The 70662-nt window shown below is 48.4% G+C and overlaps 3 protein-coding genes across 6 annotated transcripts; 1 reads left to right on the forward strand and 2 right to left on the reverse strand.

Moving 5' to 3' along the window:
• The first annotated feature begins 20846 nt into the window (after nt 1–20846).
• LOC112896206 (protein IQ-DOMAIN 1-like) lies at nt 20847–30023 on the forward strand. Its single transcript, XM_025964131.1, has 5 exons — nt 20847–21756; nt 21879–22105; nt 22172–22256; nt 28711–29217; nt 29315–30023. The coding sequence occupies exons 1-5, from the start codon at nt 21628–21630 to the stop codon at nt 29828–29830; spliced, it is 1464 nt and encodes a 487-aa protein (XP_025819916.1). The 5' UTR covers nt 20847–21627; the 3' UTR covers nt 29831–30023.
• LOC112882687 lies at nt 23920–26189 on the reverse strand. Of its 3 annotated transcripts, XM_025947806.1 has the most exons (5): nt 25947–26189; nt 25649–25836; nt 25464–25495; nt 25293–25358; nt 23920–24201 (listed from the first exon to the last, which is right to left on the reverse strand). In XM_025947806.1, exons 1-5 carry the CDS (start codon nt 26008–26010, stop codon nt 24060–24062), a joined length of 492 nt encoding a protein of 163 aa, XP_025803591.1. In that variant the 5' UTR covers nt 26011–26189; the 3' UTR covers nt 23920–24059. The 3 variants fall into 3 exon arrangements, 1 of the variants encoding a protein (XP_025803591.1); XR_003226698.1 differs by having other exon boundaries at nt 24490–25358; nt 25453–25495; nt 25649–26189; XR_003226697.1 differs by having other exon boundaries at nt 23920–25358; nt 25453–25495; nt 25649–26189.
• Nucleotides 30024–30163: 140 nt separating the features above from the next.
• Nucleotides 30164–33944, reverse strand: LOC112882674 (putative aminoacrylate hydrolase RutD). 2 transcript variants are annotated; one of them, XM_025947786.1, is made up of 11 exons: nt 33474–33944; nt 33154–33337; nt 32977–33059; nt 32787–32887; nt 32557–32634; nt 31783–31878; nt 31640–31693; nt 31244–31392; nt 31046–31163; nt 30829–30916; nt 30164–30709 (listed from the first exon to the last, which is right to left on the reverse strand). In XM_025947786.1, exons 1-11 carry the CDS (start codon nt 33598–33600, stop codon nt 30528–30530), a joined length of 1260 nt encoding a protein of 419 aa, XP_025803571.1. In that variant the 5' UTR covers nt 33601–33944; the 3' UTR covers nt 30164–30527. The 2 variants fall into 2 exon arrangements, with proteins under 2 accessions (XP_025803571.1, XP_025803580.1); XM_025947795.1 differs by lacking the exon at nt 32557–32634 and having other exon boundaries at nt 33474–33940.
• Between the last annotated feature and the right edge of the window lie 36718 nt (nt 33945–70662).

The raw sequence follows: 70662 nt of genomic DNA on the forward strand, positions 1-70662 counted from the left end.
AACATGGCGGAGTATGAGGCCTTAATCTTCGGACTTACGGCGGCTCTGTCCCTGGGGGTCCGAGAGCTCCTGGTCAAAGGGGACTCCCAACTCATCATCAGGCAAGTCCGGGGGGAGTGTTGCTGCAACAACCCCCAGCTCGCGGCCTACCTCATTCATGTGAAGAGGCTCGAGAAGGACTTCGTTGTGCTGGAACTGCAACATGTTCCACGCGAAGGCAACACAGCAGCTGATGCACTCTCCGCGAGCGCATCGACCCAGGCACCCGTGCCTGAGGGCGTCTTCCAGAGACGTCTGCTGAAGCCTTCCGCCCAGCCTGCTGACCTGGGCGAAGGGGGTCGGACTAGCACCTCGAAGCTGGCGGTCCCGGCGGCGCTCCATCCGTGGAGCCCGCCAAGGGTCGTGTGCTCCCTTGAGGGTCCCGGAGACCTCGGGGAGCCACGCCCAGTTTCTCAGGAAGGTCCCGATGCCTGGATCTCTAAGGTCCGGGACTACCTGAAAGATAATTACCTTCCTGAAGATCAAGCATCTGCTGAGCGCATTGTCCGGATGGCTAAGCGATACATAGTGGTAGAAGGGGATCTCTACCGCCGTGGCGCCAACGGCGTCCTCATGCGGTGCATCACCCAGGAAGAGGGCCGCGACTTGCTTGCGGAGATCCATGGAGGCGAGTGCGGAAGCCATTCTTCATCCCGCACGCTGCTTGGTAAAGCTTTCCGGCATGGCTTTTACTGGCCGACAGCACTCCAGGATGCAGCTGAGTTGGTAAGGTCCTGCAAAGCGTGTCAGTTCCACGCAAAGCAAATACACACTCCAGCTCAGGCTCTGCAGATGATTCCTCCCTCTTGGCCCTTTGCGGTATGGGGGTTGGATATCTTGGGACCTTTCCCTAGGGCCGTTGGCGGGTACCGGTACCTCTATGTTGCCATTGACAAATTCACTAAGTGGCCGGAGGCAACCCCAGTGGTCAACATCACCAAGGCGTCAGCAACTGCTTTTCTCAGGTCAATTGTGTGCCGGTTCGGGGTCCCGAACCGCGTCATCACAGACAATGGGACCCAGTTCACGAGCCAGTACTTCCAGGAGTACTGTGAGGATATGGGCATTCAGCTCTGTTTCGCCTCAGTGGCGCACCCCAGGAGTAATGGCCAGGTTGAGCGGGCCAACGCTGAGATCCTCAGAGGGCTCAAGATCCGGACCTACTGTGACCTTGAGAAGCATGGCGCAAGGTGGATTGAAGAACTCCCAAGTGTGTTATGGGGGAACCGGACCACACCTAGCCGGGCAACAGGGGAAACCCCTTTCTTCTTGGTTTACGGGGCCGAGGCGTGCCTTCCCCCGGAGATCACCATGGGCTCTCTGCGAGTCCGGTCTTTTGATGAGGGAATGCAGGAACAGGAGCGTCGCCAAGATGTGGACCTCGTCGATGAGCGCAGATGGCGAGCAGCAGTCCGAAACGCACGGTACAACCAAGCGCTCCGGCGCTACCACCAACGGTTTGTGCGCAGTAGGGAGCTCCGGGTCGGGGACCTAGTCCTAAGGCGGATCCTGAACCGAGAGGGTATGCACAAGCTCTCCCCCAGCTGGGAGGGGCCCTTCAAGGTGACAAAGGTGTGCCGACCCGGATCTGTTCGTTTGGCTGCGGAGGATGGAATGCAACTACCCAATCCGTGGAACATTGAGCACCTCCGTAAGTTCTATCCCTAGGACCCGATCGAGGGAGAATTTTTCCTTTGTAATTGGTAGCATCAACGTGCGGACCAGGGCGGTGGAGGTCCGCCCTCGTAAACCCGATCCCTGGTGTACATCGCACAACTCTTCTGTACCAATTCATTAAGGGAAAGTTTGTTCTCGAATGCGTCCTTGAAGTCTATACAATTCTACATTTATTCGCTTCTTGATTACGCTAACCCCTCACATGTTTTCTGCGTCTGTGTCATGGCCAAGGTTCTTCTTAAGTTGCGTAGCTACGTCCCTGCCCCGGACCTCTGTCTCAAAGGAAAAAAGGAACCGGACTCCTGTTAACTGGCTTCAGGGAAACGTGCTCGCCCTTTGCTGGGGTCCAGGGTTGTGTAGCCGCTTAGCCTGGTTCCGTACCCTAAGCCTACACGCCTTGCCCTCCTAGGGTGAGCGCCGTTGCACCTCGAACCATGTACCAGGGGACCGGGACCCCTTTTTAGCCCTTAAACATGGGTCCTAGAGCTCTGACTCGCTACGCAACTTAGGAGGCCTCTGCTGGCCAGACCGGGAACCTGTGGGGACGTCTACTAAACGTCGATCCTAAGTCATGTGCAGGACCTCGGTTCTATGGCAGCTAGTCCCGACTTATCGCGACTACCTCCCAGGGGGCCAGGGGACCTCGGTGGACTCGAGAACACTTTACGGACCGACAACCAGGAAAACAGCTAGGTTTTTCAAAAAAGTAGACGCACGAAATGTTTAAATGCATCTCTGATAATATACACAACATTATGAAGTTATTTTACAATAACAAAAATTATATTACAAAAGAAATAACAAAAAGATACTAGCACTACTGCTCTGGAGGTCCGGAGGCACTTCCACTCTCTGCAGGTTCGGGACGTCGCCGGAGGCGGGCCGCGACCAGGTCTACTGCCTCCTGGACTCCTTCCCGCGCAACGGCTGCCATTGCCCGGAGGGGTCCGACCAGTACGGGAGTCAGCTGGACGCCAGGATCATGGCTCCGGAAGCTGGTGAGGATGTACTCCGCCATCTCCCGGGCAACTACTCGTCCTTCTGCCTCCAGGAGGTCCTGTAGGCCGGCCTCCGCATCTTGCAGCCGCCTGGCGGTGGAGTCCAGCAGATGGAGTGCGGCGCCGTATGGTGAAGAGGCCTCCGGCATCCAGATGGGGTTGGCCCCGAGCGCCTCTAGCAGAGGGTTCACCGCGCCAACCCATCTTGTTAATCGGTTGGCGCCGGCGTGCTGCTCTGCCAGGAGCCCCTCCACCTTGGCCTCCCTTTCCTGGAGCGCTGCCTCGCGCTCCTGGAGCCTCTGGTACCCGGCTGCCAGCTCCTCCTCCACGGCCTCTTCCCGCTTCTGGAGCTCCTGCAGCCGGGCCACCTCCTCTGCCTCTCGGGCGGCCAGCTCTTCTTCTTTCTTCGCTGCCGCCGCCACCTGTTCTGCGAGGGAGGCCTGTTGCGCCTCGGCCGTTGTAAACGCCTCCCTCGCCGCCTCCGCCAGCTCCCGGGCGGCCCGCTCCCTGGCCGTCGCCGCCTCCTTCAGCCTCTCCGCGACGATCTGCGCCTCGAGGGCCTCCTTTTCCCGCCGGTTGGCCGCCTTCTCCCACTGGAGCGCCGATGCCTCTCGGTCGCGCGCCTCCTCCAGCCCCTCCTGAAGGAGCTCGCGCTCCAACACGAGCTTGGCGCGCTCCTTGGCGTGGCGGGCGGAGGCGGTGTTGATGCGGTCCCCCAGGCGGACCTCCCAGTCGGAGAGCCGCTGGCACTCTGCCTCCAGCTTCTCCCACTCCCGGCGCATGCCAGCCTCTAGCTCTAGTTGAGCTTGTTGGCATTTGGCTATGAGCCGGGGGAGTGGGACCTCCGCTGTGCTCGGGAGGAGATACCTTCCCAGTACCACCTCCGGTTCCTCCTCCTCCGCTGGTGGGGCGGCCTCCGGAGCCGCAGCCTCTGCTGCCTCCGGAGCCGCCACCTCCGCTGCCTCCGGAGCCGCCACCTCCGCTGCCTCCGGTGCCGCCACCTCCGCTGCCTCCGGAGCCGCCACCTCCGCTGCCTCCGGTGCCGCCACCTCCGCTGCCTCCGGAGCCGCCACCTCCGCTGCCTCCGGTGCCGCCGTCGCCGCTGCCTCTGGCCTAGCAGCCTCCGCCGTAGCAGCGACCCCCTCAGCTGCCGGTTCGGCTGGGGAAGGCCCGACCTCGGCGCCCGGCGCTGTTGCCGGGGCCTCTGCCGCCGCAGTGGGCCTGATCGCCTCCTCCTGGGGGGTGGCTTCTGGACGTGGCGGCATGGTAGCCTCCAGCTCCGGACCACTGGGTCCGGAGGCTTCTGGGGCTGCTCCTGGCGGAGGCCCTGCTGGAGCCGATGCCGAGGACTCCGGCGCTGGCTGGGGGCCGGGTCCCCCAGTTGGAGCATTTGAAGGTTGCGGCCTGCCGTACCACTTGTTTGGTTAAGCACCAGAAGCCGTGAAAGGAAATGAAAAACCTTGATAAAACCATTTACGGGAAGTCGTACCACTCCCATCTGCCCCGGGCGGCCGGGGGGACCTTCCTCCCTGCCGAGGACCCCCCGGACCTCTGGGGGCCATCCCCGACCTTTGAGCCTCCTGGCGGCGGCGTTGGGGACGGTGGTCTGGTCTCGGACGGAGGCGGTGGTGTCGCTGGCCGCGGCCCTGGTGGTGGCGGCGGAGGAGTCTGTTGTCCCGGCGGGGGCCGGTACTGTGGTGGAGGTGGTGCAGCTCCGCTCTGTTTCTCCACCCCCGTTGTCTTCTGGCGCTTGGGCGCCGGCTCCCCCACCAAGGAGCCATCGCCTCGCTGGAGCCTCCGGGACTTGCTCCCTTCGGCTTGGCTGCGCCGCTCGGGTGCCGCCCCCTGAGCTTCGCCGCTCCTTTGGGCCGGGGCAGCACCCGCACTGTCTTTCTGCCGGTGCTCTGGCACCGGCGCTTTCTCTTTTCCCTTCCCGCCGGGGGCCGGACCTCTGGGTCCCGGCTCCCCGGCACCTCCGCTGGGGCGTTGCTGGCGGTCCGGTGTGGCGCCAGGGATCTGGAGCCCGCGGTTGGGGTCGCCCCCCAGTTGCCGGACTGCCAGGCCACCCTCGTCCAGGGTCGGCATCGACGCCAGGACCGTTGACCGCAGAGCCTGGTCCTCGCACAGGGCCTTCACCCCGCTCGGGAGGACCAGGGACTCTGGAACGAACGCCTCGCCGGTCATCGCCCGGATCGCCGCCTCCAGCTCCGCCCGGGTGAAGTCGCCGCCGGGCCCCCGCGCGATCTTGCAGCAGTCATTTAGCCCCGTGTACACGTAGGCCATCGGGGACCGATGCTGCAGGGGGCGATTCGCCGCTTCAGGAAGTCGCCCAGCACCATCATGTAAGTCAGGCCGCTCCTTGCCAGCTTCTTGATCCGGTTCAGGACTGGGTCGAGCTCTACCGGTATTGACGGCCTGGCCTTCCAGGTGCTCCGGTCGCTCTGGGGGCCCCCTTCCGGCAGTTCTAGGCGGTCGTGGGGGTCCGTCACCGCAATCACCCAGCCTTCACGCCAGTCCTCCCACTTCGAGCTGGAGAAGGCGGCGATGTAGGCGCTCGACATCCCGTGCCGGAGTTGGAAGTAGTAAGCGCCGATCTCGCCGCGCTTCTTCCCGGTCCCGACCAGGGAGTAGAAGTGTTTGAAGATGGTGGTGCAGGGGCACACCCCCACGAACATCTCCATGAAGTGGGCGAAGACCGCCGCGAGGAGAACGGAGTGTGGGGTGAGATGATGAAGTTGGAGGCCGAACTCCTCCAGGAGCAGGAGGAAGAAGGAGGAGATCGGAGGAACCAACCCGCACATAATGTACGAGTTGAAGAGGACGAACTCCCCCGCGGCAAGGTCGCGGAGGGGAATCTCGCCGGCCCTGACCTTCCCGGCATTCGCCGACGCGGTCCACCCTAGAAGGCGCCGCACCGCGTCCAGCTGATCCTGGGTCTGGAAGCGGCGCGGGAAAGGAAGTGAAGCCATGGAGATTGTTGGGGTGGATCGCGAAGGAGTAAGGAAGAGAGAGGAGCCGGGCGCAAGGAAGCTGATCGCGAGAAGGGATGCGGAGACGAAGGGGCGCTACGGCGTCTGTTGTTGGCAAGAGCGAAAAGGTAGCCGTTCCCTTCGGCGCATACCTTTTATGCAAAAGGCTGCTCCCCCCTTAGCGTCCCGCGGCGACCGAGGGGAAGCCGAGCGGTCTCCAGCGCCGCCTTCCCCTACCCTCACACTCAATGACCGGTGGGCTCGGGTCCACCAGTCATTGGCGTGGGTGCTGGAGGATCGTGGGAAGGGCGGAATCCGAACCGCCCGAGCTGCGCGGCGGGCTCGAATGAGACAAGAATCTGAACCGTCTGACGCGCACGGTGCGCGCGGAAGACGGGTCCCTCGGGGATCCCGCTACGGGCGAAAGGACATCCGTGCCCTCGCCTGGCGGGAACGAGCTGTACACCCGGCGCGATGCTGGGATTTGGCCCCACCTGCGGGTTCATCCCTCTCCCGAGGTGGGCCCGGGGGCCTCTGTCGGTACATACAGATAGGGGTACCTCCTGCTAGGGTGTCCAGGCCCTGGGACTTCTCATAATCCACGCTCCCCCTCGCCTCTGGGCCACGTGGCATACGGCCTCCGGGCCTGACAGCTGGGACCACGGTCTCCGGACCCTCCCCGAGCTCCGTGAGGTCCGGGGCCTCTGCACACCCACGTGGGCGGGAGAGCTCTCGGGTAACCCCTGCGGACCCGGCCTCCCCTGGGAGGTCCGGGGCCGCCACGTGTGATGGCCAGACCATCACAGGCCAGCCCGCTCCGGCCGGCCACGGGGGCCCCGGACCCCTCTTACCCCCGGGAAGGGGTCCGGTGCCGCCATGTGCTGCCCGGCGGGAGGAGCGCGGCTGACCCCGCCTCGTGCCTGCGGCCGGAGGCCCCTACGGGTCGCCTCTCCACCTACCAGCATTTAATGCGGTAGCTGAGTTGGGCGCGCCAAGGTCAAAAGGTGCGGCCTGCCACTGACACACGGGGCAGGTAAGCTGACACCACGGTAAGCCCGCCTGATCTGAAGGCGGCGCGTCGTATCACCGCGCACAGTGCGCGGACTGTGTACAGTCCCGTCACAGTGCTGCGCGCGTGATGATGGTCTGTAATAGGCGTGCTAAGGCTTGCGCTGTAACAGTGCGCATGGCACGAGCCAGCGCTGGCTCGCCCCCTGACTGGAGGTTCCATCCCAACAGTGACAGCACGGCTTCACTGTTGGGCAACGCTGACACCGAACACTGTACAAGACAAGGCTGTACACGGCCGTATCCCGACTGTGGGTACGCACATCAACTTCCCGATCGAGAGGACCACGGAGAGGAGCTCGAGGAGATGACCTCCATATCTCTCGTAGAACAAGCTCCTGTTGGCCGGACCCACATGTCGGGGTCCCGCTCAGTGTAAGCACTCCCCTTGGACTATAAAAGGGAGAATGCACTCGTTAGAACACAGGATCAAAAACACTCACACTAGACGTTCCAAGTTCCAGGTTGCACACACACAAGCTTATGCTGCTTTCCATTCAGGCTCACGCAGCCAATACAACACCAAAGTGGACGTAGGGTATTACGCTACGGCGGCCCGAACCACTCTAAATCTGCGTGTCCTTCCTGCGTTCATCTGTTCACTGATCGAGCGTTCCTAAGTCCCCTCCAAACCCATCCTTAACTAGGATTAGGCGGGTGCTTTCCGCCACCCGGCTGGAGAATTCCTCCGACAGTCACGATCAGGCGGCATACCTGGCAAATCATCCGGAAAGACATCCGGGAATTCAGACACCATGCAAATACCATCCATGGGTCCAGCCTCCATCTGACAAAGAATTCCGGAAGGCTCCGAAGCACTGACTGTGACTTCGTGTCCATCTGGTGCTGATAAGTGGACAGTCCTCTGAGCACAATCAATCTTGACACCCCATCTAACAAGGGTCTCCATTCCCAAGATCACATCGATACCCTTGGTGTCTAGCACCATCAGATTAGCACTGAACTCTACACCCCTTATGACAACACTGACTCTGGGACAGAAGATATGAGACCTCAACTGCCCTCCCGGTGAAGATACTAACATGCCCCTCTTTAATGTGCTAGTATGAATGCCACGATGCTCAATGAAAGACCGAGTAATGAAGGAATGCATAGCACCAGTATCGAAAAGCACTGTAGCAGGGTGAGTATTGACCATGAACGTACCAATAACCACGTTGGGAGCCTCGGTCGCTGACTCGGCCGTCACGTGGTTCACCCTGCCCTGAGCTGGCGCCTTGGGCTGAGCTGGGCGTCCCTGCTGTCCCGACTGCGCCTTCCGGGGACAGACGTTGGCGTAGTGTCCCGGCTCGCCACAGTGGAAGCAAACTCATGGGAGTGCTGGAGCCTGCTGCCCGGCAGGAGGAGTAGGCACTCCCTGCCGCGGAGCTGGTGGAGCAGAGCGTGCCGGAGGAGCTGGAAGCCTTTGACCCTGTCCCGCCTGCTGCTGCAGCTGAGGACGAGGCGGGTACTGCTGCTGGCGCTGCTGGTACTGCTGGATCTGCCTCTGGTGCTGCTGCTGCTGCGGGTACTGGTACCGAGGCCGGGTGTTGCTGCCAGACGCAGCAGGAGCCATCTTCCTCTTCTTGTCCTCAATCTCCCGGCGCTTGCGCTCGGTGTTGAGGGCAGCGTCAACCAGCTCATTGAAGTTGTCGAAGCGGTGGTTCATGAGCGCGTACTCCAGGTGGTCATCGAGTCCCTCCCTGAAGCGCTCCTGCTTATCGCCATCATGGGCGACCTCAGCGGGGGCGTAGCGAGCGAGCTGGAGGAAACGATCACGGTATTCGGTCACCGTCATAGCTCCCTGAAATGATAATCACCGGAAAGGAAGATGGAAATTTACTCAGCATTTCTTATAACAAGGGTGGGTTTGAGCTCAAATAGGAATTGCGAGAAGATTTTATTCTAATGTACCTGCTTAAGCGCAAGGAACTCCTTGTGCTTCATCTTCATCACTCTAGCTGGGATGTGGTGGTTCCTGAAACGCTCCCGGAACTGGACCCAAGTGAGGGCGTCGCGGTCCCGAGCTGGATAGGACTCCCACCAGTCAAGAGCTGAGCCTCGCAGCTGCCCTGCTGCGTATATGACTCGCTCCCTGTCGTCTCACTGAGCGACATCCAACTGGCGTTCCACTGAACGAAGCCAGTCGTCAGCCTGGAGTGGTTCAGCCGCATGGGAGAACGTCGGCGGGTGACCCCTCAGAAAGTCCGCGCGCCTGTCGCGGGGCTGCTGCGGTGGATGAGGTGGTGGCTGAGCGTGGATCTGCTGCAGAGCCTGAACAGTGTTGTTCAGAGTGGCCATCATCTGCATCTGGAGCTGGAAGAACTGCTCCGGAGTCAGAGGTGGAGGCATCGGCAGCGGCTGGTCGGTACTCTGGTGGTTCTGCCCCTGCTGGCCAGGACCGGTGCGGTGCTCCTGGTGTTCACCATCTATTTGCAGAACGGCGAAATTTATGAGAGACAGATATTGTACAGCTTCCAAAAAGAAAACTCTGACAAGATAAAATAGAGAGAAAAGGATGTACGGCTTTACCCCCAACGTTCTAACTAAATTTTTATTATTATTATTATTAAATTCAGGTTTGTATTAAAGTCGATTTGCATGAGCAAGTTTAACTTCTAAACTATGCAATCAACCAAAAATCCAAATCAAACATTTTGCGCAATCACAAACACTCAATATTTAAGCGTTAGTCGAGTTTATCACTCCACTCGACTAAACGAACAGGCGCTCTAGCGTATTTTTGCAAAGGCAACCTAGACTTATGAGGACAGACAGAAAATCGCAGGCCACGTCGACTAAAATTATCAGACTAATTCTCAGAAAATGCAGAGAGGGTTAGCAAAATCGAGGTTTAGAGCTCAAGGAATAGAAGCAGAAACGAATGTTTGAGTTTTGCGGAAGCAAAGCAAGTGAAAGGAAATCCCTAAACTCAACCATTTCTATCTAGGCTTCATCCTACAGTCGACACGGCTCTGATACCAATTCTGTCACACCCGTTTTATAAGAACATAAATCGGGCAATCATATATGCGCCAGGATCAAGTCACGCATATATACAACAGAATCATCAAGATATCACAATACGTATCTCGAAATAAAAGCGTATAAATTATAAATGAATATCTTTGTTACAACTGAATCAAGAATCAGTTCAAGGAATGCGGAAGCGTAAAATGAATACATGAAGCGCCACAGGGACGTCAACTGGGAGACAACGCCTAGAAATCGTCGAGTCCGCTGATGTAGTTCTCCACGTCGCCTGGTACTGAGCAGCAGTCGAAGATATCCCAAAGAGAATAGAAGAGAGGAAGAGGCAAGTGTGAGTACACAACTTGTACTCAACAAGTATAATACGAATTATGAGGCTCTAGGGTTAGCTGACTCAACTGCATTAGCTTTTAATCTTGGCAAATTTTATTAAAGCTAATTACTACAAGTGGATGATTTACCATAACCCAAGTTACATAATAATTAATCAAGGTTAAGAATAAGACTACTGAAAACCAAGCCAAACCACCAAAGTACAGCCCACTAATCAAACGGAGGATCTGGGCCGCTCATGACTGTGAGCACAGCTGATATATCAGTTTTACACTCTCGAGAGGTTGCACAACTTTACCCACAAGTCGTGAGCTACGCTAGTTGTTCATCACACTTTCTTAGGTGAGATGGCTAGCAAGCACACTACGAGACCGTTACAAAGGATCACGTTGGTAAGGTGTAACCGCTAAGGATTCTGGATCAGCGACGATGGGGCCCACCTCCGGGGTACAAGCACACAGCACAGACCAAGCCGGAGGAGCAGGGACCATTGAAGCCTACCACCCCTCTTGCCCACGCAGGTAAGTTACTCCCGAACCAAAATGACCTAATTAATAAGTCAAGACCGTCCCATTCCAGTCTTGTAGTTGCGCGGTTGTCCCAGGTTGTCGCTCTATGAACCGGTCCTTATGGAGAGTGGCCAACCAAGCACTAAGCACCGTGCTGGCCCCCTAAACTAAGTTTCTACAAAAACATCTTTTAAGGAGATGTGAGCCACTCAAGCACACAGCACAGAGGGCCACTCTCAGAATTAAGTTGCATATAACCATTAATCAAATTAATTAAAAAGGACCGAGGGGTGTGAGAGCGCAGCACCTAGCACAACTAACCAAAATGCAACCCAAGGTATTTATATAAAGGATAAGGTGGCTAGGAAGTGCTTATAGGCATACAATATTAAAATGCAGTATGAAATTGTATTTAAAAGTGATAGGATGTTCATGTTATACTTGCCTTCCTCAAAGTTCTCCTGCTGCTGCTCAAATTGCTCTGCAGAAAGGGGCTCCTGGTACTCGTCCCAAGGCTCAGCGTCTACTCACGATCGTAATGCCAAAAACATGGTCCAGAACATACACATACACATAATACAAATAAAACAGCACACTAAACTATGATAGAACTATTCTACGCGTTACAACGATCGCGTGAACGCGAAAACCGCCTAAAACGGAGCTAAGACGTGAAATCTAAGGCAAAAACAAGGTCCAGGGGCCTTTCTGTAAGAAAACAGGAAGTTCTACGGGGTTCTGCGCAAAAACCAGGGGCCTAAACACAATTAAAGGCTAGATCTGGGGTCTAACCCGCAAAAACTCAGGGCATGGATAGCGGGTTCGATTTCGAAAAACTACAGGGGGCTGAACAGAAGAAACAGGACTAAAATGTAAATACTCTTGAACTAAAAAGGACCGCGGGTTGATTTCACAAAAGGGCAGGGGCTCTTTAGCAAGAAAACCAGGCTGAAGCGGTACACTCTAATTAGGGCTGCTGGATCTCGATCGGGTGGCCCTGATCAAAGGGGATGGGGTAGACGGTCTGGGCGGCGGCGATGGCTCGCCGGAGGTCTCTCCCGTGGCGCCGCCTCGCCGGAGATGATTGATCTCGGCCATCCGAGCCCCATTTTGGACGAGCTCCGGCCCAGGAGGCAAAGCACGGCACGGCAAACACTCCTAGGCACTCACGGAATCTAATTATGGCTCGGGTCAGAGCTCCCCACGGCGAAGTGCGGCACGGGGTCGCCGGCGAACGGCGCGGATGTGGTTCTGGCTCGGGTTTGGGCTGAGCCCCGCACGGTTCCGCACCAGCGCGACCCCAGGAACCTACTGAGGGTCTTGGCACGAGGCATAAGGCACAGGAGGGGGCGGTCGGCGGGAAGGGGCTCTTACTCGCGGCGGTGAGGGGAGGTCGGCGCTCGTGGGAGGAAGCCTTGGGGTGCGCTGCAGGGCTCCGGGTGCCTCGGTCGGCGGCGCACACAGGCGGTGAAGGTCGTGCCGGGATTGAAGGGCCCGAGGATGTGCCAGCAACGGCGAATTGCGGCGGCGTAGGGGACGGGCAACGCTGGCGGCTGCTCCAATCCGGGTGGCGGGGAGGCGGTGCGGGAGCTCGAGGTGCGCTGGAGAGTTGCGGCGGCGTAGGGTGGCCCCAAGGGCGACCGCGGATAAGAAAGGAGGGCTGGCAGCCTCGGCGTGCGGGTCGGCCGGCAACGGATGCCGCACATCCCGCGGGTGGTTGCGGCTCGCCCCATCCGAGTGCGGGCGTGCTTCTAGAAGGGTCCAGGCGGGGGATGGGACCGATGTGCGGCTCAGGAAAGAGGGCCCAGAGGCGCGGCGGGGTGGGGCCACGGCTAGCGACGGGCGGCCGGCCGGCGGGGGAAAGAAACAGGGGAGGGGAGGGGAAGAAGAAGCTGACGTGTGGGCCCCGGGTGTCGGAGAGAAGGGAGAGAGGGAAGCGTGGTTGTTGACTTGGGCTGGGGCAAGCGCTCGGCCCAGGAGAGAAGGGGAGAGCGAGGGAGGGCGGTGCACGGGCTAGGAAGTTGGGCCGGCATGGCCCTCGCGGGAGAAAGGAGGGATGGGCCTCGGGGTCAGCTTGGGCGAGGGAAAAGAGGGAGGAGAGGGAGCCCGCGAGAGAGAGAGAGAGAGAGAGAGAGAGAGAGAGGGAGAGGGGGGGTTTTGGGCCGGCTGCTGGGCTCTTTCCCTTTTCTTATTCTTTTCTTTTCCACACTCAAACTATTCAAACAATTCCATTTGAATTCAAATAAATTTGAATTCAAACCCTATACACTCAACACAAATAAAACAATGCTCCAGCATGAATGCACAAACAAGTTGATCCTATAATAAATTTTATTTTCTTGTGTTATAAAATTACTTTAAATGCAAGATAAATTAGAGAAAGCCCGGAAAATTTTATTTGAGCCAAAATAAATTCATCAAAATTTGGGAAAATTACATTAGGGTGTTACACACCATTTCTTGGAAAGTCTTGTTGTGTCTAACATGGTATTAACCAAATCAGTCAGAGTGGGGTTCTTTCTTTCGACAACCCCATTTGACTGAGGCGAGTAGGGAGGTGTCCTCTCGTGAATTATTCCATGTTCCTCAGAGAATCAAGTGAAAATATTAGAAAAGTACTCTCCACCACGATCCGACCTTACACGTTTAATCTTTCTTGTAGATTTTCCACTTCAGCTTTGTAGACTTTAAAGTAGTGCAATGCTTCATCTTTAGACTTCAACAAATAAATATAGCAAAATCTAGTCAAACCATCTATCAAAGTCATGAAATACTTCTTGCCACCTTTTGTCACCACTCCACTAATTTTGCACAGATCAGAATAAATTAGTTCTAGAGGTGCCAAGTCCCTCGCCTCTGCAGCCAAATGAGGCTTGCGCGGTTGCTTTGATGCAACACATACATGGCACTTAGAATTTTGGACTAAAGTGAATTTTGGAATTAAACTCAAATTTGCTAGCCTTGCCATATAACCAAAATTAACATGATAAAGTCGTGAATGCCAAACAGAGGACTCATCAATTGTATTCACCACATGCTTCACAAATTTATTACATTCATGAGACAAAGAAAGCCGGAACAAACCTCCACTATCATAGCCTTTGCCAATAAAGTTCTCATACTTAGAAAGTACACATTTATTGGATTCAAAAACTAATTTAAAACCATCTCTACATAGTAGAGATCCGCTAACTAAGTTCTCCTTGATGGTGGGAACATGCTGCACGTTCCTCAGCCGCAAGGTCTTTCCCGAAGTAAGCTTCAGATTGACCGTACCAGCACCAAGAACGCGCGCATATGATCCGTTCCCCATCAACAAGGAGGAAGTCCCACCGACCTGATAAGAGGAAAATAAGGAAACATCAGCACATATATGAATATTAGCCCTGTATCAACCCACCATTCAGATGATTGACATACTAAAATAACTGTAGGTAATATATTACTGTACCCCGATGTTCCTCTAGCCTCGCTAATGACCATGTTGATAGACTTCTTGCCACCCTTGCGATTCGGACACTTAGCAGCAAAGTGGTCCGGACTCTTGCACACATGGCAGGCTCCCTTCTTCTTCTTCTTGAAAGTGTTGTTTGATTAGTCTTTGTCAGGTTCTGTTGTGGCTTGTTCTTCATCTTGTGAGGCGCATTGAAATTTTTCTTCTGCACCAAATTGGCGCTAGAAGTCCCAGCAATGCCTTTTTCTCGTATGTCTTTTGCTCTCGCCTTCTCTTCAACATCAAGAGTCCCAATGAGTCCATCGAGCAAAATCCCTCCAAGAAAGTGGCAACTTAGAGATAATACCTCCGGCCACAAACTGGTCGGCTACCACACATGGAGACTCTTTGCTACAATTCCTGAGATCTTTTGCCAGCGTATGTATCTCATGGGCTTGTTCTACAATAGAACGATCTTCAACCATCCTATAGTCAAGGAACTATTCCATGACATACAACTCACTGTCGGCATCAGAAACTCCATATTGAGCCTCAAGAGCATCCCACATTTCCTTACCATTCGCGAGCCGGATATATGTATCCACAAGGTTTTCATCAAGAATACTTATGATGCAGCCTTAGAAAAGGTTATCGGAAGCATCGAACGCACTCCCTTCTTGTGGAGTGAACTGTTCGGGCTTCCCCTTTGTTACATGCATTAGGTTCATCGCTGTCAACCACAATATAAGCCGCTCACACCAACGTTCGTAGTTGGAACCACAAATACATTCGGTTTGATTTTCGCAGCAAAGTTAGCTACCGAAAGCCTATCAACACAATCATGTTTTTGGATTGTTGGATATTTAGGAAAATTTTGGTATATTTTAATTCCGAATATTTCTAGCAAATTCATGACCCAAATTTGTGATCTTGTTATCACAACGCATGTGCTTGTGTTGATGTTAATTCCACCAAATAACACCAACAAAAGGATAGATCAAAGAGTGTTTGGAAAGTACCCCAAGGCGGGACCGGTGCCGGAGACACCAGTTGTGCTGTTCCCAGTACTGGACATTGTGTCAGTACGGGCTGTTTGATGTAGTCGAACTGAGTCGATGCAGTGCAGAGGGCCGTCTGGAAGTAGTCGGGACGATCTTGATGTTCACTTGGGAAACACAACTATGGTGGCTGTCTAGAGTTAGTCGTACAACTCGAGGATGAAGTCAGGCGCTACGTCTTTAGGAAGTAGTGGCACAGCTTCAGGAAGTAATCGTACGGCTTGAGAGAGAAGTAGTCGAATAGGGAGCAGGCGAGCAGTCGCGTGAAGACGCTCCCCAAGAATCAAATTGCCCACTATCCTGTGCAGGACCTTCAGCGTGCAGAATTTCAAAGGCCTGCTCTCACCAGAACTGTGCACAGTACTAGCGATGGGATGCAAACAGCAGAAAAATAGAGGGAGAAAGAGAGAGGTTTCCTTAACACGAGTACCGTAGAGTGTTGAGGTGTATCTCAATGAGAGGAGGTTGTCTCGCCGTTCCCAGTACTTGACATTATGTCAGTATGGGTTGTTTGATGTAGTCGAACTGAGTCGATGCAGTGCAGAGGGCCGTCTGGAAGTAGTCGGGACGACCTTGATGTTTACTTGGGGAACACAGCTACGGTGGCTGTCTGGAGGTAGTCGTATAACTCGAGGATGAATTTGATCGGGGTGCTACGTCTTTAGGAAGCAGTTGCACAACTTTAGAAAGTAATCATACGGCTCGAGGGAGAAGTAGTTGAATGGGGAGCAGGCGAGCAGTCGCGTGAAACGCTCCGCAAAAACCTGATTGCCCGCTATCCCGTGCAGGACCTTCAGCGTGAAGGGTTTTGGAGGCCTGCTCTTGCGGTCTCGCCAGAACTATGCACAGTACTAGCGATGGGGATGCTGATAGCAGAAAAATAGAGGGAGAAAGAGAGAGGTCCTCTTAACAGGAGTACCGTAGATTGTTGAGGTGTATCTTAATGAGTAGGACATCTCCTTATATAAGTGATCAAAGAGGAGAAAGAGATGACCCTGGACACAATAATGGCTATCAAATTACGCCATAAACCAGTCATTTAATTCCCTATTTTAATCACAAATTATAATCCAGCCATTACTCTTCTCAATTACTCACAAGGTATTAATAACCTCTTAACTCACCAGCATTAATTCGTGGACTTTTTAATTCTTAATTTGTGCATTAATTCGTGGGCCTTTTAATTCTTAATTTATGGCAAAATAAACAATCTCGTCCTTGAACTATTGCTCTCGGACCAAGTTTAGTCCCGAACTCTTGTTTTTGATCAATTTCATCCTTAATCTTGTTTTTGATCAATTTTATCCTTCATCCGAGCTGGATGTCCACGTGGGCATCCAACTCAGCCAGCCGCATCTAAAATATCTTATGTGCCCCTTCATTCCATCCAGCTCACCAGCTAGCTCACCTGAATGTCCTGACCTGAAATCAGGTCTCACGCACACAGACCAGCTCATCATAAACCAGCTCGGCCTCCGAACCAATCGACCCCACGTCATCCTCGCCAACTTGGCACGAGAGGGAGCAAGCATTAGCAATGCAGCGGCGCGGGCGGGAGCTCCTTGCTCTGAGCCTGCTCCTCTGCTGCACGTCGTGCCAGGAGTGCGCGTCCCCGGGGATGTTGGGCGAAGGCATGGCCATGCGCTTCGAAGCTGGCGCGGCGAGGGTCGCCGCCCGGCGGCCGCTGGTTAGTAGTGGTGCTGATGCACAAGCAGCTGGAGGAGTGACTTCCAGTGAGCGGCGGCGCAAGGGCCGAGCGGCTGCTGCGGTCCGTGCCGAGCCTTGGCGTTGGGCACTATCTAGCTGGGATTCCTCTGGCTAGCCCTGGCTCCGCAGCGTGAGGTGAGCTCCGCATCTCATCTGACATTATCGGACTATCTGTAGATCCTAGTTTCCGCGTTCCAGATCAGCTACTCTTGCAACAACTAGTAGCATTTCTGCAGTTCCTCGACAAAGGCTGAAGATCCTCTGCTCTGAATCTCATAAAAAAGCCTCACCTCTGAAGGAACATCCGCACATCCATGAAGCATGAACAATCATCTCAAGCATGTGTTGCTCGAGTTCTTCCTTGCTTGTGTGAAATCAAAAGGCGGTGGCGGATGACCGCCCTACCGCAATCGCAATCCCGGCTGCCGCCATGCGCCCATGCCTGTCAGATCGAGGGCCCGTGGCGGCTCGCTCTGCATGGCCCGGGTGCGGCGAGCCACGCGCTACCCTCCAGTTCTTGCTGCGGGTGGTGAGATTGGTGTTGGATGGTACTAGGAATTGAGCCGGGGACTGGTCATGAGTCTGATGGTCATGACTCCCATTCCGGCAATAGGGACTTTTAGGAACACGTCTTTTTCTTGTTTGAGATTTTAGATGGTAAGCTGAATGGAATGAGGGGCACATATGATATTTTAGATGCATCTGGCTGAGTTGGACGCCTACATGGACGTCTAGATCGGATGGACCGAATAGAATGACGGGCACACATGACATTTTAGATGTGTCTGGCTGAGTTGGATGCCAACATGGACATCTAGCTCGGATGAAGGATGAAACTGAACCCGAAAACAAGACCCGAAAACAAGAGTTCGAGGACTAAATTGGACTATGCAAGAGTATAGGGACGAACTTGACCCGGAAGCGAAAATTCAAGGATGAGATTGCCTATTTTGCCTTAATTTATTATTTAAATAAATGGGTCTAGTCTAAATATCCCAACAAATAGTAGCAGCTTTCTTTCATCTTCCTATCGTCAGGTTTCAACCACCATTAATGGGAGATCAAAGCAATTCATTCTTCAATCAGAGGATATTCTTCTACGGTGATCATGTGCTATGCTATCCTGGAGTCAGACGGTGCGAGTGGTGCCTTACCGCACGGACAGGAAGACGCTGAAGATGGTCTCACCATGGCCGGAGCAACTCTAACACGCATGATCCAGCCGCCTGAATCCACGATACAAGAGATTCACGAGCTCGAGCTAGACAGATGAGGAAGGAACCAGAACCACTTGATTCCCCCACACCGCCACTTTCCCCACGACTACATTTGCGCTTAGGAAACCTAGCCTAGTGTACAAGCTAGACTATGGAGAGCATACACCACCGCAAAGTAGACTCGAGGTCCCTCACCCTTCGAACAGTCCAAACAGCTCCGCCCCGCCTTTATCTGGAAAAGAAGGGTGGATGTTTCCTCTCTTACCTTTACCTGGATTCAGCCAGTAATATACCATAATACCATATGATCCATCCATATAGTCACGATACAAACCAAATAAATTCAGCACAGCTCTCTCATTGTTTTATTCTGCATTGAAGAATATTATGGAAATGCTTACTAGTGGACTATTGACTGAACTTTGTATCCTACTGCTCAAAGAATTACAGGAAGGGTGGGGATGGGGTTATATGTTTATAATGTAATATTGACTGCAAACTATTGCTGCCTGTAATGTAGTGCATTTCTGTAGGAGAGCAGTATTTAGTCAGGACAATATAAGGACCCGAGACAGAAAACAGAGGAAATGGTTGTGTACTACGGCTGAAAGGGCATGAAAGTAGAAAGGAAAATGAATGCAAAATGTGTTAAAGCGTAGTGAGATATAACTTATGTTGTTTGTTAAATTAGGGTAATATATTAAGTATTGATGCATGGACATGTGATGCTTATTATATTTGAGATATTTAGTATTGATGTATGAACTTGAGATGCTTATTATATTAGAGATCTTAAGTGTTGATGTATGGACTTGTTATTCTTTTAATATATATTTAGTTTGAGTATTTGGTCGTATACGAACTCTAAGTGTATTGATTTGGCAAGAACCAAAATTTTAAACATTTGACTCGGAGTAGAAACTAAAATCTGGTGGGAAATAAAATTACACGAGCGATCCATGTTATTGGTTTCCCTTAACGCTTGAGCCATCTCTGGAAATGCATTTTTAGGGGTGGGTGATAGTCTGACCTGCTCCTGCAAATATGTTTTCAGATGCGGCACCCGCCTCTGTAAATGCTCTATCCGCAATGCCGAAAAGCAGGGGCAGGCTATCTTCCGGCTTTATAAATGCCGTTTTATCTACCCCTACAAATGTTTTCTGTATGAGTGACTTATGCATGCTTCACCTAGCTATTTTTGCATCACAGTTCTTGCCATTATTTGGAGGTCCCATATGGTTTTTTGCACTGTAGGCCTGTAGGTGAACGCAGTGCTGGTTGTGTACAAGCAGTATTTAAGGTGTCCACTGCAGTGATCAACTTATGGTAAGGTATTATTTTGCTACTTACACATCTATCAATAAGATTGATGGAACAAGGTCATTCATGAATCATACAGAGAGCCACAACAAAAAGCCCTTCTAGTGCGACTTTGTTCAATTTTAGAGAAGTACTGAGTAGAGTTGTCTGAGGCTAATGGGGTTACTTTGTAGCTTGTACTGATTGTGTGAGGCCAACTGAACCAAAATCTTTACATTTAAGACTGAAGTGTAAATTACATTTGAAGTTCTAATGTTCTGGTACGAACTAGAACCAAGAAAAGTTGCTTTAATGGTTTCCCTGGTGTAGACTACAGACCCTGCATTCCCTTCTGCACATAATGTACGTGACGAAGGATAATTCGTAAGTTCATTGATCAGTACTCTAACAGTCTAATTGAATGAACGTTCATCACGGCCCACGGTATTTCATTGCTTTACTACTCATGTTTATTGTTGAATTCAGGTGATTGGCAGAGATGGCAAAACAGAGGAAGAAGCTATATATCATAGCATAAACTAACCATGGAAATATGTTTCCAGGGGTGCGCCTCTCTTAATCGGGCTGCCCCTAGAAACTGAATTTGATGAGCAGCCCTAAAAATGGTTACTAGTGGCAGCAAGTCACCACATCATCAATCCACGTGTCACTTCCATGTCATCATCAAGCACAACATAAATTTCATGTTGATTTTGATGATCTCTTTGGCCTACTTCTGGTGTTACATTATCATAGCTCCTTGTTTACGAAATATGCGTCCTAGTAGAACCTGGACGTATAATTTTGTGCATATTTCCAATAGATCAAAGGCAAGCTTCACCCTTTGTTCAAGCAGGGTTCACCACTTTGGGTGGCAAAGGTGTCTGGTCAGCTGGGATGATGCCATGAGTTAGCCTCTGTTGCATGGGATGGGATGGCCTAGTGGCAGATCTAGGATATTCTGGGTTAGGATTGTCCAACTTAAAAAAATAAATATGTCCAATATGACATGCTAAACATATAAGTATACGATATGACCAAAATACAATGCAAATGGAATAATAAGACCTTACAGTTATCATAAAACCATCAACTAAGTCTGAAATTTACCTTAAAAGAAGTTTACAAAGCCTACATTGGGCCATGGGGAATTGCAGTTGTTGCACAGGTCTATTTGGCTATGTTTCTATATATGGGCTGGCATTCTTAATTATGGTACTGCCACGGCCCACGTAGCATATGCGGTAAATGCACCCTTCTGTTGGCGAGATAGATTGAGCTAAGTTTAACTGAAATGCAGCCAGGATTTTATTGAGATCCGACCATATCCTTGCCGGCCGGATCCATGATGGTTTCTACTAGCTAGGAGTAAGAAAGAATGTTTTGTCCTAAGCAAACTTTTTGTCGTATATAGTTATTCCCCTTAACATTTTTGTGTAGACTCCAAGCCAAGCTAGTCATCTCTAGAAACAGATTTGCGGCTCACACCGTCGTCACACGGTGCTCAAGATCGCCAGCCGTTTCATCCTACTCAACGAGCCCCTCCAGCTCCGTGGACTTGCAGATGCCGTCAGTCCACCTATATGTGAGCTTCCTTTGCAGCGGTACCGTGTAGGGGTGATAACGGATCATGACCGTAATGCTTTCTTGACGATCCAACTTGATCCTTATAAATTTTTCGTTTAAAATTGAATAAAATTAGAGCCCGTTTCTTTTAGAGTCTGGCATTTATATTTCAAGATCCTTTACCATCCTGTACTGAACCTACCAACTGGGCATAGAATTATACGTCAGGGCTATTTGTCTCTAGTGAATGTCTCTACATTTTTCAGACGTAGAACCCCGGCCCAAGAGATCTTTTTGGATCTTTTTATGCGTGTTAGATTTTAATTTCACGTAGTCAAATGATTTTGTAAGCCAGTAGTAACAAAGAAACTTCTTTTAATTCAGTTGGAGTTTGAACAGGCCAATGCCAAACAAAACTGCACGAGACAAACAACGGTAAAAACTGTAGCTAGTGACAAGACGCTATGGGCGACGACGACGATAGGGAAAATCGGGTAGCACCACTGCTCCGTCCTTCCACAGTTCCACCTGCGAAAGCTAGACCAGGAAGGTCCACGGGCGCAGAGAGACACGATGCCACTCCCGGTCCCGGCCCCCATGGCCGGGCCCCTCCCCCGTGAGCGACGTTAAATTGGCGCTATCGCGCGGCGTCCACCTCCATTACTGCCCCCTCCTTCCTCACCGCTCCCCAGATTGGCAGTAGTAGATTTTACCAGCTTGTAGCCAGCCGGCCGGGGTGATCGCGCGGGCAGGCAGCGCAGCCATGGGAAAGAAGCACGCCGCAGGTAGCGGCGGCGGCTGGTTCGCCGTCGTCAGGAAGGTGTTCCGGCCGTCGTCGTCGTCCTCCGCCACCACCTCAAAGGACAAGGACGCCGTGCAACACGGGAAACAGGTAGGCGCCCCGCCCGCACACGCCAGTGCGCGCGATTGCCACTCTGGCACCAGCTAGCAGTTCTTGGCATGGCATATGCTGCTGATCGATCATTTGATGGCGAGCTGATGCGGTCATGGCAGCAGGACGGTGCCGGCGAGGAGGCGGAGGCGGCCGCGGCCGGCGGGGGCGAGGAGCCGGAGGTGCTGCTGCTGGAGCACTTCCCGGCGTCCGAGACGTCCGCGGAGGCGAGCAACGAGGGCGGCGACGCGGAGTTGCTGGCGCCGCCGGTGCGGAAGGCGGAGTACCACCGTGGGGCGGGTGGTGGACTGCGGGAGCACGAGGCGGCCGACGACGACGACGACGACATGGAGCGCGCGCGGGCGCTGGCCGCCGCGGCCGAGGCCGCCGTGGCCGCGGCGGAGGCGGCGGCCAGGGTGGTCCGACTGGCGGCGCTCCGGCGCCTGTCGCGGGAGGAGCGCGCCGCCGTGCGCATCCAGGCCTACTACCGCGGGTACCTGGTACGTAGTACGCTCGCATGCCCAACTAGCCACACTAATCGTGTACTCGTGTTCGTGTACGTCTTCGATCATGTCTCACTTGCATCTATCTATCATATCAGAATTAACCTCGCAATGCTAACATGATTTACTCAAGCATATTTTTCCTTAAACCTTACTGATCATGCATCACATAGAGTTGATGCGAGCATAGGATCCCGAGGTAGATTCTTTTAACTGAAGAATTAACCTCGCAATGCTAACATTTACTTTAGTATATTTTTTTTTCTTCCGGCCGCTTGCATATATACTAACATGTCAATGTTAACTTTTAGTTTGTCACTCGTCGATCGACATGAATGCTCAGGATGCATTGTGTTTAATCCTCATCATTCGCAGCTGGGATTGCATCGTAGTAAAGGGCTTTTTAGCTAGCTAGCAACAACCTCGCATTAATAGGTACACCGGTGCGTAGCACTAACAAAACTCCTTGCAGCTAGCGTCGTCGAATGAAAAGGCCAATCAGATCACTTGGGCTACGTTATAATAACAAAACGAGAAATACGGTGTAGAACCTTACTCTTAGAAAAAATATACCCAGGACAAAAGGTAAAAGAAAAGGTGAGTGGTCAGTGAGTCGCGTCGCGGTTGGTGGCGAGCCCTTGTTTTCTGACAGGATGATGGGGCACGAAGAGATCCGGGGTTAAAATCAGCCGGTGACTTTTAAGGTGGCCGGTCTGGTCTAGGCGGCCAGCTGCAGGCAGAGCCCAGAGCGAGATCACGCATCATCCAGGGCCAAGATCACATGGCTTGCTTACGGTTTAAGCAGGGAGATTTGGCGACGGCGACCAGACTTGGTGTGGAATATGTAATCATGCATGCCGCATCATCAATTCCACGGGTGGTGATTAGGTGTGCCCGTCGTGTACTAGTGCTTGCTTGTTGGGATCCAATCACCATTCACCCAACGCATGCACCTACCGGACCGGCCCAGCCGAGCTCAGTAACTGCAGAGTTAATGGCGGGCGCGGCCGCGGCCGCTTGCTTGCTCGGGTAGATGGCTGCTTGCTTGCCGGCAACGGTGGCGCCACCGCAACTTTGCTCGATCTGGCTCACATGGTCTGCCGTCGCAACGTGCCGGGCCTGTTTCGGTTTGTAACTGATTCTACTACTGTATAGTGTGTTTTTTTGTCTAGCAGGGTAAGTCATGGATACATAGATTACTGAAAATTACTTAAGGTCTCTATATGGGACTATATATATAGTTATCAATCTTAATTAAAAATTGAAGAATTTGTAAAAACACGTGCTTCAGATACAAGAAGGGCACCAGCAGGCTGATACAAAGGGTTAGGTGTCTGCTGTAACGTGAACGGGGCCGAATGAACAAAGAAGCCTGGATTTCCTTGGCTACCGTACTGCATGTGTGTACCGAAAGGATGTGCTGCTGTGGTGCTCGGTGTACCACATCACATGCATGCCTTTATTGACCCAACAAATCCCAGTCACTCTGAACAAGAGGCATGCACGCTAAATCTGTAGACACTACTAGTACTACAGCGCAGCGCTGAACAATGATTTCTACTAGTACCTTGCGCGCGCGAACGTTCATTTTTTACTGTAGTTCTATTTGGCTATACACCATTGTTTATAAATAGTAAAAAGTAAGAAAGCAGCATAGCGATTTTCAAAAAAAAATAATAAGACAGATATTGGCACATAAGTGTACATAGACTACAATAGAGAATGATGCATATTGGTACGATAATCACACAGACAAATGGAAAACAGATACATAAGTTCCTTTTTTATTTTTTGGATGATTTATTCTTGCTTGGGTCTTGGGATTACTTGGCCTTGGCTCATATCTGTAGAATTTAATATCTTCATGGAGCTGGTGTTTTCTGATGTGAAACCAATTATAGTCTCTTTGTTGTGCAAGTCTGTGCCTGAGCTTCTCATGAACCTAAAAAAATAAAGATAATTAGTAAGGACTTGCAAGGGGCTTATTTTTTAAGATAAGTTAGAGGAACCCTTATATGACACATCAAAGCAATCCTGATTCCTGATATGTATAAAATGGAGAATCCAGGCCGGGAGCTACCTAATTATGTTTGAAAGGACATAATCACTTTCATTATGTGCATCTCGGAAATCAAATTACCTCATAATTTTGTAGCCTCTTTGAAAAGAAATAGCATCCATATTTAGCATTAGAAGGAAAACTATTAAATGTATCAGAAGGTGATCATACCTTTGATCAGAACCTGCTCATGCCATCGTTGTTTTTTAGTCATTGTGGCACATTGCTCTGCTTGTTCTTCACCACCTTTGATGGATCATTCTTAGATAAAATAGGTTATAGGTCATCTGAAAGTATATAAATTGGTAATCTAACAACTCCTAAGTGACGACCATAATAGAAATACCAGCCAATTCAAAAAATTATCTCCATGGTTGGATTCTTTCCTAGTTTCACATCGCTTCTTTTGAGTTTCTGTACAGAACAGGGAGGAGCCTGTTCATTTGAACTTTACAAAAAAGAAAAAATCAATAAATCATTTAGTTGCACCATCATTATTTTCACATTTTGCAAAGATTAGGCAACATGTCAATCTACCTATTCTAACTGTACTACTAAAAAAATTAGAACCAGAAAATGGTATCTCCCTGGTCATGGAAAGTAAGAACAGAGGAAATGAATGTAGGTAGAGAAAATGCATAGCATTGGGAAGCAAGAAGCTATGACAAAACAAAACCTAGACTGAATAAATCACTTAATCATCGTTGACCTGATCTCGGGCTTATACATTATGGGTGTAGTATATTTCTATTTTCTAACATACATGCATCAAATTCACTTCAAACTTTATGATAGGATCACTTGATTTAACAATTCAAATCAACCATATCATAATGTTTCCCAAAACAAACTACATATCCCTGACACAAGAAAACATACAAACTCAACGCAACCAGTTCAGTTCAGCTCAGTAACCAATCTTTGGTGTTCCAAAGTAAGAAGAACTAATAGAAAAGTGAATGTTTACTCCAAACCTTGTAGCACCCTCTTTGGCGCATCCTTGCTGGTGCAGAACACGGCATAAGGCCCTCGTAGAGAGCCTGCAAAGCATCTGTATCGGTCAAACCACGGCCACAAGGCACAATAATAGATAGCTTGAGGGCACGAATGTGCTGACTAATTTGCCATCAACACCTTGCTGCTACCTAGGGGGTAAGTCGCTTTCCATCTGATATTCCTGCACAAACCGCAATCCCTTAAGCCGTGCACCCAATCAAGTGAATAACGAATAAGGACATAAACACCTGATTCAAATCGTGACTGAAATATAGGGATTGAAGAGCACTGATCACCCTAAACACAAATCTAGCTAAGGAATAGATGAGGCAACCTGACGGAGTGACGGCCATGCTGAAGTGAGTCCCTGACCAGTCTGCTTAGGCCACCTTATTAGCATCGTCACATCCCACAACACCTGACGCACCTGCTGCAAATCCTGCACCCTGTCTTCTGGCATCTCCCGAAGCAGTGTATAGGCGACGGGCGACGGGCTGCCGCAGCAAGAGAAGATGCTAGCCTCTGGAAATCATACTACTCTTTGGAGTCCATATAAGCCAGACCAACAGCAAGGTTAAGCAAAATCGATTTGGACCAACGAATCAAATAGAAACACCTAACAAATCGCTTGCCTGAGCCACAAGGCTGTGAACCAGAGCCGTTCCTGCGTTGTGCCGCGCCATCCCTGCACCCCATACCTTTCGAGGCTACTTCGCAATAGTCCTGCCGCTGCCTAGTGCCCTAGTCATCGCTCCGCCTCCACAAGCCAGTTCCTCCACCTCACAACGCCCTCCTCTAGCCACTCGCAGATCGCATTCACCCTTGCTAGGCTGCTGCCGAGGTCCACCATGTCACTGCAGATCCGGTCCTCCGGCCGCGTCGAGGGCTCGGCGGCGGTGGCGTCCCGCAGGGAGGAGGCGAGGGACGGGAAGAACCGATGGTGCGGGGCTTCGTTAGGGACGGCGGCTTAGCTGGGAAACGGAGGACTCCCCGGCGCTTGGGGTTGAGGGAGGGGCGGACGGAGGCAGAGAGCTCGGCGGAACCGTTTGCTCGGCGCTCGCCACCGGCCCATCCCTGCTCCGCGCGTAAGAGGCGGCGGCGCAGCGCAGCCCCGAGCGCGCAGACGGTGGCAGCGGAGCGCCAGCCCTCGCGGCTCGCGCACAGGCAGCGAAGACGGCGCCACCTCATAACCCCGCATGGGGCCGCGGGTCCCCAGCTCGTCTTCAACAGCCGCGGCGGTTTCTCCAACATGATTTGGGAAGGAGGTGGAGGCGCGCAAGCTAATGCCGAGCGGAGGAGCGCGATTTTTTCCCCTTCTATCGGGACTCGGAAGCAGGAGTACCGGGGCTACTGGATCCTTCGTCAGGAAGATTCTTTTTTACCGCAGCCAGGCAACTAGCGGAAATGAAGATCGCCGTAAATCTTGAAACGTATGGTGAAAAGTTTTTCCGGTGACGTGGCCTGCCTCGCCGGCCGCCGAGCCCGGGGGGTTTTGATATGATTTCTACACCTGACTCCATTACGAGTGTGCAACGGAAATGACTGCTCGATCAAGTTGGTTCAGTGCTCATTTTATCCTCCTCATTTGTATTAAGGGATAATAAAATTTCAAGCTATGGCTGCTGCCAGTACCATCCATCCTCTGTACACTACTACAAATTGGGTCATCACCGTTGGTTTATGTTCCCGTTGGATTAGGGTCAACGGTGATGGGGGAGCAGCGCTATAGGGAGGGGAGGGGCACGGGGGAAGGAGAGAGAAGGGAAGCCGTAGAGGGGAGGGGAGGGGACCAACGCTAGGATGGAGATCGAGGAGTATCGCCGGGGTGGGAGGGACGCAGGGGAGGGGATAAGAACGGAAGAGTACGGGGAGATGAGAGATATAGGGGAGGGGATAAGGACGGGAGAGTATGGGGGAGATGAGAGGCGTAGGGGAAAAAAAGGGTAGAAGAGGATAAGAGGATAAATACTGTGACGGAGTGAGAAAAATAATAAGAGTAGATTCGACGGGCATCACCACCGGGTCGTAATACAAACCAGCGGTGATAGCGTATTATCACCGCCGGTTTGTATTACGATCCGGTGGTGATACTAGTCGATCCTATCACAGTTGGCCCGTTTGTATTACGATCCGGCGGTAATGACCACTGTCACCGCCAGTGGTGATGAGCCATTTGCAATAACCCAATTTGTAGTAGTGATAAGAAACACTACCATCGTATAAGACTAGGCTCACTCCATCACCAAAAATATATGTTACTTGAAAAATACAAATTTCAAATTTTATATGAAACCTTTATTTCAATAAAAATTGGCCAGTGATCCAAAGCAAAATAAGCGGGCTTTTCAGTGGGTAGAATTATAGAATGGGTAGTGTATCCGGGCTTAGAACATTGGAAATATGCATGTGCTTATTATATATTTTTTCTCTGGAAACTGTCAGTTAGTTTTGGACCTGTTTGAATAGGCAGCAACATTTCTTCACCATTTGTTTCTTTGTTATAACATGGGAGTTTTCAGATGTATGTGCTAGTAGTGGTCGGGTGTGCAAGTATTATGCATATGTGTATACAAGCGTCTGTATTATTAGTATTGTGTTTCGCAAAAGAAACAATATTAACAAGTACCTTACAACTTTTTCTTGGGATTGAGATTAGTATATACAAATCCCTTCTGGATTTAGTTATTATCCCCCTCAGTCAAAATTACTTCTTGTTTTGGATACAACACTACCTCAACGTACCTTTGGTCATTGTTTTCTACCGTAACATATTTACAAATCTAACGAATTTGTTACAAGGAAATTATTTTTCAACACAAATCTGCACGGACGCTTTCTATATTTCCAAGCTCAATATGTCAAAACGTTTCAAATATCTGGTAGGCAAATTCTCAAAAGATTGATAAGATCTTGTCTAAAAAGCTAAGTATTTTTTCATACCAGAAAGACGAGTAACATTAGTTATAAATGAGTCTTAGTACGACTAACGTGTCATTTAATCTGGCTGCAGAGTGGAAAGTGTGTTTCCGTTTTGGAGTATTCCAAAGCAATTATCCAACATGCAAGATCCAAATAAGTTTGAATAGAAAAAATGATGTGGATCACAGGGAGGTATTACGTGAGCAAATATGAGTAGGATTTGAACCCTGGTCCACTGGCTCTTCCCCAAGGACCCAGCTGCGCTAAGGTAGCTTCTCAGTTTGAATAGAATCCGAGGAACCACTTTCATAGTTTCAAAAAAAGAACAAAGACAATTCAAATCAAATCAAATCAGTTGAACGTTGGATTTGCTAAGTAGTACAGTGGTTTCGTCCTCAAAACGAAAGTAGGGATACGATTTTATAGGTATATCAGACTGCATGTAATGTCTGTCCACGTTTTGTTTATTGGTTCCAGGCCCGGCGAGCCCTGCGCGCGCTGCGCGGCCTGGTGCGTCTCCAGGCGCTGGTGCGCGGCCACCAGGTGCGGCGGCAGGTGCACCTCACCATGCGCTGCATGCAGGCCCTCGTCCGCGCCCAGGCCCGCGTCCGGGCGCGTCGCCTCACCGAGCTCCCGCTCCTCCTCCTCCCGCCGCCGACCCCTCCGGCCATCCGCCCCTCCCTTTCCCTTCTCGGAGCACGACGCCATCACCACCAGCCGTGCCTCGACCTGGCGTTGGTGGGCGACCACCAGGACGCCCGCGACGACGGCGAGGTAGCCGAGGACCTGCTGCAGCAGCAGCGAAGCAGGAGCAGAGGAAGGCTGCGCCGAGGCGACGACGATAACGGCGGCGGGAGGAGCCCTTCCGCCGGCTGGGACGCCAGCAGCCGCACACTGGAGGATGCCAGGGCCGAGGGCGCCCGCCGGCACGACGCCGCCGCGCGGCGGGAGCGGGCGCTCTCCTACGCCTACGCCTACCAGCAGGTACGCCGACCCCCGCGTCGTCTGTGCCATTGGATGATGCAGTTTCAGTCTACTTTTGATTCGATCTGACGATGTTTTTTTTTGCGTGCGTGAGCAGCGGCAGTGGCATCGGCAGGAGGACGAGAAGGCCGGCCTGGGCTTCCACTGGCTGGAGCGCTGGATGGCGGCCACGCAGCCGCAGCGGCGGCAGGACGCGCCCGACCACGCCAAGACGACGTACCAGGGCGCCGCCGCCAGGACGGCGTCCTACGTGACGGCGGCCGCTGCTCTCCCCGGCGGCATGCCCGAGAAGACGGTGGAGGTGGACACGTCGTTGCGGAGCCCGCTGAACCAGGCCGTGCACGGGCGGCCGCCGGCGATCCCAGGCTACATGGCCGCGACGAGGTCGGCGCGCGCCAAGGCGCGCCCCGCGCCGCCGCCGCCGGCTACGCCGACGCACGGCCGGAGCCCTTCTGGCGGCGGGATCGCCGGAGACTCGTCTAGCTCGGGGCAGAGCGCGGGGCAGAACAGCGGCGCAATCGCCGGGTACAGCCCGGACTGGAGCTGCACAGGGGACTGGACGCCGCCGCGGCTCGGCGTCAGCACGCGCACCAGCAGGGTGGCCTATACCTGAGCTTGACCTGAGCATGGCATTGACAAAGTCCAGTGCATCGTCATGAGCGTGGTTGAGATGTGTTCGCGACTCATTTTTGAATGTTTTTGTTGTTCACAATGTGTATAGCGTACTATGTTTGCGGCCAATGCCTCTGTAAACGCCCGTATACTTGGGCAAAGGATTGCGAATAAAGACTCAAGAGTTCTAAATATGTTGTTATGGCTGAATTGATATTAAAGATTTTATTTATCTTTTCATAGAAAATTGCATGCTAGTCTGTTTCCTTAACCCAGATCAGATTTTTTTTTCAAATAATATTTCTGCTTTTAGTTCTTATGCACAAGCAAGTCAGAAGCGAAAAGCGTTCTGATGATAAAAAATGTGTACTTCATTTGTGTTGAATTGAACAACAATACAATACAAATCCTCACATCCAGACTATGCGCAACTGCCATGACTTGCCTCTCACTCACAAAACCAGGGGGGCAAGTTACAAAACAATTCCATGGAGGACCAGTCTGTCACATCAAGACTCTGCAACAGCACTTTTGCCGGAAGTACTATCTCTGAATTCACACTTGTCCAAAGAACGAAGAACTTCCACCGTAATCTTTCATTGGCTATTTACTCTGCAAGATAATTTTTCTTGTCAATTCCTAGTTTCCCAATAGCAGCTTTAGGACAGAAAAGGAGTATCCCAATTCAAACGGTGTTTCTATAGCGTGGAAGCAGAAACTCTGGCAGGCTTCAAAACTCTTAGGGCCCTCCTCGCGTGCTCAAGAATAAGGTGGAACACTCCAAACAAGAAGAGCAGAATAAGATGGAGCTTCCCGAGTAGGTTGTATGTAACTATGAGGTAATTCACGCCATCACCATCTCGCTTACGGAGAGAACCAGCTGATCCAGCAAACACCAGAAATCACTTCGGTTATCTAGTTTAAGAAAAAAAATTTATGTTGATGTTTTTACATTCATATCAGAGTCATCCAATATGCGATTTGCCAGTAAGGACGTACCGTCGGACTTCTTTGGAAGGTTTGACCACTCCTCTAGGTCTGTATTTGATTTTGATGCTTTTATCATCTCCATGAGGGACATGTTGACCTGCAAGGGGACTTGTCAATTAAAAAACACTTGCTCTGCTTCTATATAATAACTTTTTTTTCAAGATAATCTAGATAAGTGTAGTGAAGAAACCAACAAAAACTGAAGTCTGACAAATGCTATGTTTACCTCAGCTGGTCTTTCATGACTCACTAGGTGGCCTCCATGTAGCTCAACCAGTTTGGCAGCAGGCTGGAGCTTTTCTGCAAGCCTCCTTGCATAATACAACTGAGCAATAACATCATCCCTGGAGAAATGTCACCATATAGGTGATCAGTGTTGTGTGGATCATCGGGCAATAATGGGATTACCTGAGCTTTCAGTTACCTGCCATGAATGATTAGAACAAAGAAACCTGCTAAGCGAATTCTGTCTAATTCTTTTGTTGAGAGCTTATGTGTCCAGCAAGCATTCAACTGCCCCTCAAATCCATGTCTGGATTGCATACCACCAGATGACAAACCTTTCACATATTCCTGAAAAGAAAAAAAATATCATACTTGTCAGATATGTGTATATGAAAAATGGCATGTGCAATATCTAATGGGTTATTTTGCATCTTTAGCTTCTACGCATTCGTGTTCATGTTAGCACTTCAGATATCATAAATGTTGTGGCATCTCTGTCACGACCTAATCTATTATGTCAACAGATATGGGTTAGTTCACCTCCTACACTGACAACCCATGCTACTTTGTTCTACAATGTTTCTAAATTTCTTACGTGATAAAGCATTTGTCTTCTGGTACTTGATCCAACAGCTTCCTCAAGGTATTCCTGCAGTGTGATATAATTTGTAAATTAGTTTTCTTTTGCATATACAATGAGCAGGACTATTGGTAGAAGAAAAATTGGTGATCACCAACCTTCGTATAATGGACTTCAAGATCAAGAATCGCTCTCTGCTCAGGAGTTCTTGCCCGTAGAAAACGACAGGCGAGAGATATCGTGTGCCAATCGACCTGGAAAGGAAAATGTCATTGACATCAGGATCAAGTTTATATATTTTCCACTCTCCTAATAACCAGGCCAGTGCAAGTGCAATGACAGCAACAAAGAAAATAGTTCTTCACCATACACAACCTCCGACCATGTCTAAACAAAAACAAAGTCTGGCTGACCAACGCATTGAAGAATTCAATGGGCTTTGTTGCGAAGAACTTGAACAGTCTTGTTTTAGTAATTTGAAAAAAATACAGAGCGTGAAACCTTTTCCATGGCTATGTGGCCACTCTAACTAGGAGCAAAATGACAAAGGGAACAAGATCGTGTCAAAAAAATCCATATGCTACAAAAAAGAATCCACGTGTAGATATCTCTGTCCAAGGTGCTTTATCTAAAAAATTGTCGAAAACTTAAAATCTGAGTGGCGTACTCAAATATAGTCTAGATAAGTCGCAATCATGTTGCAAAAGATCTTATCCTTCCATCAAATATCATCAGTATATCGAAATCACGAGGTAAATTGATTTAATTTTGCCTTTTTCGAGAAATATCCAAATCAATTTTGATGTTTGTCCACCATCAAAGATGTCCACATTGTACCACTGAATTCAAAGCGACCAACTAGAAGCTTCACCCATGCTTCCCTGCCGCATGACAAAGTCATTACCAATTGTTGATTCTAGCCAATTACGTATCATGTTTCGATTGATTTTTTCAACCCGATAATAAGCAGTCCAGAAGCCGGAGAATGAATTGCAGAAAGCAACAGCACACTGCACACACAACAAACAAAAACCACAAAAATATCCCCCATCTGATTGCGACTGAAGTTTCAGACAAATGAAGCTTTTTCTGAACCGGTTGGAAAGAAATCTGAAAAGTGTCACGATTTGCAGCATCTGAATGGCTGGGCGACCACACCTACCTTTGGGATGCACTGGTAGCCTCCTCCTGTCGTGTTGAGCAGCGCCAGCGACGCGACCCGGTCCGGCGCCATTGCGGCCAGTTTCGAAGCAATCATGGACCCTGTTTCAGATACAGTTTGTCAGGCGACGCTCGTGGACTAAGAATCTTCAGCAAGACCAATGGCAGAGGTTGAAGAAAATGTGTCTCACCCATGGAGTGGCCGAAGACATGCGCTTTTCGCCATCCCAGGTGATCCATGAGCGCTAGCGCGTCCTTCGCCATGATCGCCGTCCTGCCAAGAATTGAGCAACAGCACGAACAACATCGTCAGGAACATAGAGCCAGCAATGGAGGAGAGTAAAAAGAGGGAAACGTGGTGCACGCACGTGTACTGCGATTTCTGCTCCAGCACGGAACTGTGGCCCATGCCGCGGTTATCGAAGCAGCAGACCTCGACGCCCTCCGCCGCGCCGGAGTCGTCGCCGGCCGGGGCCTCCTCGTCGACGGGCTCAATGGCGCCGCTCAGGCCCTTCACCTGCGGGCCCCACGACTCGTACGTCCCCGCGAAACCTGCGTTCCGTCCGATTGGGGGGAAATTCTCAGGAAAGTCGAATTTGGGACAAGAAACGAAACAAGAACAAGAACAATTGAAGAGACGAAGCAGAAAAGAGAGAGAGAGGAGGAGAATGTGCGAGCCGCGCCGTACCGATGATGAGGAGGACCTTGGTTGCGCCGTGGCCGTACCGCTGGTAGAAGATCCGCACCTCCTCCTCCTGCGCGTGGGCGCCGCCGGCGACGTCCGCCGCCGCCGCGGTCACCACGCAGTACGGCATCCTCCTTCCTCCTCGCTCCCGACAACAACAAGATTACATGAATAGCAGCGGGGGCTCTCGCTCGCCTCCTCGATCACTTCGCCGAGATCACCATCAACCAAGCGCTCCGAGTCAGAGGGGGGGACAGAGACAAGATTGTTAGTATTTGTGACGACCCGTCAGGCCGCCTTGGCGGGTCCAATCACGGATTCCAGGACGAGGCGGAGGCGGAGGAAAGCTTCTCTTGACGAAGCCTACACGGAGACGGAGGTGGAGTGGATTGGCGGGAGCGGGAGGAATGGTAGCGGGAGCTGTCTTTGTAATTGAAGAGACGACGACGCGGTATTCGACTCCAAAAGAAAAATAACTGATTGGGATACTGGAGTCAAACTATTGTTTGACCGCGTGCGGGCAGGGCACCATAAAGAACGTGGCAGCGGTGGTGGGTCTGGGTTCCAGGATCCTCTCTGCCTCTGGGACGTGGGCCTAAACCGGGTGGAGACTGGTTCTATGTCAAGCCTGACAATCTACTTCGGCTGACAAAGTAATTTTTTTATTGAGTAAACTGTGCTTCATGTCCTCAAACTTGTCCTGCAGTTTTATCTAGATCTCTAAACTCTCAAATCATCCATTTAGATTTTACCTAGATACTACTTAAACTCTCAAATCGTACATTTAGATTTCTAAACCGTGTTAAGTGATTCATTCGAGATCCAAATATGCCACGTAGTGTCACGCTGGCAAACGTTCATAAAAAAACCTTCCGCATAGTCCTATCTTCTCCCATTTGCTCCTCTCCCTCCCTCTCCAATCTCTCTCTCACTCGCCCGGCGGCCATGGTGAAGCTCGCGCTGGCGTTGCTGCTGCTCCTGGCTATGGCGGCCTTGGCGTCGATTGCGGCGTGCATCGACCTGGACCTAGGCTTTCTCGCCTTAGGTGGCGCCGACGCCGGGGCCGGAGGGAGTGCCGCGGCACAGTTGCCTCTCTCCATCTCTCTCCCCCACGGGGCCCGCCCTCGCCCGTGGGCCCCCCGCCAAGGCCCCCTCTTCTTCCTCCTCCAAATCAGGGGCCCTTCCTCTTCTTGCTCCTCCAAATACGCACTACGTGAGAACAATAGCTATATATGTAGCGGAATTTAATATGGTATTAAAGTGAATATATTTTAATCTAGTTTTTGTCAGATCCGGGCACACGGGACTGTACATGTGGCACACTTGTCCTAAGATACGGGATGGGATATAGCCCACGCCCTACGTCTGTTGTAACTACTCGTAATGCAGTAAGATTACTCATACAGTAGTGAAACTAGTCGGATATGGTAGGAAACTACCCGAGAAGTACTCGAGTAGGACTCCTAGACTTGTACCCAACTAGAACTTCCATGTAAACTTTTTCTCCCAGACTATATAAGGGCGGACAAGGACCCCCTTGGGGATAATCATCATCAAAGGCAATACAAATCATACAGAACGTAGGGTATTACGCACTCAGCGACCCGAACCTGTCTAAAACCTTGTGTTGCTTTGCATCTTCGAGTTCCTGATCTCGGTGACACCCTACCTACAAACTCATCACCTTGGGTGTATCCTTCGGTGGGCGTGGCGGTAAAACATCGACAGCTGGCGCGCTAGGTAGGGGTGTTCATCGAGCATCCACCGGAGAACTCGATGACATCCTTCAACTTCACCAGCGCCGTGCTTGACGAGGGCACAACTTTCATCTTCGGCTCCTGGATCTGCATCACCAACGGTTTGGGTGGCTTCAACAGCCACCTAGCCAACTCCAAGGAGCCGAAGGCCTCTTCATCAACCCCAAGCAGCAATCTCGATGAGTTCATCGACAACCTCGATGATCTGTTGCTTCCTGATCTGGCCCTGCAGATCGAAAAGATGTTCGTTTTTGACGCGACTTCCACTCGTGACGCACTAGATCTATTCGGGTCGAATTCAAACCGACCTGAAAAGCCCTCACAATCTAAATCCCTCTCCGACTTGGAGGAGGATTTGGATCTACTGCTCAAGATCAAGGACGTGGGCGCCACCGCTTGCCGGGGGGCTCTCGTTTTCAACATCTACTCGGACTCCAATGAAGAGTACTCCCCGCGTAGTACTACACCTTCAAGCCGGTACTGAAAAGGACTCGGAGACGAGGAAGCCACCGCTCGTCGGGTGGCCCCCGCTCGTCGGGCGGCCCCCGCCCTTGAAAACCACTCGCAACCTGACAGCCACACCGAAACATTTTCGGGCAGCCTTCTGGGGTTTACCATCACATCAACATGGTAAGGACATTTTGTGTACCGGAAGGGCTTTGAGCCCTACGAACTACTCAATTACGAATCCTGCCTTGTGGCCTTCACACAGGAACTTGTGACACTCAGGTAATTAGTGTTGTCACACCCTGAATTTAAGTATGGTGTTATGTGCAATAAGTGGTAAAAGTATATTTAAAAAATGTAAATGCAAAGGGAAAAGGGTTATTTATATAATTATATTTTAATAAAGATCCTTTTGTGCTAAATGGGTGAACATGGAGGGTAGAATTCAAAAGTATGAGGGTTATTTTGCACAAGTTAAAAATTTGTGTTTAAAACGCAAAAGTATGTGAAACTACCCTTTGGATATAAATGTGGTGTAATTTTAAAATAGGATTTATGCAAAGTTTAGAAATCTTGTTAAATTTCAAATTGATTGCAAATCCTTAGCTCTTCTGCGGATGAACCTTAAAGCAAAGTTGTACATTTTGAAAAACTACACACTTTTGCTTTTGGGCCCATCTCCATTTGAGCACTGGTGTGAAAGTTATTCATGCTTTACAGTAGGGTCCCTGCATTTCTCTGAAATTGTAGTTGGGTCCTCCTTCGTCTACCTCTCTCTCCCTCTGCTCTGTTTCTCCTCTGCCGCACGCCGCCGCCACTGCCCGGCCATGTGTGCCGCCGTACCGCCTCTGCGCTGCCCTAGTCCGAGCCACGTGCCGCTTCCCCACTTGCCCCGTCGCTCACCGGCCCTCGCGCTGGCTTCCCCTTGCCTCGCCACGCCGCCCGCCTCCTGCCCGAGCTGCACTCCGCCGCCGCTCGCCGTCGCAGCACCTCCCGTGCCACCTCTTGCCTTCCGACGTCCCACGCATCACACTTCTGCCATGCCGCAGCCCTCCCGACCCCATGCTGGCCTGCTCGAGCGGCCTCCACGTCGCAGAGCTCCTGCCCAAGCGCCGCCGCGATCGCCACGCGCGCCGCCGACGCCAGCTCCTGCTTGCACCCGATCACATTCTCTTCTAGACCCCGAGCTTTTCCTTTAGCTTTCCTAACACACGCTCTAGCTCCTGCGCACTTCCTTTCCGCCTAATTTTTCCTACCCCGACCGCCATTGCTCACCGAACATCCGCCGCGACCCCGGCTCATCGTCGGCAGCTTCTACCACTGCTCCCTATCCTTGATCTGAAGTGCGATCAGCATCCCCACGATCCATCGCAGCTCACCAAGTAATCCAATTCCATTTTCTTCCACCAGAAGTGCTAGACCGAAGCGCCGGCGAGCCTTCTTCCTCCGTCGCTGCTCGGCCTTCCGCCGACCTACTGGCACAAGCCCTCTCCGCCCCGATCAATGGCACCACCAGCACCACATCAACCTTCTGAAGTAATCCCGCCACCACTTCACCACCCTCCGTCGCCCTAGCCTGCAGAACACCGGCCGCCATTACCGCCGGTGAGAACCCGAGCTCCCCCCCCCCCCCGCCTTTGATTACCCCTCTCCGCCCTGTCTCTGTCCAAATTGAGTTGGGGGAAAGCATCCCCGCACTCCCCCAGTGCTCACGCGCGCCTTGCTCCCCCGTGTTCGTCGGCCCCTCACCGGGAACGACGATGCCCCGACGCGGCTGCCGCCATTGCTCGTCGCTGGCCGTGCTCCGTCGTCGATCTTGTTGCACATCACCCACTGGTGGACACCGTAGGGTTTGTAGGTCACGTAGGACCAGACCATCTCCGGCCAGGACCTCGCCGCCGGCGAGAACACCGGAGACAGGAACGCCGGGCACCATCGAATGCCAGCAAGGGCATATGTGTAATACTTTGTTTTGTTCTAGGGGTCTCAGTGCAAATTACCAAGGACCCCAGTGTAAACTAGTGTATTATTTCATGTGAACCATGTTGCTGTCTTGTAAAATTCATAGGAAATTGTAGAAATTCCAAAAATTGCCAAACCAATTTTGTTGGAAACTAGATTTCAAACTCTACCACTTTTATTAATGAAGATTAGTTTGAAACTAAATAGTTTTGGATCTATTTTAAACTTAAGGTAAAAGGGTATAATATACATAATTTCTACATACTAGCTTTGTTTATTGTGATTTATGGTATGTAACTTCTATAGGCCATGTGTTAGCTTGTGTAAAAGTTTCAAACTTAGCACTGTTTTGTAGTTTAACTTCTTTTGAATTTGGGTAATTCAAACTTGAAATGATTTGAAATTAATTAAGCATGTTCCTTAGGCTTAATTAATTAGATCTTTTTGTCGTAAACTAATGTGTTGATAATTAGTCTATAATTAAATTTTCAAGGCCTTATAATTCTATTTACCTAAGATTTGAATTTAAACTTGGAATTTGAATTCAAATTCAAATGTTTTAGTCTCTGTTTACAGTAAATTCAATACTATAACCATAACCTAAGTATAAATGATAATTTAAAAGATAAACCCCCTTGTTTCATGAGTTCATGTATATTAACTATTGGATTGCAACTTTATCGTGAAATAAAATCTTTAACTCAAACACCATCTCAAATAAATTGTTGCATATCATATAGAATCAACGACGCTCGACGACGGAGACTACGAGTTGGTCTTGGGACAAGACCAAGGGTTTTCTGAAGACCCGATAAACGTCGCCGAGGATCTAACTGAAGCCCCGAACCAAAGTTCGGAAGTCTCTAACACTCCTGCCCCCAACCCCACTCAAGAAGGCAAGCCCCGATGCATACCCCAGTATTTCAATTTACTACAATTTCATTATTATATTATATATCTTGCATTACGTCTAGGAGTTGAAATGGAACCCTAGTTGCATAAGATCTTAGGAATCCAATGTAATGTACCCGAGTCCTTATCGCGTAGACGCTCTGCTAAATAGGGCCGGTAAAAGTCGAGTGATTTCCTGTCACTCGCGCGACATAGGAGTTGCGTGTTTACTACTCTGCAATCACTATAAGGATAATGGACAGGGTCATGTACGGTATCATGACCTGGAGGTTTACCCTGTCTGTTTTGATAAAAGTTGTTAAGGTCGCAGCGTGTGGTAGTGGTGGTTAAGCATTTGAAAGTACTAGCCACATACCGCGAAATATGGTAAAGCGGTAAGCCTAGTAACCAATCGGCCCGGCAAGTGGACATACCTCCCACCACTTGTAATTTGGTTTTTCTCATGCACCGACGTGCGGGAGTACGTTCTGCAAGGCAGACAGGAATACGGGATCATGTAGTCGCGCTACAGACGTATGTCCTGCACAATTGGTGTGCGTACGGTCCTACAGTCGCTTGTGGTGGCCCTGTTCCACGACCCGGAATGAAAGGCAAACGGTTGCTTCGGAATGATCTTTGGATGTTCCAAGCGTGTGAGTTAGGTTTACTCTTGCAAGGTTGAATTCGATTCAGAATCGTCCGTTTCTCACGAAGATTGAGACTGCTTATTCCTTCTGCCACATAGAGTAAGAAGTGTAACTAATGATGGAACAATCTTGATGAATGATAATCAATACCCTGCTTGTTTAGTGTAGGTGCTAACCTAGAATGGTTAATCAACTAGGATATGAAAGCTAAAATTTGAAAGTAGTTCATACTCTTTGTTACTTTTCAGCTGAAAACAAACCCAAAGCCTTTACAATGCCTTCATAAGTATAGTTACGGGCTAAAGTATACCCAATCCCGGGTACGTCTTGCTGAGTATTAGAATACTCAGTCTTGCTAGTATCTTTTTCAGGTATAGCCTTCGAGAGTCCCACAGACAACCCTGCATGGCCAACGCCTATTCCTTTTGGCTGGTCCGTGGAGTGGGACCCGTCCCCGGCTGGCAGTGACCCTCCTGAGTGACACCAGGCCTTGGGCTGAGCATGGTATCAACCTTCGTGACGTGTGTAGTCGCGTGTTCTTTTCCTTCTGCTGTGAGCTTGGACAAGCTGTTCAGCTTGTCAGTTTAAACTCTGTTTGTATAAGTTTTAGTTTAAGCTTGAACAAGGTTTGTAATAATATTTGCATATCTGTAAATTGAAAGTTGATGAGCTGTACTGTGACTGTAAACTCGCCTTCGTGCGAGGTAAACCTACTTCGATCCTGTTGAACCGTGGTTGTATCGGGCAGAGACCCGACAGACCAATGGGTTGTTCCGTTTGAAGTGCGTTGAGTTAGTATCGGCTAACAGCGATGACTAGCGCACTTGAGCCGGAATAATTTAGACGGTTCTGCCACAGCTGGTATCAGAGCTGTAGGTTTACTTTTACATCTGGAATAGCTCTTACAAAGTGTTTTCAGAGTAAAATTGGCCAACAAATGAGTTTACAACGAGCGTTGGATTCGTTAAGGTTGATGCTAGAACGCAAAGCCCTAGGGATGTATATGGGTAATATCAGGTGGTTGTTAGTATGTGTTTATATGTATAGATAGTTTTGACTTGCAGCACTACTTTCTGTCAAAACTTAAATTCATGCACAACCCAACCTTACTTCCTGTAACGACACCTGCGATCGTGAGGTAAGAAGGTAAGGATCCTCAGCTAACTGGGAAGTTAGCCTTCCCGTCGGTGATGCGAACCGAACGCTGTTTCTCAAGCAGTGGCCTACTTGAGATGCTGCCAATATATCAACTTAGATTGATCATATTGGGAGTATATGGTTCGGCACAGGGTATGGCGATCGCTGTTCATACCCCCGCATTTTGCGGTACCCCCATGAATACGTTGTTTCGATAACGTATGTTAACATTGTCTGTACGGCGGTAATTGTACAGATGCTGTTTCTATAGCGAACAGTACTGTTTGGGGACGCTTTCATGTTGTGCTACCATGAAAGGTTCATGATATATATATGTGTTCTTCTGCAGGTGCACTAACCACAATTAAGAGGTTAGGACGAGTAGGATTTATCGACTAGTTATTAGGGAGTGTCGTATGTGTTTTGCCACCGAAATTAACCGCGTAAGTCCGAACATATTCGGCAGTTGTTTTTGGTTGTGAGGACGAGTAGTACGTGCATGCATAATCTGTTGTCAAACAAAAAAAATGCAATGTATGTCTAATACTATTATGGATGACTAGTGTGTTGTTTATCTCTGGAATGGGTTGATAGGATTCTCATGGTAGTTTTTAAGTTGGGTATCTTAAGTACCTTAGGCATCCATCTGATTTCCAGTCTTTGCTGTTATCAGAATTGATTATCTCGTTCCATTTATCTTGTGATTTCTCAGCAAGGTAAAAAGTCTTACCATTTGCATTCTTGTTGCAGATGGCAGCCCCTCCGAACATCTTTTGGGATCCGGCCGGGCATTTCCATACAGATGCCTTGCACTGGAAGGGTTTCCGTCGTTTTCTCTGGGAGTCATTGCGTTCGCTCCTTTATACTGAGCCTCCACAGTACGACGCAGTGGAATATCAGGAGGAGGGTGTTCGCCGATGTCGAGTTAGAATGACTATTCCTCAGCATCCCTTCTGCTCCTAATGGCAGCCTATTGAAGTTGATGTGATGGGCTATCGAATAGTTGGCACCATTGAAGGAGCAGCACTGGAAGCCATTTATCTTTTCTGTAAGCAACATCCAAGAGAAGCTGCAGGACAGCCGATCGGTATATTTTCTACCATTGATCCCAAGGATCTAGAGTGGAACCTCAGAGTAGTCCCTGAAGGTCACAGGTTAGAAGGTTCCACGGAGGAAGCACTTCGAGGTACTATGCGGTTTATGGGTGTGCAGCATCATTATCAACTGCTACTACGTCGTGAGATGGGTCAATTGATCAATACTGCGCGAAGTTACTATAGGGAGGCTGATAGACAAGTCACCCAAGTTGACCAACTTTGAGCTTTGGTGACCGAGAAAGATGGGATCATCACTGCTTGAAATGAGACTATTCATCATCGGGAGGACCAGGTAAATGAGAGTGATGCGATAATCACCCAACGCAACACGATCATTGAGTTCCTTCAAGAGCAGATCCATGACCTCATCCTGGAGATTGATGATGCCCAAGCCCAGATCCATGAACTTCAACAGCAGCCCGCACCTCCTGCCGTACCAGCTCCTGAAGAAGAAGAAGATCCTGAAGAAATTGAAGGAGTCTCCGAGATCGATTCTGAGCATGGAGATCCTATTATCAGTCCCCATCATTCTTCTTCTGGCAGTCAGTCATCAGTGGGCAACTTTGATGACTTTTAGTTTTGGTTGAGTGGGTGACAGTCTAGTTGTAGTTAGTGTAGAAAGATGTGACATAAGTAGTGCGTAGTATATTTAGATCAAGAGCCACTTGTTGTGTTATATGTGGCATGTGTACTTAGGCAATGGTTTCTAGTGGTTAAAGTGCACTGATGTAAGATGAAAGGATCACCAGTGTTTAAGTAGTAATCTAAATCTTGTGTCTTGTTATTTTGCTCAACATCCTTGCATCTGATCTGAGTGGATTGAATGGAGCATATGAATTGCATTTCTGTTTGATAATTGTATATCATCTGAAATTGGAGTAAGGATATGGTTGATAATGGATATCTCCTTTGTTTTAGATGGTCGGAGCTACTCGCGGAACCCCGGAAGGATTCCGGGCAAATCAGGCTAGTGGTTCTCAGCAACCACCACCACCTCCAAATCTGGCCGAGGTTATGGCCCGACAAACAGAACTCCTCAACCAGCTTGTGCAGGCTCAAATGGGCCACTTTCATCAGCAATCCCGAGGCCGAGATGAACCCTTATCGGCCAGTTATCAAGACTTCCTTAGTACTCAGCCTCCATTATTCCATAAGGCAGATGAGCCTCTAGACGCTGACGCTTGGCTTCAAACTATCGAGTCCAAGTTTGCCCTATTAACTGCCCCATGTTCGAATGAGAACAAGGCGCTTTTTGCAGCCCAGCAACTTCGTGGCACAGCTCGTCTATGGTGGGATCATTTTTACGCTATGCAGCCTGCTGATCATGTCGTCACTTGGGACGAGTTCCGGACCGCCTTTCGAGCGCACCATATACCCGAGGGACTTATTGAGCGCAAGCTCAATGAATTTCTGAACCTGACTCAAGGAACCCGCACCGTCATGCAATACGCACATGCTTTCAACCACTTGTGCCAATACGCGGGATACCATGCGGACATTGATGCCCGCAAAAGAGATCATTTTTGTCGAGGCCTGAATACCAAACTCAAAGAACGCTTGAATTTGGTAAGGGTTGATAATTTCAATGAACTGGTCAACATGGCCATCACTCAGGAAGACTGCATCTCAGCCCATAGAGCAGAAAAGAAGAGGAAGACACCCACAGGGCCCTCAACTACACAACCGTCAAGGTATCGGTTGGTCCCGAGCAATGCCCCTCGAGCCCCGCCTCGAGGTAATTTGCCTGGCAGATGGGTAGCCAGACCACCCCAACAGGCATGATTCAACCGACCACCAACACCACAATTTCAGCAGCAACCACAGCAAGGTCCGCGGCTGAGCTTTCCGCCAGCCAACCAAGGAAACAGCAACTATCGTTGTTTAAACTGCGGAAGCCCATCCCAGTTCATTAAGGATTGCCCTCAACCTAGGAAGTCTTTCCAAGGGCAAACCTCCGGTCCAACCAGCAAAAGCAAGGGCAAGAGGCAAGTGGTTCAGGTCCGCCAAGGAAGGGTGAACCTCACCACACTCTCCGAACTCCCCGAAGGGACACCAATAATGACGGGTACATTTTCTATCAACCATCACCCAGTAATTGTTCTTTTTGACTCTGGAGCTACCCATAGCTTTGTCAGTGCAAAGTATGAGACTAAAATAGGCTTGGATATCTATCCTACTAATGGAGATTATAAGATAACAACTCCTGGTGGAAAAATCCTATCAAATCAAATTTGTAGAAAGATACCACTTCAGCTGGGTAGTCAATTGATGAAAACGGATTTGCTTCTGTTAGACCTAGAAGGAATGGATGTTCTTTTAGGTATGAATTGGATGACCCAGCACCATGTGTCTTTAGATATCGCTTCTCGAACTGTGGAGATAGATTCACCTGAGCACGAACCTACTACTCTCTATCTTCCACAACCGAAGTACCTCAACTCCTGCACCTATGCTGCATCTGGGATCAAGTTAAAAGATATTCCTATTGTCTGTGAATATCTAGATGTCTTTCCAAATGATTTGCCTGGAATGCCCCCAGATAGAGATATCAAGTTTATCATAGAACTCCAACCTGGCACAGCCCCTATCTCTAAGAGATCTTACCGTATGCCTCCTAACGAGTTGGCCGAGTTAAAAATCCAACTCCAAGACCTCTTAGACAAGGGTTTCATTCGTCCGAGTGCGTCACCATGGGGTTGTCCAGCCTTATTTCTGAAAAAGAAAGACAATAGCTTAAGGCTAAGTGTGGACTACCGTCCTCTCAATGCGGTAACTACCACAAATAAGTATCCCCTACCCCGTATTGATATTCTCTTCGATCAGTTAGCCAGAGCTAAGGTATTCTCTAAGATAGATCTTCGTTCCGGCTATCATCAAATTAAGATCTGGCCCAGTGATATTCCAAAAACAGCTTTCTCCACTCGATATGGTCTATACGAGTATCTGGTCATGTCGTTTGGTCTTACCAATGCTCCTGCCTATTTCATGTATCTCATGAATTCTATCTTCATGCAAGAACTCGACAAATTTGTTGTGGTCTTTATTGATGACATTCTGATCTACTCTAAAAATCCAGAAGATCATGCCAAACACCTTCATGTCATTCTTCAGCGACTAAGAGACCACCACTTATACGTCAAATTCTCCAAGTGCGAGTTTTGGTTAGATACTGTGAAATTTCTGGGCCATACCATCTCTAGTGGCGGTATATCCGTTGACCCCAGCAAAGTACAAGAAGTGATGGATTGGAAACCTCCAACCTCAGTCCATCAGATCCGTAGTTTTCTTGGTCTAGCGGGCTATTATCGCCGCTTCATTCCTGACTTCTCCAGAATAGCTAAACCTATGACCGAACTACTAAAGAAAGGTATCAAATTCTCTTGGGATCAAAAATGCGATGATGCATTCCAAACTCTCAGAGATCATCTCACAATTGCTCCAGTCTTAGCTCAACCAGATGTATCAAAACCCTTTGACATCTACTGTGACGCATCAGGAACCGGACTTGGTTGTGTGCTTATGCAAGACAATCGAGTAATTGCATATGCATCACGAGCACTCAGAGTTCATGAACAAAACTATCCTACCCATGATCTTGAACTCGCAGCTGTCATTCATGCCTTAAAGATTTGGAGACATCATCTGATGGGTACGAAATGTCATATATACACCGATCACAAAAGCCTCAAGTATATCTTTACACAGGCAGATTTGAATATGAGGCAAAGACGTTGGCTGGAACTTATTAAAGACTATGACTTGGAAGTACATTATCATCCAGGCAAGGCTAATGTCGTTGCGGATGCACTCAGTCGCAAGGCACATGGCTCTTGCTTGTCTATAGAAGCTTTCAACGAGACTCTTTGTTGGGAAATGAGAAAGTTCAATCTAGAAATCATTCCCCAAGGTGACTTAAACCATCTCTTAGTTGAAGCCACACCTAAGAATAGCATTGTTCTAGCTCAACAGCGCAATAAAGGAGTCCGAATTATTAAGCAGAAGATAATACAAGGAGAAGGAAAGTATAAATGTTTCCGAGTTGATCCAGAAGGAATTTTATGGTTCAACGAACGTATCGTTGTACCTAAGGACCATAAGCTCCGTAAACAGATATTGGATGAAGCTCACCTATCTAAATTCTCTATGCACCCCGGCAGTACAAAGATGTACCAGGATCTGAAACAAAACTTTTGGTGGACTCGTATGCGACGAGAAATTGCCAAGTATGTCTCAGAATGTGATATCTGCCAAAGAGTCAAGGCTAGTCACTTGAAAACTACTGGTATTCTTCAACCTCTACCTATTCCCTCTTGAAAGTGGGAGGATATCAGTATGGACTTTATTGTTGGTTTACCCAATACTTCTCTGAGGCATGACTCCATTTGGGTAATTGTCGATCGATTAACCAAGACTGCACATTTCCTTCCCGTGCATACTACGTATAATGTCAAAAAGTATGCCAAGATTTACCTGGATCAAATTGTTTGTCTTCATGGAATACCTAAGAGGATAATTTCTGATCGTGAAGCACAATTCATCGCTCGGTTCTGGGAGCAACTTCAAGATGCTCTTGGAACTAAGTTAATCCAAAGCTCTACATATCATCCTCAAACGGATGGACAGACTGAAAGAGTAAATTAGATTTTGGAAGATATGCTTAGAGCCTGCGTCCTGCAGTATGACAAGAATTGGGATAAATGCTTGTTACTGGCAGAATTTTCTTACAATAACAGCTATCAGACTAGTCTTAAAATGGCCCCGTTCGAAGCATTGTACGGTCACCGGTGCCGAACTCCTTTGAATTGGTCACAAACCGGCGAGCGTAAAATTTTTGGACCTGATCTAGTTGTTGAAGCAGAGAATAAGATAAAGATTATCCAGAACAATTTAAAGACAGCCCAATCTCGACAGAAAAGCTACGCTGATATACGAAGAAGACTATTACAGTTTCAAATCAGAGACTTCGTGTATCTTTGAGTATCTCCTACTCGAGGTGTTCAAAGGTTCGGCGTAAAAGGGAAACTTGCTCCTCGATACATCGGACCCTTTGAAATCCTGGAAATCTGTGGACCCGTAGCTTACCGTCTTCAACTTCCTTCTCTATTAGCGGCCATCCATAATATCTTCCATGTATCCCAACTCAAAAAGTGTGTTAAAATTCCTACTGAAATCATCGATTCCCAAGCCATCGAAATCGAGCCTGATCTGACCTATACAGAATATCCACTTAGAGTGCGAGACACCAAAGAGAGAAGCACTAGAAGAGAAACCATTAGGATGTTCAAGATTCAGTGGAACCATCATACGGAAGAAGAAACAACATGGGAAACTGAATCTTATCTTCAGCATAATTTCCCAGACTTCTTTCAAGCCAACCTCCGGACTTGATCATTCAAATCTATTCTGTTCCGGAATCTCGGGACGAGATTCTTTTTAGGGCGGAAGGCTGTGACACTCAGGTAATTAGTGTTGTCACACCCTAAATTTAAGTATGGTGTTATGTGCAATAAGTGGTAAAAGTATGTTTAAAAATGTAAATGCTAAGGGAAAAGGGTTATTTATATAAATATATTTTAATAAAGGTCCTTTTGTGCTAAATGGGTGAACATGGAGGGTAGAATTCAAAAGTATGAGGGTTGTTTTGCAAAAGTTAAAAACTTGTGTTTAAAACGCAAAAGTAGGTGAAACTACCCTTTGGATATAAATGTGGTGTAATTTTAAAATAGGATTTATGCAAAGTTTAGAAATCTTGTTAAATTTCAAATTGATTGCAAATCCATAGCTCTTCTATGGATGAACCTTAAAGCAAAGTTGTACATTTTGAAGAACTACACACTTTTGCTTTTGGGCCCATCTCCATTTGAGCAATGGTGTGAAAGTTATTCATGCTTTACAGTAGGGTCCCTGCATTTCTCTAAAATTGCAGTTGGGTCCTCCTTCGTCTACCTCTCTCTCCCTCTCCTCTGTGTCTCCTCTGCCGCACGCCGCCGCCACTGCCCGGCCATGTGTGCCGCCCTGCCGCCTCTGCGCTGCCCTAGTCCGAGCCCCGTGCCGCTTCCCCACTTGCCCCGTCGCTCACCGGCCCTCGCGCTGGCTTCCCCTTGCCTCGCCACGCCGCCCGCCTCCTGCCCGAGCTGCACTCCGCCGCCGCTCGCCGTCGCAGCACCTCTCGCGCCACCTCCTGCCTTCTGACATCCCACGCGTCACACTTCTGCCATGCCGCAGCCCTCCCGACCCTGTGCTGGCCTGCTCGAGCGGCCTCCACGTCGCAGAGCTCCTGCCCAAGCGCCGCCGCGATCGCCACGCGCGCCGCCGACGCCAGCTCCTGCTTGCGCCCGATCACGTTCTCTTCTGGACCCCGAGCTTTTCCTTTAGCTTTCCTAACACACGCTCTAGCTCCTGCACACTTCATTTCTGCCTAATTTTTCCTACCCCGACCGCCATTGCTCACCGGACATCCGTCGTGACCCCGGCTCACCGTTGGCAGCTTCTACCACAGCTCCCTATCCTCGATCTGAAGTGCGATCAGCATCCCCACGATCCACCGCAGCTCACCAAGTAATCCAATTCTATTTTCTTCCACCAGAAGTGCCAGACCGAAGCGCCGGCGAGCCTTCTTCCTCCGCCGCTTCTCGGCCTTCCGCCGACCTACTGGCACAAGCCCTCTCCGCCCCGATCAATGGCACCACCAGCACCACATCAACCTCATGAAGTAATCCCGCCACCCCTTCACCACCCTCCGTCGCCCTAGCCTGCAGAACACCGGCCGCCATTACCGCCGGTGAGAACCCGAGCTCCCGCCCCCTCCGTCGATTACCCCTCTCCGCCCTGTCTCTGTCCAAATTGAGTTGGGGGAAAGCATCCCCGCACTCCCCCGGTGCTCATGCGCGCCTTGCTTCCCCGTGTTCGCCAGCCCCTCGCCGGGAACGACGACGCCCCGACGCGGCCGCCGCCATTGCTCGTCGCCGGCCGTGCTCCGTCGTCGATCTTGTTGCACATCACCCACTGGTGGACACCGTAGGGTTTGTAGGTCACGTAGGACCAGACCATCTCCGGTCAGGACCTCGCCGCCGGCGAGAACACCGGAGATAGGAACGCCGGGCACCATCGAATGCCAGCAAGGGCATATGTGTAATACTTTGTTTTGTTCTAGGAGTCTTAGTGCAAATTACCAAGGACCCCAGTGTAAACTAGTGTATTATTTCATGTGAACCATGTTGCTGTCTTGTAAAATTCATAGGAAATTGTAGAAAATTCCAAAAATTGCCAAACCAATTTTGTTGGAAACTAGATTTCAAACTCTACCACTTTTATTAATGAAGATTAGTTTGAAACTAAATAGTTTTGGATCTATTTTAAACTTAAGGTAAAAGGGTATAATATACATAACTTCTACATACTAGCTTTTTTTATTGTGATTTATGGTATGTAACTTCTATAGGCCATGTGTTAGCTTGTGTAAAAGTTTCAAACTTAGCACTGTTTTGTAGTTTAATTTCTTTTGAATTTGGGTAATTCAAACTTGAAATGATTTGAAATTAATTAAGCATGTTCCTTAGGCTTAATTAATTAGATCTTTTTGTCATAAACTAATGTTTTGATAATTAGTCTATAATTAAATTTTCAAGGCCTTATAATTCTATTTACCTAAGATTTGAATTTAAACTTGGAATTTGAATTCAAATTCAAATGTTTTAGTCTCTGTTTACAGTAAATTCAATACTATAACCATAACCTAAGTATAAATGATAATTTAAAAGATAAAACCCCCTTGTTTCATGAGTTCATGTATATAAACTATTGGATTGCAACTTTATCGTGAAATAAAATCTTTAACTCAAACACCATCTCAAATAAATTGTTGCATATCATATAGAATCAACGACGCTCGACGACGGAGACTACGAGTTGGTCTTGGGACAAGACCAAGGGTTTTCTGAAGACCCGATAAACGTCACCGAGGATCTAAGTAAAGCTCCGAACCAAAGTTCGAAAGTCTCTAACACTCCTGCCCCCAACCCCACTCAAGAAGGCAAGCCCCGATTCATACCCCAGTATTTCAATTTACTACAATTTTATTATTTTATTATATATCTTGCATTACGTCTAGGAGTTGAAATGGAATCCTAGTTGCATAAGATCTTAGGAATCCAATGTAATGTACCCGAGTTCTTATCGCGTAGACGCTCTGCTAAATAGGGCCGGTAAAAGTCGAGTGACTTCCTGTCACTCGCGCGACATAGGAGTTGCGTGTTTACTACTCTGCAATCACTATAAGGATAATGGACAGGGTCATGTACGGTATCATGACTTGGAGGTTTACCCTGTCTATTTTGATAAAGGTTGTTAAGGTTGCAGCGTGTGGTAGTGGTGGTTAAGCATTTGAAAGTACTAGCCACATACCGCGAAATATGGTAAAGCGGTAAGCCTAGTAACCAATCGGCCCGGCAAGTGGACATACCTCCCACCACTCGTAATTTGGTTTTTCTCACGCACCGACGTGCGGGATTACGTTCTGCAAGGCAGACAGGAATACGGGATCATGTAGTCGCGCTACAGACGTATGTCCTGCACAATTGGTGTGCGTACGGTCCTACAATCGCTTGTGGTGGCCCTGTTCCACGACCCGGAATGAAAGGCAAACGGTTGCTTCAGAATGATCTTTGGATGTTCCAAGCATGTGAGTTAGGTTTACTCTTGCAAGGTTGAATTCGATTCAGAATCGTCCGTTTCTCACGAAGATTGAGACTGCTTATTCCTTCTGCCACATAGAGTAAGAAGTGTAACTAATGATGGAACAATCTTGATGAATGATAATCAATACCCTGCTTGTTTAGTGTAGGTGCTAACCTAGAATGGTTAATCAACTAGGATATGAAAGCTAAAATTTGAAAGTAGTTCATACTTTTTGTTGCTTTTCAGCTGAAAACAAACCCAAAGCCTTTACAATGCCTTCATAAGTATAGTTACGAGCTAAAGTATACCCAATCCCGGGTACGCCTTGCTGAGTATTAGAATACTCAGTCTTGCTAGTATCTTTTTCAGGTATAGCCTTCGAGAGTCCCACAGACAACCCTGCATGGCCAATGCCTGTTCCTTTTGGCTGGTGCATGGAGTGGGACCCGTCCCCGGCTGGCAGTGACCCTCCTGAGTGACACCAGGCCTTGGGCTGAGCATGGTATCAAACTTCGCGACGTGTGTAGTCGCGTGTTCTTTTCCTTCCGCTGTGAGCTTGGACAAGTTGTTCAGCTTGTCAGTTTAAACACTGTTTGTATAAGTTTTAGTTTAATCTTGAACAAGGTTTGTAATAATATTTGCATATCTGTAAATTGAAAGTTGATGAGCTGTACTGTGACTATAAAGTCGCCTTCGTGCGAGGTAAACCTACTTCGATCCTGTTGAACCGTGGTTGTATCGGGTGGAGACCCGACAGACCAATGGGTTGTTCCGTTTGAAGTGCGTTGAGTTAGTATCGGCTAACAGCAATGACTAGCGCACTTGAGCCGGAATAATTCAGGCGGTTCTGCCACAGAACTACCCTTCCAAGAGGGTAGACCTCTCTCTCCTATCATGAAAGAAGGAGAAAGTAGCACAGAGCTACTCGAGTATAGCCGTAGGGCTAACCACTCGTCGGATCATCAAGTCTGAATGGCCTTCCTTCGCAACACGGAGGATGACGAGCTGGACCCCCAGTACGACAACATACAACTCGCGGACATCTCAGCTGATGATCCCATAGCTGACGCTCCCTAAGATGAAGACGAGGAGTCATTTTTCTAGCACAAGTCTATCCTGTGATGAAGCGAAGGAGGTGGCCGATGGAAGACCGCCTGATGTTGAAAGGAAGTTGGCCGATTGGCCAAAGTGGCATCGCAGCCGATGTAGTGGAATTGGTGCTGATTGATTACGTCAGCAAAAAAGCGTCGTGTCCGAGTCTTCTGCGAGTTGTTTTGTTTAGAAAGTTTGTTTTCTTTTTAGTGAAGTCATATGGTATCGTGATCGACTAGGATTTATTAGCTTAGACTATAAATATTAGCCTACGGGCTTATAATCAAACTCACATAATATCAAATACAACTATTACTTCTTCTTTGTCGGCAACTTCATCAAACCCTAGTTTCGTAGCATTTTCTTTTCTTCAACGAGTTCTTCTGGTCGGCAGGGCTGCATCACTTCGATCTCCAGCTTGCTATAGTTCTCTAGCTTGCTATAGTAAGTTCCGCGTTTGCTGAGTAAATTAGGTCTTTGATCGATGGCGCATCGCTTCTTCTTGATACTTTATTTACCGGTTATCAATATCAGCTTTTCTTCATGAGATTAATTTATTTAGTCTTGTTTAGCTTAACTCTTATCACGGTTATCCAGCTTAGATTTTAGTTATCTATCGGTTTTTACCGTGATTTTATCTTTCAATCTTTTTCGTCAAGCATAGCCGATCAGATTTTAGGTCTAGATGTTATTTTTGGGGCATTATTAAGTAAAATTAATACTGCATCTATAGGTGAATCAGCTGGCCTTAGCCGATTGCTTTTTAAATTATATTGGATCTCTAGCTATTATCCTCTGCGGAATGATCCGGGAACACCAGCTGATACAGTTGACGCCATTTTTTTGACACGTGCTAAGATAAACGGCGAAATGGAGCCAGCGCGCGGGATGAAGAAATGAGCCAGTTTTATTGATGCCGATGGGCATGGGGCTCCGATTTGGGAAGTACTGGCGTATGCAGTTTGGAGATCGGCCCATGATATCTGTACCGATGTGCTTAGGGAATATTCCAGATGCGATTAGGATTAGGATGACGTGATTGTAGGACCATTTGTTTTGTTTTTAGAAAATCTCTTTCTTTTTGCTCAAGATATGTGCCTGCCGTAATCGACTAGGACTCATTAGTTCAGGGTATAAATATAGGTTGTACGAGACCTAAGGAGGAGGATACACATCCAATAAACAAAGCTTTACAATTCTCACGCAATTTACTTTCTTTGTCGGCGACTTCGCTATTTTCTCTTTTCGCGAGTTCTTTCGAGTCGATGGAGGACGTCTTACATTCGAGCGACTTGATCTGCTGGTAAGTTTTCGTTCATCGAGTAAATCTAAGCTTTAGTTAACTGGTGCATCGCTGTTTCTTCATTTAGATTTGCTCAAAGTTATCGAATTACATATAGGTTTTGACTTTCTGGCGTATCGTTGTTGTCTCATCTAGATTAGTTCATATTTTATCGATATCTGCTTGTATTATAGTTTTTTCCTGTTGTTTTAGCTTTTATCAGATCTACCCGCCTTGAAACACGTGTAATCAGCTGCGAGATCTCTTAATTTTATTAAAATATCATAGAGCCGATTTGGATCTGTTTCAGGTGCTTTCAAGTAGCTTTATTTAAGTTACACATTCATAGCTTTTATATCGTTACACACTTGCAGTCGGCTATTTGGGCCGATTTGTCATTTTCTGCGTCGGCTGAAATCCGGCCGATAGGTCGAAGTAGTTCCTTTACACGATCAATATTGCCACGTGCTTGCAATTGGTCGCCCGAACCGATTTGTCATTTTTCGTATCGGCTAGATTTGGCCGATCGATCCATAGCCTGGCAATTACACTGCGCGTAATTGGCAAAGCCTGCCGATTACGTTGTGTGAGAGACATTCGGAATACCCAGCCGATAAGCTCTCAAATCTAATTCCTTATTCTTTTTCTTGTCAATTTACAAGTCAAATTGACTGGCACGCCTTGGTTCGAAGGTTTGCTGTCTGGGCTTGGTGAACAGTACTCTTAGGCCTGGTGTGTAGACTTTTACGTCAACACATCTTTTGGCACACTCGGTGGGACGGAAGAAGCTTCAATATGACTAAGAACAACAGTGACGAGGATGGTTACATCCCAGTCGATGAGGACAAGCTCAAAGAGGATCAGAAGGCTGAAGTGCAGCAAGCTACAAAAAGATTCAGGAGAGAGTGCCTCAAGTCCTTTTGCACTACGAGGAGTGGTGAAGTCATCAAGAAGTTTGACTTCCCTGCTCTCCAACCCCTGACTGAAGCCCAACGTGAGAACAAGATGCTGGATGCGGTGCACCAGGCTGTGAACCATGCGTTTATCAACCATGCACCGGTCATGACGCATACCGTGCACAACGCGGTGGTCAAGATGTTGGGAGAAGTTGCGTTCAAGGGCTACGAAGGGCCATGCTACACGCAGCCTAACCAGATGAGCTTCATCCCCATGGGGTTGACTATGGATCCATCGGCCTTTGGAAAAGGGCAAAGGAGATCAGAATCGGTTTCTGAGCCGATTCAGATGAGTACTACTGGTGTTACACTCCCATCAACATCTCCTGCTACAACCATGACAAATTTGTGGCAGAACCGCCTGAATTATTCCGGCTCAAGTGCGCTAATCATCACTATACAGCCGATATTAACTCAACGCACTTCAAACGGAACAACTCATTGGTCTGTCGGGTCTCCGCCCGATACAACCACAGTTCAACAGGATCGAAGCAGATTTACCTCGCACGAAGGTGAGTTTACAATTACAGCACAGCTCACCAACTTTTAATTTACAGAAACGCACATTATTACAAGCATTTTTCAAACGTAATGTAACTTATACAAACAGTGTTTAAGACGACAAGCTAAACAGCTTGTCCAAGTTTATAGCGGAAGGTAATTAAACACGTGACTACGCACGTCGCGAAGGTTGACACCGTACTCAGCCCAAAGCTTGGTGTCATTCAGGAGGGTCACTGCCAGCCGGGGACGGATCCTACTCCACGGACCATCCATACGGAACAGAAGTTGGCCAAGCAGGGCTATCCATGGGGTTCTCGAAGGTCATACCTGAAAGATAGACTAGCAAGACTGAGTATACTAATACTCAGCAAGACTTACCCGCTTCATAGTATACTTAGCCAGGTAACTAGACTCTTGAAGGCATTGAAAAGGTTCTGAGTTTAATTTCAGCTGAAAAGCGACAAAGAGTATGATCTTCTTTCAAATTTTAGCTTTCAAATTCTACTTGATTAGCCATTCTAGGTAAGCACCTACACTAAACAAGCAAGGTAGAGATTAACATTCATTAAGATTATTCCATCAATAGTTACAGTTCTTACTATATGTGGCAGAAGGAATAAGCAGTCTCAATTTCCTCGAGAGACAGATGATTCTGAATCGAATTTTCAAACCTTGCAAGGGTAAACCTAACTCACACGCATGGAATATCCAAAGATCGTTCCGAAGCAACCGTTTCCCTCATATTCTGGGTTATGGATTAGGGCCACCACAAGTGACTGCAGGACCGTACGCACACCAATTGTGCAGAACATACGTCTGTAGCGTGACTACATGATCGTACTCCTGTCTGCTATGCAGAACGTACTCCCACATGTCGGAGCATGTATATAGCAGAAATTAAAATAATCGAGTGGTGGAGACATGTCCATTTGCCGGGCCATTCAGGTACTAGACTTACCGCTTTACCATATTTCGCGGCATGTGGCTAGTACTTTCAAACGCTTAGCCACCACTACCACACACTTCGACCTTATCAATATTTATCAACACAGACGAGGAAACCGTTCGAGTCATGATATTGCACATGACCCCGTCCACCATCCTTATAGTGATTGTAGAAAAGTAAACATTCAACTCCTATATCGCGCGAGTGACAGGAAATCACCCGACTTTTACCGGTCCTATTAGCAGAGCGTCTATGCGATAAGGACTCGGGTACAATACATTGGATTCCTAGGATTTATGCAACTAGGGTTTCATTTCAACTCCTAGACGTAATGCAAGATATATAATATATAAGTAAAATTGTAATAAATTGAAATACTGGGGTATGCATCGGGGCTTGCCTTCTTGAGTGGGGTTGGGGGCAGGAGTGTCAAGGATTTCCGAACTTTGGTTCGGAGCTTCAGTTAGATTCTCGGTGACGTTTGTGGGGTCTTCAGAAAACCCTTGGTCTTGTTCCAGGACTAGCTCGTAGTCTCCGTCGTCGAGTGTCGTTGATTCTACATGATATGCAAGGATTTAAGTGAGATGGTGCTTGAGTTAAAGATTTTATTTCACAATAAAGTTGCAATCCAATAATTTAACAAACATAAAGTTATGAAGCAAGGGGGTAAATGTAAACTTATTATAGTTATTCTAATCCAATCCTTCCATTTAATTGAATTAAGTTATGAAGTTTGATTTTTAATTTGAAAACTATAAAAGTTCTGACCTTGCATTTTTATAGTTAAGCTTATCTTCAATAAATAAACTTATTGTGAATTTCTCATAATTTTCTGAAAACAGAAACTAACACATTTGAATTTAAACTTAAACTTCAAGCTTAAATTCAAATCCTGAGTAAACAGAACTATAAATTCTTGGAAATTTAATTATGAGCTAATTATCAGCAATTTAGGTTATGATAAAAAGAACTAAACAATTAAGTTACAGGATCATGCTTAAATAAATTCAAACTACTTTAAATTTGATTTGCACAAGTTCAAAAAGAACTTAAACTACAAAATAGTACTAAGCTTGAAATTTTTACACAATCTTACTTATGATCTAACCAAGTTACATCCTAAATTTCACAAGAAAGTAAGCTTGTATGCAAGAGTTATGTATAAAATATATCTTTTACTTAGGTTTAAAATAGATTCAAAAGTATTTAGTTTCAAACTAGACTTCATTAACAAAAGTTGTAGATCTTGAATTCTAGTTTCTAACAAAACTGGTTTGGCAATTTTTGGATTTTCCTACAATTTTCTATGAATTTTACAATTCAGCTGCTTTGCACACATGAAATAATAACAGGGCTTTGCAGAGACGCCCCTGGTTTCTTGCATATGGGACCCTAATACATAAATCTAGATTACAATTGGGTCCTTGCCGGGGAAGACGATGGCCGTGGCGTCTGGCCGACATGTTCTCGCCAGCGGCGAGGCTTTGGCCGGGGAAGAACTGGTCCCACATGTTCTACATGATCTACTGTGTTCATGGGTGGGTGATGTGCACCAGGACAAGTGACGGAGCACGGCCGGCGACGATGGATGGCGGCGGCCGTGATGGGGTGCTCGCTGTCCCGATGAGGGGCTGGCGAACAGGGATGAACAAGGCGTGCAGGAGCATCACGGGAGTGTGGGGGTGCTTTCCCCATGCCTAATTTGGTCGGAGACAGGGCGGAAGGTGGTGCTCGACGGTGGGGTGGCTCGGGTTCTTACCGGCGGTGATGGCGGCATGGTGTTCTGTGGGCTGGGGCAGCAGAGGGCAGTGAAGGAGGGGCGGGATCACTTCAGGGAGATGACGTGGTGCTGTTGGTGCCCTTGGTCGGGGTGAAGAGGCCCTGTACCGGCGGGTCGACGGGAGGCCGAGCGACGGCGGAGTAAGGAGCTCGTCGGCGCTGCGGTCCGGCTGTTCTGGCCGAAAGAAACTGGGATTAGTTCACTCGGTGAGCTGCGGTGGGTCACGACGGTGCTGTTGGTGCTTTGGATTGGGGATGGGGAGCGGCGGTGGGGGCTGCCGACGGTGAGCCGAAGCCGCGGATGATGTCCGGTGAAGTGTGGTGGTCGGAGCAGGAGAAATTGAGCGAAAATAGTGTGTGCAAATGCAAGAGCAGGCACGCAAAGAGCTCTAGGAGGTGTTCGGAGTCTAGATTAAGACGTGGTCGCGCGGGAGCCAGAGCTGACAGTCGGCGGCGTGCATGGCGGCCACGGCGTGGTTTGGGCAGAGGCGGGGGTAGCGTGGCGTGCAAGAAAAAGGCAGCGGGGAGAGCTGCGGTGGCAGCCGCCGGAGAGCGACACGTGGGGTCGCCGGGAAGCAGGAGGTGGCGTTGGGTTGCAGCGACAGCGAGCGGCGGTGAAGCGCGGCTCGGGCAGGCGACAGGTGCGACGTGGAGAGGGCAGGGGCGGCCAGCGCGGGGTCGGGGAAGGCGGCGGCGAGGCAGGGAAGGGCACCTGGCCCGGTGCAGGACGGCGCTGAGGCGGCGGGGGTGGCGCACATGGCTGGCCAGAGTGGCGGCTGCGCGCGGCAGAGAAACAGAGGAGGAGGGAGGGAGGTAGACGAAGGGGGACTGAAATGGAATTTCTCAAAAACACAAGGACTCCACTGTAAAGTCTAAATATCTTTCAAACCAGAGCTCAAATAAGGATGGGCCCAAAAGCAAAAGTGTAGGGTTTTCCAAAACCTACAAATTTGTTTTAAGGTTCATTAGCAGGAAAGCTAAGGATTTGTAATTAATATAAAACTTAGCAAGATTTCCAAACTTTACATAAATCCTATTTAAAAATTACACTACATGTACATCCTAGGTGTAGTTTCACCTAGATTTGCGATTTAAACACAAGTTTTTGACTTTTGCCAAAACAACCTTTATGTTATTGGTTTCCACTTCCCATTCTCATCTATTTAACACTAAAGGACCTTTATTAATTTATAATTATATATAAACAACCCCTTTTACTTAGCATTTAGATTTCTAAACACACTTTCACCACATTTTGCACACAACATCATACTAAAATTTAGGGTGTGACACTATCAAGTACCTGAGTGTCACAAATTCACCTGCTCCCGTGTATTCAACTACACCGCCATTGACCTCCACTCTTGGAGCAGTGTTGTTTCCTATAGGATGGGACCCAAATACCGGTTTGGGTATGCCTCGGGATCTTTTGCTTCATCAACCATGGGACAAGCTAGTCCATCGGCTTTAGTACCTATGGCCAATCAGCAGCACGTATCGGCTTCTCAGCTGATAATGCAGTGTACAGCGGCAACACAGCCAATGGGTCAGAATACGGCATCGGCTTCGCAGCCGATGCCTCAGCAGCAGATTGTTACGACGCCATACCCTATCACCCCAACGGAGGTCCTGATATCAAAACTGTCTCATCTGGGTGGAGTAAATTGGGTGTTTCATGTCCCGACCGTTGGAACAGTGCGGCATGTCAACGTACCGTACGTTCATTCCGTCGCCCAGTAGTCAGTTAACCAATCGGCGTCACAGCCGATTGCTACAAATGGGATGGTGCTTTACCAACAACCTCCTAACCAAATTGTTCAGCATACACAACAGGTTGCATCAGCTAATCAGTCGATGAATTTAGCACCGCAACAAATGGTATCGGTAGTACAGCTAACAATTCCAGTTTCTCCTCAACAAATGCGGATCGCTAATCAACAGATTGATTGGTCCTCCAAGATAGCTGAGGTGATCAGAGAGCAATTTGGTTTAAGGCCAAAGCAGCAATCTGCTATGTACAGGACTCCATATCCACCTACTTATGATCAGCTCCCGTTCCCTCACAAGTATAAGGTACCAGATTTCACTAAATTCTCAGGGCAGGGAGATGTTTCCACAGTCGAGCATGTTAACAGGTTCATCTTGCAATGTGGAGAAGTAGCAAATCAAGATGCTTTGAAGGTCCGGATGTTTTCCATGTCTCTGTCAGGATCAGCCTTTACATGGTTTACCACGCTTGCAGCTAATTCCATTCTATATTGGGCTGATTTGGAGAAACAGTTTCATCAGTTCTTCTACTCTGGTACCTGCGAGATGAAATTGACAGATTTGGCCAGCCTCAGACAAAGAAATGATGAATCAGTATCTGCATTCGTACAGAGGTTCAGGGACGTCAAGAATAAATGGTACAGCTTGGTGTTGTCTGATGAACAGTTGGCCGATGTGGCCTTTCAGGGGCTCTTGCCACATATTAAAGAGAAATATGCTTCGTAGGAGTTTGATAGCATTAGCCAGATAGCTCATCGGATAATAGGAGAAGTTCGGCCTTATGAGCAGAAAAGAAGTAATTTCCAGAAAAAGGTCAATCTAGCCGAGTTGGCCGATAAATCTGATTCTGATGAGGAAGAAGAAGCGATCGCATCGGCAGAATGGGTCCAGGGCAGCAAGAAATCGGTGTCATGTCTGTTTGGGAAGAAGGAGCCCAGGAAGTTTGGCTTTGATGTCACAAAAGCCGACAGGATCTTCGGTCTGCTGTTGTCGGAAGGGCTGATCAAGTTAAAACCTTATCACAAGATCCCATCAGATGAGGAGCTGAAGAATATGAAATATTGCAAGTGGCACAACGCAACCTCTCATAACACTAATGAATGCAAAGGTTTTCGTCAGCAAATACAGTTGGCTCTTGAACAAGGGAGGCTCAAGTTTGAAGTTCCCAAGAAAGCGATGAAGATTGATCAACACCCGTTCGCTATGAATATGGTGGAAATGAGTGAAAAGAAAGGTATGGGCAAGACCAAGGTCTTGACGTCACAATCGGCCAAACAATCTAGGAGTGTTGATCCTAGTGCACAGGTATTGGCCAATGAGGTTAAGGGAAAGAAGCTGCAAGGAGAAGCTGAATGCTCCGTAGCACCACAGAAGAGAGTCACATCTCGGATGCTGTTGGATAAATTCCAGCGCGACCGTGAGAACCAGCAGAGCAAAGAAGAAGAGATGCGCTGAAAAGAGGAGCATTGGAAGTGACCTTTGTCGGTGTTTTTACCGTCGGCCTACCTAGGGATACCCTAAGGTAGGTAATTATTTGGTGGGATCGCCAGATCTGGAACTTGAAGGTGAACGCAAGGACACAAGACACAAATTTAGACAAGTTCGGGCCGCTAGAGTAGCATAATACCCTACGTCCTGTTTTGGGGTGTTGTATATTGCGCCCTGCGCTTAGGTGTTGAGTTGCCTGTTGGCTGCTCTCTGTTGGCTCTCTGCCTATCTAGGTATCTCTGCCCTCCTTTATATATCCCAGGGGACGGGGTTCCTAGTAGGATTACAAAGTAGGAGTCCTAGTAGGATTACAAGACATGAGGTCTAATAGGATTATAGTGGAATCCTAATAGGAATCAGACTTCTTTTTCCTCACGGGTAGCTTCCTTGTGGTACCCAGGGGATCTATCCCTGACAAGCCCCCGAGCTCTTCATAGCCGAGTACTGCAGGCATTTTGAGTACTTCTGAAGTAGTCTTCAGCTTCTTCTGAAACTCCATCTTGAAGGTCTTCTTTGAGTACTTCCTTGGTTGCATCGAGGCTATGAGGTGCTCATGCCCCGAATAGCTTCAAGTCTTCTTTTGTATGGGGTGCGATGGAAAATCGCACTCCATATCCTTCGAGTACATTCAAAAAATAATTAGTCGATGACACGTATCTTGCACCCCTCGAGCCTTGAATCCAAAACCCTTAGGTTCGGAAAAAGGATCCAAGAATCGTGGCATTGGTGTTACTCTGAAATCCCGAGAAAAACTCTTCGCCTTCTGCCCAGTGAAATTGAGCCTCCCGCTGGTTTATTTAACCGCGTGGTGACTTAGGGTTTCTTCTCACTCTCAATCTTCATATGAGTCGTCTTCGAGTAGTTTTGCGGCGTCCAGCCACCAAGCTTACGAGCCAGGAGAGCCGAAGGAGCCATGTCAAGTAGTGCGCATCGCCCAGCCCCCGAGCCTGGGAACTAGCGGAACTATGATGGCACGCCATGCTGCCTGGAGGGTTGTTGCCGAAATTTGATCTGAAAAAAGACAATGCATACATTATGTAGCATAATGCGAAGATACCTAGCAGTACTCAGTAATAATGTGAAGACACCAAAATTTATTCGGTGTAAAAATTGTTGTGTTGAGCTCTTTTTTAGACCATTTAAATCTCCCGAGTAGTCCACCCTTTACGTTCACCCGGTCCCAATTTAGCCTTCGCCCATAGCATGTACAAGTCGCTTAGGTCTCTTGCTTTCGCTTATACAGGACGGGTCGCTTAGGTCATGATTGGAGACTCGAGGTTTCACGGATTAAGGCATTTGCTACTCGAGTAGATTAGCGACCGTTAAGAGGAGACAACGAGCAGAAATTAGTCGTCATGCGACAAAGAGGATGCGCAGTGCGCAAAAGTAGCCGACGAAGTGTAGCTCTGGAGGGTTTCAATACCCATCGAGAGTTGTACACGGATAAGTAGTCGGTGAAGTGTAGCTCTTGAGGGTTTCAATGCCCATCGGGAGACGTACACAAATAGGTAGTCGATCATGGTGTAGCCCCCGAGGGTTTCATGCCCGTCGAGAGGCGTACCAAAGGCAGCCGATCTTGTGAAGAACAAGTCAGAAAAGGTATAAGTCACTTAGCTTGATTCATGGACGAATGTCGACGAAGTCGTGGAGCTCGTTGATGGAGCTGCGATGGTTTGTTGATGAAGCTCGACTAGTCGGAGTCGATACCAACTAGTTTTCAAGTCGAGACGAGTAGTTGATGTGGTCATTGCTGTGAGGCTCGCCCTCAACTAGTTTCTAGTTGAGACAAGTAGTCGAAGTAGTCGTCGGCAGGCTGCCGGTCGTTCTCGCGAAGTCGAAGTGATCGCCGGCGGGCCACCGAGCCTTCTCGCAAAGTCGAAGTAGTCGCTGGCGGGCCACCGAGCCTCCTCGTGAAGTCAAAGTAGTCGAACTCATCACTGCTGCACACGGACATTGCGGTACAAGCCGAAGTTGAACCGGGTTGTCGAGGTCGGCGGCCGCGGTGCATCGACGTTGCATCGTGAGGTGAAGTTGAGGTCGATGTAGCCGTTCGCTGAAGGATCCGATCTCAAACTCAATGAATCGATCCGCCAATGCATATGTATGAAGTAGCAATCCGCCACCTTGAGTGGATTGATGTTGATGAAGAGGTCCTTCAAATTCGCCCAATGATCGCGACGATCGGCCCCACGGTGGGCGCCAGCTGTCGGTGTTTTTACCGTCGGCCTACCTAGGGATACCCTAAGGTAGGTGATTATTTGATGAGGGATCGCCAGATCTAGAACTTGAAGGTGAACGCAAGGACACAAGACACAAATTTAGACAGGTTCGGGCCGCTAGAGTAGCATAATACCCTACGTCCTGTTTTGGGGTGTTGTATATTGCGTCCTGCGCTTGGGTGTTGAGTTGCCTGTTGGCTGCTCTCTGTTGGTTCTCTGCCTATCTAGGTATCCCTGCCCTCCTTTATATATCCCAGGGGACGGGGTTCCTAGTAGGATTACAAGGTAGGAGTCCTAGTAGGATTACAAGGCATGAGTCCTAATAGGATTACAGTGGAATCCTAGTAGGAATCAGACTTCTTTTTCCTCACGGGTAGCTTCCTTGTGGTACCTAGGGGATCTATTCCTGACAACCTTTCTTCGTACATTGCTGGGAGGAGGGTCTGACCTTGCCAACGGCCGATGATTGCCCTGAGTGCAACAATCTGTATCGTGGTGGCCGATCATACAAGATGCCACGATTTGATGACGGCCCGCGTAGACCGATGGCAAGATGGGAACATACTCTGGTACACGATCGGCTGGGAGGAAAATTTTCCGTACATGATCGGCTGGGGGGCAGGTCTATGCTTCGTGACACTGCTGGAGGTCGAATTTATGTACACCATCGGCTGGAACGGATTGCCGATGACAGAGTACCTGATGATCAGCCGATGCGCAGGGATCCCGAAAGAGAGCCAGTAACGCGACGCGCCAGTCAACCTCGATGGTGCCCGACAGGGTTGACCAAGTCTCAAAAGATGCGTGTCTAGAGGTTGCATCAGCTGGAAATAATAGAAGAAGAAGAAAAACAAACTCTCAACAGAAAGGGAGTTAAGTCACAGATATGGCGCATTAAGCCCAAAGCGTCGGAATTGGAGGAGGCGGTGGCCTAGTTGGCTCTAGAGCTGGTACCGGCCACGTTCGAGAAACCAAAAGATGAAAAGCGTCGGCATCTTAAAGCTTTATTCATGAGAGGGTTTGTTGATGGCAAGCCAGTTACTAACATGCTGGTGGATGGAGGCACGGCAGTAAACATAATGCCGTACATGATGCTGAAGGACTTCGAAGGAATAGTATCCCCTGCTCTGGGGGCATTATGCGTTGACTTGACAATCGGCAATAAGGCCCTTCCTACTACCTTCTTTGTTATCAATGGTAAGGGTTCATATAGTCTGCTTCTAGGACAGGATTGGATCCATGCCAATTGTTGCATCCCATCTACCATGCATCAATGCCTCATACAATGGATTGGAGATACTGTTGAGGTGGTCTCGGCCGATTCATCGTTCAGTATAGCATCGGCTGAAGCCCACACGTGGAGTTTTGAGACAGCCTACTATTTTTCTAGCAAAGCTTGGGAAACAGATTTCTTGAAGACGGCCGATTATGAACAAACACCGATCCAAGCAGTCGGTTCTTCAGATGAGTCTTAATGGATGAATTCCTTGAAGATGAAGGGAAGATGGGGCACGGGTTTACGTCAGCCGATGTATTAGAAGAGATTGATATTGGAGATGGTGATAGACCAAGGCCGACGTTTATCAGTGCTAGCTTGGATCCTGAGTATAAGTGTGAGTTGAAAAATGGTTGAAAGAATATAAAGATTGTTTTGCTTGGGAGTATTATGAGATGCCTGGTTTAGATCGATCTATTGTTGAGCATTGTTTACCTATAAAACCAGGATATCGGCCATATCAGCAGGGTGCAAGACGGTGTGACCCTAAGATCCTGCCTGATATAAAGGCCGAAATCACATGGTTAATTGAGGCTAAGTTTATTCGGCAATGCAGGTATGCCAAAGGGATATCTAATGTAGTCTCGGTATATAAGAAAAATGGAAAGTTGCGTGTGTGCTTTGATTTTAGGAATCTTAACAAGGCCACACCGATGGATGGATACCTGATGCCAGTAGCTGATTTGCTGGTGGAAGTTGTTGCAGGGCACAAGGTGATTAGTTTTATGGATGGTAATGCTAGGTATAACCAAATATTTATGGCAGAAGAGGATATTCATAAAACAGCATTTAGGTGTCCTGGGCATGTCGGCTTGTATGAATGGGTTGTGATGATTTTTGGGCTGAAGAATGCCGGTGCTACGTATCAGAGGGCCATGAATTATATTTTTCATGAACTCATCGGCAAGATTGTGGAGATTTACATTGATGATGTTATAGTGAAATCAGAAGGATACCAAGAGCATCTAGTCGATTTACACAGAACTCTAGAGTGCACAAGGAACCATGGCTTGAAGATGAACCTGAACAAGTGTGCTTTTGGGGTATCGGCTGGTCAGTTCTCGGGTTTTATAGTTCATGAACGTGGGACTGAAATCAGTTAGAAGACAATTATAGCAATCGACAAGGTGGAGGCCCCAAAGACCAAGGTTGAGATTCAATCGTTCATTAGCAAGATTAATTTCATCCGGAGGTTTATATCTAACCTGTCTGGAAAAATTCTGCCGTTCAGTTCAATGTTGAAGTTGAAGGCCGATCAGGAGTTTGTATGGGGAGAAGAACAGTAGAAGGCGCTGGATGGGATCAAACATTACCTAACAAATCCTCCAGTGCTAGTTCCGCCTCAGAGGCACAAGCCGTTTAAGTTGTATTTATCGACTGATGAACGTGCCATCGGATCGGCCCTTATTCAAGAATTTGAAGGGAAAGAACGAGTAATATATTATGTAAGCAGAAGACTTCTGGATGCTGAAACCAGGTATTCTCCCGTTGAAAGATTATGTCTTTGCTTGTATTTTTCTTGTACAAAGCTTAGGCATTATTTGTTATCGGCTGAGTGCATTTTGGTGAGCAAAGATGATGTGATTAAGTATATGCTGTCCTTGCCGATTTTGAATGGAAGGATTGGTAAATGGATTCTGGCTTTATCAGAATTTGATTTGAGATATGAATCGGCTAAGGCAGTTAAGGGACAGGTCATGGCTGATTTTGTTGTTTAGCATTGTGGTTCGGAGTCGGCTATTGTAGATCTCACTCCTTGGACTCTATTCTTTGATGGTTCTTCTTGTGGAGTTGGATCTGGCATCGGCGTTGTGCTGATATCGCCTCTGGGGGCAACTTTCGAGTTTTCGTTTCCGATTGAAGCTTCTGCCACCAATAATCAAGCTGAATATCGTGCTATTCATAAGGGGATTCGATTGCTCAAGGAGATTAAAGCTGATGCTGTAGAAGTATTTGGGGATTCTATGCTGGTGGTTAATCAGTTAATTGGAGAGTATGAATGTAAGGATGACGTTCTGAGGATTTATGATGAAGAATGCCTCCAGCTTTTGAGAGAGTTTAAGAAGGTAACTATTGAGCATGTTCCTAGGTTTTATAATAGTGATGCAAATCGGTTGGTACAGCATGCTTCTGGGCATCGGTTAATAGAAAGTGTGGTAGCTTTGGAGTTGATGGCCGATGATTGGAGAAAGGAGGTTACCGATTATCTTAGGGACCCTAGTAAAAAAGTGGATCGGAAGATAAGATTCCAAGCGACTAAATATGTGCTACTTGAAGGGGAATTGTATTATCGGATAGTTGATGGAGTATTGTTGAAATGCCTCAATAAAGAAGATTCTAAGGTATTGATGGGAGAAATTCATGAAGGAGTTTGTGGATCTCATCAATCAGCTTTCAAAATGAAATGGATGATTAGAATGAATGGATATTATTGGCCGACAATGCTGGAGGATTTTTTTTTTATATTACAAAGGTTGCCAAGAATGTCAGAAGTTTGGTAATGTGCAAAGAGCCCCAACGTTGGCTATGAATCCTATAATTAGACCATGGCCGTTCAGGGGATGGGGAATCGACTTAATCGGCCAGATATATCCCGCATCTAGCAAGAATCATAAATTTATATTGGTGGCGACAGATTATTTCACCAAGTGGGTTGAAGCAGTTCCTTTGAAGAAGGTGACATCTAAGGATATGGTGGAATTTGTTAAGGAGCATATTATATATCGGTTCGGTGTTCCTCAAACCATTACTACCGATCAGGGAACTATGTTCATATCTGGTGAATTTGAGGATTTTATCGCCAGCATGGGAATCAAATTGTTGAATTCTTCTCCATATTATGCCCAAGCAAATGGCCAGGCAGAAGCATCTAATAAGGGAATTATCAAGTTGATCAAAAGAAAGATTGATGAGCAACCAAGACGATGGCATACGACACTCAGTGAGTCTCTATGGGCATATCGGATGGCTTGTCATGGTGCTACCAAGGTGTCCCTGTATCAATTGGTGTATGGACATGAGGCTGTCCTGCCTTGGGAGTTAAAGATAGGCTCTAGGCGTGTGATGTTTCAAGATCAGCTGACAGCCGATGAGTATTCGGCTCTGATGAAAGATGAGTTGGAAGATTTAGCGAGTCATCAGCTAAATACTCTCATAAATGTTGAATTGAATAAGGCTAGGGTAGCCAGGTGGTATGACAAGAAGGTGAAAAGCAAAAGTTTTGCCCAAGGAGAATTTGTTTGGAAGTTGGTGCTGCCAATAGGAACCAAGGACTCGAAATTCGGCAAGTGGCCGCCAACTTGGGAAGGACCATACAGGATAAATCGGTGTGCTCCCGGTAATGCTTACATTTTGGAGACACTGGAGGGAGAAGAATTTCCTAGAGCATTAAATGGCAAATACTTGAAGAAATATCACCCTAGCATATGGGTTGATGCCTAGGCCGATAAATATGCTTATCGAACAGATTGATAGCCGATTTCTACATAGCCGATTGCAAATCGATTGGTTACATGGCCGATGCGATACGCGTCGCCCTTAGAGCAATAAAGGCACCAACAAAAGAGTTTGGGAAAGGTTGATGCTTGCATACAGCAAAGTGTGGACCACGCCACAGACTGGGTGGGAGTAAGGGGTGTTCATGATACAGGCATGTGAAACAGTGGGGCAAAAGTGCCCGCATCACGAGGCCGGAAGCGTAGGTCTATTACAGTAATCCCAACAAGTTTCGGATTACATTTATCGCGCGCAGGCGAATATCATCGGGATCTTGGATCGCTCTGTTGTCATCGTCAATTGAGCCAGGAATCGGTTGAATGCTCTTGTGAAGTTGGTAGGCTTGACGAGCTTGTTCCTGCTTCTTACTCTTAAGCTTCTCGATGGCTGGTTGAATTTGGGATAGATCATTGTCCACAACGTCGATTTCCTGGTTGACCTGTTGAAGTTCTGGCGATCGCGCTTGGCTTCTAACTCGCCCTTGGTTCTCTGAAGATCGGCTTGATGGCGGGTCAGCGAATTGATTTCCTGACAAGTTGACTCCACATGACCTTTAAGTTCATCCCTTTGCTTGGCGATTTGCTCTTGTTGGATGCGGTCAGCGAGATGCTTCTGGGCTCTGAGAACTGGCATCCGATGACTCTCGATGAATGCCGCAGGAGTCAACGCATCTTCGATGGGTTCAGGGATTTGACCCTCCAGGGACCTCAGGGCGGCACGAATCGGTTCAGCATCTCTAACCAGTTGGCCGATGTCGGAGGGGAAGGATTTCTCGAAGTTTCAACTTGATGTCATCCGCAAGCCCCGCTGATTCGGCTAATGGTTGATCTTCCTCTGATGGAGTTATTCCGATTGCAAAGGAGAACATACTGTTATCTGGAGAGTCCTGCGCCTGAAAAGAGCAAATAAGATTAGCCGATAGTGTTTTCTGTACTATGAAATCGGCTGGGAAAGTTTTTACCTGTTTCAAGCTCATGTCATCAAAGTTCGAGCCAGAAGGAGGAAGCTATGTGAGCATCGATTGGGGGGCAGCGGCTCCATCATCGGAAGGGTCATGAGAAGAGGCCGGCTGAGAGGGGATCGGCTGACTGGAAGATCCAACCGGCGCTTGCATACTTGTTCTTAATCTCTTGGGCACTGGAGACAGAGTCCTAATCTGGAAATAAATCAACAGATGTTAGTATCAGAGTATTGTTACTCAAGCAGAGGGGGAAGATAATGGTGAGTCATCTTGAGGATCTCTCCTTCCTGTTAGATCGCCGATGGGCATATTTGCGGCATATTCTTCAGCTGATGACACAGCCAGGGTCAAATGATATTAATCACTCTAATGTAAGAATTCAAGGGAAGAATTGATTACCTGGTGAAGGATCTACGGTTGGGGTATCGACTGATTGCGCTGATGATGATGGCACCGATGGAGTGGTCTGATGGCTTGAGAACCCTTGGGCTAGGGGCTTGCGAGTGGTAACCTTGGTGCTGGACTTGCGTTTTCTCCCTGCCATAATATCTTCTAAGGATGGAGCTCCATGGCCGATGAGGGGATTCTCCGATGGAGGGGCATATTCTCCATCGTCGGAGCAGGTATATTGGGAGCCTGCAGTGATGGTTTTCAGGAAATTAATTAAAGGAAATAATGGAGTTGATTGTTGAAAAAATTTGGGAAAAGTACACACCTCATCTTCGGGTTCTCTGTAATCGGCGTCGAGATTTTTGTAGTAAATGCTGGCTGATAGACAGAAAAGGTGATCTTGCCACTCTGACCACCACTTCGTAAAGGGAAACAATGTAATGGGTGCGATCAGCCAGTTGCTCAGATCAATGGTGCTTGCATCAGGCTCCAGATCCTTCAAGCGATTGTAGATTAAACCACTTTTGACAGTGTCTCTTGCTTGGATTTTGTTGGCAAAGAAAAGATAAATCGGCACTTGGCCAAATCCCAATTGCCGTGCAACTGCCGATGGATAGTAAAATTCATAGCTAGGGAGGCCTCGACCTGATGTGAAGCTAGCAGGCAAGATTCTAGGAGCTATGGCTTCTCGCAAACTGTTGGTTGCGTACTCATCGCTGATCCAGTTGTCAAGTTGAAATTTGACTGGATTCTCAAAGTCATGATTATCATCGTGGCATGCAAACCAGATAATAGCCTCATCGGCAAAACCATTGTAGAAGCATCTAAAGAAATCAGGTACGCCGAAAGTGTCATTGGTTATCATCATTGCAGCTTCTCCAAAGGAGGTGCATCGGCGGAGCTGAATTGGTTGTCCCTCTGCATAGCTTTCCGATGGGAAGGACATTTTCCTCAAGTCCAAGCCCATGGCTTTATGCATGTAAGTGTTTAGCCACAATTGGATAAACCACCAAGGTCCTCCGAGGTTGTTGATGGGTTGATCGGCTCTAAGTCTAACCGATACTTGATGGAGTAAGTGATACACCGAACCAAGGAGATGCTTTCCAAGTGGGATATGGTTGCCAAGTGCAAGTGATTTGGCCATCTTCAAGTTGTTTGATGTCGGGCCGACGGTTTTGCCGCAAAAGATATACTTCTCAAGCCACATATTCAGAAAGGCAGCATGCTCTCTGGTATCTATGGTTCCAGATTTGGAGTATTTTTCTATGTAGCCTTTCCAACCTCCAATGTTTTTGGTGTCAAGCCTATGATCAGTCTTGGAGAGAAGGTCATAGGATCGGTCAGAAGTAGAGATGTTGAGGCCGGTCAGCATCATAACATCTAGCAAGGTTGGTGTCATCGGCCCGTGACCAAACAGGAACACATTCAGGGTGTCTGACCAAAAGTATGAAGCCGATATCAACATCGGCTCGTTCCTGATCGTCTCTGACAGCGATAAGGTTATGCATTGACCTATATCATATGTATCCCAATGGGTTTGGTGCAGATGAGACATTCGGCGGAACCAGTTTCTCCACCCAGGGGTAGGATTTGGCGAAGATCTGAATGCCAGGGACCAATATAGGTTCATTCTAGCAGTTTTGAAAGGGATTCTATTTGTTTCTAGATTGATAAATTCAGTCGGATCTGGGTCACCCATAGGGCCTAGGCAAAACATGCTTGGCTGATTGGATATTGGGATGACTATGTCTTTTCTAAGGTTCTGAAGAAAGAAAAAGAGAGATGGCATAAACGAGTACAGAAATAAAGTGGCGGAAAACAACGAATGAAGAAGGTGCCTAACCTGGGGAATCTCAAAGAGGGAAGCCATCGATGGAGGAAAGCAGATCCCGGAGTGCTGAGGAAGGAGAGCTCTTGAAATCCCGAAAAGAGTACCCTGCCTGAGTTCTTGACGGTGGCGGAGTTCTTGGAAAGGGAAAAGAAAAGGAAAGCTGTGGAACAGATGCCGATGGAGAAGAAGATGGAGCGGTGAAATGGGACCCATATATATATACCGTTTGCCTGGAAGGGGAATTTGACGCGCCGCTTGCACTAGGAACGAGGGTTTGTTTGAAAGCGATTCAAGGCGTTGGTTCAGGAAAGGCAGTCATGACCGGAATGAATTTCGAAGTAAAAGATATATTACTCCAAAACTGGGGGGCATGTGTTGACGTCGTTCTTTTGACACGTGTTAAGATAAACGGCGAAATAGAGCCAGCGCGCGTGATGAAGAAATGAGCCAGTTTTATTGATGCCGATGGGCATGGGGCTCCGATTTGGGAAGTACTGGCGTATGCAGTTTGGAGATCGGCCAATGATATCTGTACCGATGTGCTTAGGGAATATTCCAGATGTGATTAGGATTAGGATGACGTGGTCGTAGG

Source organism: Panicum hallii, chromosome 1 (assembly GCF_002211085.1).
Source record: "Panicum hallii strain FIL2 chromosome 1, PHallii_v3.1, whole genome shotgun sequence".
Taxonomy (NCBI): domain Eukaryota; kingdom Viridiplantae; phylum Streptophyta; class Magnoliopsida; order Poales; family Poaceae; genus Panicum; species Panicum hallii.

What these genes read in the sequence shown, in the direction of transcription:
- LOC112882674 (XM_025947786.1), bottom strand. Translation starts at nt 33,600, where the DNA reads ATGCCGTACTGCGTGGTGACCGCGGCGGCGGCGGACGTCGCCGGCGGC. An exon ending in GTCATGAAAGACCAGCTGAG is followed by an intron (nt 30,917 to 31,045) that starts GTAAACATAGCA and finishes GTCCCCTTGCAG; the next exon opens with GTCAACATGTCCCTCATGGA. An exon ending in CCTTCCAAAGAAGTCCGACG is followed by an intron (nt 30,710 to 30,828) that starts GTACGTCCTTAC and finishes TTGCTGGATCAG; the next exon opens with CTGGTTCTCTCCGTAAGCGA.
- LOC112896206 (XM_025964131.1), top strand. Translation starts at nt 21,628, where the DNA reads ATGGGAAAGAAGCACGCCGCAGGTAGCGGCGGCGGCTGGTTCGCCGTC. An exon ending in CCTACTACCGCGGGTACCTG is followed by an intron (nt 22,257 to 28,710) that starts GTACGTAGTACG and finishes TATTGGTTCCAG; the next exon opens with GCCCGGCGAGCCCTGCGCGC. An exon ending in ACGCCTACGCCTACCAGCAG is followed by an intron (nt 29,218 to 29,314) that starts GTACGCCGACCC and finishes GTGCGTGAGCAG; the next exon opens with CGGCAGTGGCATCGGCAGGA.
- LOC112882687 (XM_025947806.1), bottom strand. Translation starts at nt 26,010, where the DNA reads ATGGGGTGCAGGGATGGCGCGGCACAACGCAGGAACGGCTCTGGTTCA. An exon ending in GAAAGCGACTTACCCCCTAG is followed by an intron (nt 25,359 to 25,463) that starts GTAGCAGCAAGG and finishes GATGCTTTGCAG; the next exon opens with GCTCTCTACGAGGGCCTTAT. An exon ending in GCCAAAGAGGGTGCTACAAG is followed by an intron (nt 24,202 to 25,292) that starts GTTTGGAGTAAA and finishes TTATTTTTTTAG; the next exon opens with GTTCATGAGAAGCTCAGGCA.